We start from the raw sequence: 72,089 nt of genomic DNA, 5'->3' as shown, positions 1-72,089 counted from the left end.
TAAACATTTAATTTACATCATTAGTTCCTTAGGATCAAAGTAGAACTCACCGTTGGGATTTAGCACTTTTTCTAGAAGATATCCTGCTATTGACTCTTGATCTGCTTTCAGATGGTCTTTTTGCATGACCCTTCATTTCAACCATTCAGTCTTGCATTTGAAATAAAAGAAAAAGTATTAATACATATATATATATATTCATTTAAAAATAAATAAAAAAATTAATATATACGTACTCTGAGGACATCTTTAGGAGTTCTTATGTGTGTGGTGATAAATTCACAAACATAGTATCTGCATAAGTTATTACCTGATTGCTGCCGCAAACACCACTGTACGAGAAGAAGATTATTCTCATCATCTCACACGTAAATTAAAGTACGATATAGTAATTAAACACGTGGGGAAGTATATATAGTACAACTTACTGGTATTTCAACTACATTAAGTGGTGCCTTGCAATCCTTGCGGTGTTGCCGAATAAACTCTTTCTAAACCCTGTGCGACCAATAATGTACGATCGTTAATAAATTATGGCAAAGTCTATTTAATAATAGTTGTGCGCGAGAGATCAAAATTACCCCTGGATAATGTCTATCATATCTTGGTATAGTGCCCGCTCTTTTCTCAATGAGTCCAAGATTACTAACCGACTTGAGTTTAACTCAATGACAATGAGTATCTAGTGAAACCTGCATTGGTTTATACACACACGTACATGCATATAAGTTGTATTGATATTACATAAAATGTGTAGACTACATTATTATTAACACTTACTCAAAGTTATACGAGAAAAGTATTGTTGTCTTGTCGTGCTACTTCACGAAGAACTTCATGATATTTGTCTGTGCTTCAGATACCCAGTACTCCTTGACAATAATATCAGTTTTGAATACGATATAAGGATCAATAAAGCCAACACTGGTGTCTTGTATTCTTTAGAGCTCTGACATCTGGAATCTGTATATAAATATAAGTTACATGTGAGGACAATTACATACACGTACGCATGGAAGTGAGTTTATTAAATAAAAGTGAGAATCACTTACAAACAAAAGGAGCTAATGATTGATTTGTCTAGAGCGTTCAAGTGGTATAGTTGATGCAATTCTTCGAAACTAATATGTAAGATGTCATCGCCATGGAAGTAATGATGGTCTCTAAATCTGACAAAGATCCACTGCTCACCCCTGCCACATGCCTGCATGTACCACTTGTTGAGCAAGTACATTTGCGTACCCAATTCATTCAAAGCCGCAGGGTTGTATAGACTTTTGCCAAATTTATAAATCTTCTAGGTATCAACTTCTAGGTTCTAGATTGGAGCTTTGCCTGTCAATTGATCCAAGGTTAAACCAGTTTGTTCAAAAAAAGCATTAAGGTCTTGAACCGACACTTCTCCAGAGTTGTCTGGTCGATAGACTTCTATGTTGGAATCATATTCATTAGCAACAACAAGATTTTGCATTGGTTGCTTCTGTTGTCCAAGCTGTGGGACATCCTTCCCTAATGCTCTTTTCCTTTTCTTATGTGCATCATGTGACTTCATGAGGGAGCAGTCATAGTCTGATAGTGGCGGAGGCTTACAAACTTCAAGCATCTTTTTTTTGTGAGCTTCGACCTTCTGCTTTAGCTGATCTCGTGGTATGTAAAAGTACGACTTCTCCTTAAGCTTCGCTTGTCTCTGCTTTTGGATATCTATAAAAAATTCTTTCACTTTTTTGTCTTCTTCAGCTGCTATTTGCTCATCAGTCTTTTCAGGAAGTATTTCTTGAGAAATAACTCTTTTTTTTTGGGTCTTCTTTGCCGCCGGGACCTTAGACGTCTTTGTAGTGCGTCGCTGTGGAGGGGGTGGGGGCGGTGTTGGAGACTGGCGTGGAGGCGATGAGGCTAGTGTTGGAGTCTAGCGTAGAGGCATTGGAGATCGTTGTGGAGGCAGTGGGGCCAGTGTAGGAGTTAGAGATCATTGTGGAGGTGATGGGGCCAGTGTAGGAGTTGGAGATCGCCATGGGGATGAAGTCATCTCGCCCCCCGCAACGCTATGATGAGATGGGGAATGAATGATTGGGCTAGGCTGGGGGGGAGACCCTGCTACAAAAACAAGTTATGGGTCAATTATTTTTGAAGCCAATATAAAATTAATGGAAAATAATATTTCATTCACTTTCATTCATACCTAGGGTGAGGTAGGAGAAGCGGTGGCGCCCTAGGAATGATGATGAAGCGTTTGCGCCATTGAATAAATGTCTTCTCTGCTTCTCCTAGTGTCTTCTCCCCATCACCGCCTTCAATGTCAAGAGGAACATTGCTGTAACCTTTGAACACTCTATCGATCGAGACGCTAGCATATCCAGGTTGAATAACTGACCCATGGATTCTTAGTGTCTTCGTTTGGTCTATTAGAGATACAACCCCGACAGCCACCATGATTGATGCATTATTACCATCTAGAATGTGTAGCTCACATGTTGTTAGAGGCTCGGTAATGTCATCAACAGGGAAGCGCAACCCAGCGCCACCTTGAATAATTGGTAGCTCTGTGGAAGCACAACTACTTTTTATCTGACCAACGGGGCTAATGGTGACTCCCGACATTGATTGTGATTGCATTTGACTCATTGCTAGCTACACTTGCCTCTTGATCTCCTCCTGCATTCTTGCCTCAAGAGATTTTTCTCGTTCACGTGATTCAAGCAATGATTGTCGTGACTCATTAACAAATTGCTCCAATACACAGATTCGGTCTGCCTCCTCATCCTTCTTTCTCTGGCGGCTTCTATAGGTATCCTTGTCTGCTGGGAATGCTTGTAGCCACGGAACCGCCCCATAGCCTCTTGTTCGACCACCGTGTTCAGGATTCTCTAGGGCATATGTCAATTCATACTTTTCTCTGTTGGGCTTGAAAACACCATTATCAGCTTCTTCCCTAGCACGAGCTAGTCTCTGTGTTGCTCTCTTAATTTTTTAGTCGAAAATTAGCTTGCCAGTGCTGGGTCTAGGCTTCCCCCATGAGAGTAGAACCAATTCTTCGCGCGTTGAAGCCAGTTCTTCTCTATTGTTTCAGGTATGATTCCCTTGGCAGTAATCTCTGCTTCTAGGTTCTGCCACTTGGGAATAGCACTCCTATAACCACCTGATCCCATGCGATGATGGTATTGCTTCTATCGGGCATTCTGCTGATTCCTCATCACACGTTCCTCACTCTCTTGAGATGTCTTGTATTGTACGAAGTCATTCCAATGGGACTCCAACTTGACAAACACCTTAGCATTGAAATTCGGTGTTTCATTCTTCAAGATAAACTTTTTATACAATGTCTTCTTCCAACTCTAGAACAATGTTGCCATCTTCTTTATTTTCCAATCCCTCACTAGCTCCTTCAAAGCATCATCTGCTTGTAATGTGAAAAGCTGAGTGATATATCTCCAAGCTAGGTTCTTGTCACGATTAGATACAAAACTAACATTAGGAGCGGATATCTTCTGCTTTTATTTACGAGCACTAACTGGGATCCTATCCCTTACAATGAACCCACATTGATTGACATATGTTTGAGCATGTGGTCCTAATGGTTTGCCGGTGTCGGTGTTGAATTCTGATATTATGAAACGGTCCTCTAATGACTTTTTTGGCCCTTGGACTTTCCTACTCCTGCCGGTGGTTGATGTAGATCTAGAGACCAGCTACATGAGTAGAAACACAACAATTAACAACAAATATACGTACGCATGCATCTATAAGAGATGATAGATAATCGAATATACCTCGCCAGTATTTTCTTGCGCGACAATTTGTTGATCTTCAACCACCTGGATATTCAGGATATCCTCATAATCAGCAAAGTACTGACTCGTGTCATCTACATCCGCATTGGTGCCGGCGTTGATAATATCCGCCATTATGTCATCATTCAAGTTATCATCTGGAGCAGCCATTTGTATCTTCAAGATAACACATAGATAGAATTACTATAGCACATAACATAAGTACATGTGATAACACATATAGAATTACTAAATCCAATTAAATATAATAACACATAATATTTCATAAGGATAAACAATAATAAGGTATAGGCTTTGGAATCGAATCAAAAACACTTTTGATCCAAAAACATGGAAATAAGTACATGTATATATACACATAGAATGATACAATTTTCTCTCTCTCTCTCAACACATAGAATAAGTGCATATGTATATATCTCTAGATATGCATGTGATAACACATAGAATGTCTCTCTAGATATAATTTTCTCTCTCTCTTAACACATGAAAATAATTAAGTACATGTATATATACACATAGAAATAATTAAGTACATATATATGTATACATATAGAATCTCTAGATAGAATTAATTACTAAATCTAATTAAACCTAACATATATACATAGATAGAATTACTAAATCCAAATTAAATCTAACACATATATAGAGAGATAGAATAATAATTACTAAATGTATAAAAAACTATAATAAAAAACTATAATAAAACACTATCTAAAAACTATCTAAATAAAGTACTAATTAGATTTTAATACATTTAAATCTAATTAACATATATAAAAAACTATCTAAAAAACTAAGAATAAACTACTAATTAAATTTTAATATATTTTAATCTAACATATATATATAAAACTATCTAAAAAAACTATCTAAAAAAGTATCTACAAAATATGGCCGAGAGCTATAGCTAGCAACAGGCTATAGGGGCGGATGGCCATGGCGGGCGTGCTGGCCGGCCACGGGGCCGAGCTGAGCCGCACGAGGACGATGTATGACGGAGACGATCTTGACGGCCGCCGGGCGGGGCTCGACGATGAGGCCGGGCGGGGGTAGACGATGACGGTGGTGCGGTAGAGCTCGACGCGGTCGGGCGCGGCAGAGACGAGATCGATGTTGTAGATCGAAAAGTAGAAGATGAATAGAGGAACCGTTCGATATATATAGGCCGGGACCCTTTAGTCCCGGCTGGTAAGCCGAACCGGGACTAAAGGTCCAACCCTTTAGTCCCGGCTCGGCTTACCGGCCGGGACTAAAGAATCTTTAGTCCTGGTTGGTGTTACCAGCCGGGACTAAAGGTATTTTTGGGCGGGCAAGTCCGCCCACCCTTTAGTCCTGGTTCCTGGCCTGGGCCGGGACTGAAGGCCTGAAAATTTTGGCAGCCCGCCAAAGTAATTGAAAATGCCTGGGATTTTGATTTTGTTCTCCTTGTTTAATACTAATTAATTCTATAACAACTTCAATACTTTACAATATTTATTTTAAAAAATACTATTGATTAAATAATTATTTATTGTAAATAGGAAAATTTTGTAACCTAAAGTTTTTAATTTCATTTATGAATATAGAATATAAATGTTACTAATACTAAGTATTTTGTTAATGCAAAAATATATTTGTAACTTAAAATTAATAAAACTAATATTATTCGATAGGAAATTTATTATCACATTATTGTAACGTCAATGTTTCAATTTTTTCTTGGGTTTTTGACCAAAATGACAAGAAATTTTTGTTGAACCTATAAAAATAAAGAAAATATAGTATTTTTATTCTACAACTTTTTCAAATGAAAAAATGGCCTATATAAGGATTGTAGATCTTCATGAGTTGAACAAACTTAATATTCAAAACTTTTCAATTTGAGACAATCTAGGGTTCTGAAAACTAGTTTGTAGGCGTCGAAATTTAAAAATCACAAATTTGAATCATCTAAACTTTCTCAAATGGAAAGTTGACCAAAACAACAATTTTATATCTTGATGAGATAAACAAACTTGGTATTCAAAACTTTTCAATTTGAGACAATCTAGGGTTCTGAAAACTAGTTTGTAGGCGTCAAAATTTAAAAATAATAAATTTAAACCATCCAAACTATCTCAAATGAAAAGTTGACCAAAACAAAAATTGTAGATCTTGATGATTTTAACAAACTTGGTATTCAAAACTTTTCAATTTGAAGTCATTCAGAGTCCACAATACTAGAGTCAAAGTGTTGTTTTTTCATTTGACCAAATTTAACTTGGTCAAACTTGCTCAAATGAGACACTAAATGACCTCAGATGAAAAATCTATGAATACCAAGTTTGATCATCTTAGCAAGATCTACAATTGTTACATAGCTCATTTTCCCATTTGAGAAAGTTTTATCATACACTAGTCACAAATTCTTGAATCTCATATAGACTTTCTAAAACTATGTCACACACTTGTGAAATTTGAACTATATTTTATTCAAACTTTCTCAAATGAAAAAATGTCCTATATAAGGATTGTAGATCTTGATGAGCTGAACAAACGTGGTATTCAAAACTTTTCAATTTGAGACAATTTAGAGTTCTAAAAACTAGTTTGTAGGCATCAAAATTTAAAAATTACAAATTTGAACCATACAAACTATCTCAAATGGAAAGTTGACCAAAATAACAATTGTAGATCTTGATGATTTTAACAAACTTGGTATTCAAAACTTTTCAATTTGAAGTCATTTAGAGTTCATAATACTAGAGTCAAAGTGTTATTTTTTCATTTGACCAAATTTGACTTGGTCAAACTTGCTTAAATGAGACACTAAACGACCTCAGATGAAAAATCTCTGAATACCAAGTTTGATCATCTCAGAAAGATCTACAATTGTTACATAGCTTATTTTCCAATTTAAGAAAGTTTTATCAAACACTAGTCATAAATTCTTGAATCTCATATAGATTTTCTAAAACAATGTCACACATTTGTGAAATTTAAACTACATTTTGTTCAAACTTTCTCAAAAAAAATAGCCTATATAAGGATTTTAGATCTTGATGAGCTGAACAAACTTGGTATTCAAAACTTTTCAATTTGAAATAATCTAGGGTTCCAAAAAATAGTTTGTAGATGTCAAAATTTAAAAATCACAAATTTGAACCATCCAAACTATCTCAAATGGAAAGTTGACCAAAACAACAATTGTATATCTTGATGATTTTAACAAACTTGGTATTCAAAACTTTTCAATCTGAAGTCATTTAGAGTTCATAATACTAGAGTCAAAGTGTTATTTTTTTATTTGACCAAATTTGACTTAGTCAAACTTGCTCAAATGAGACACTAAACGACCTCAGATGAAAAATCTCTGAATATCAAGTTTGATCATCTCAGCAAGATCTAAAATTTTTATATAGCTCATTTTCCCATTTGAGAAAATTTTATCCAACACTAGTCATAAATTCTTGAATCTCATAGACTTTCTAAAATAATGTCACACACTTGTGAAATTTAAACTACATTTTGTTCAAACTTTCTCAAATGAAAAAATGACCTATATAAGGATTTTATATCTTGATGAGCTGAACAAACTTGGTATTTAAAACTTTTCAATTTGAGACAATCTAGGGTTCCGAAAACTAGTTTGTAGACGTCAAAATTTAAAAATCACAAATTTGAACCACCAAACTATCTCAAATGGAAAGTTGACCAAAACAACAATTGTAGATCTTGATGATTTTAACAAACTTGGTATTCAAAACTTTTCAATTTGAAGTCATTTAGAGTTCATAATACTAGAGTCAAAGTATTGTTTTTTCATTTGACCAAATTTGACTTGGTCAAACTTGCTCAAATGAGATACTAAATGACCTCAGATGAAAAATCTCTGAATACCAAGTTTGATCATCTCAGCAAGATCTACAATTGTTATATAGCTTATTTTCCTATTTAAGAAAGTTTTATCAAACACTAGTCATAAATTCTTGAATCTCATATAGACTTTCTAAAACTATGTCACAACAGTTCATCGTTGTATCATGCGGGCACAACAGTAAATTTTTTCTTAACGTATAACCCTTGGTTATGATCTTGTCGTAACCATGGAGTGTCTTCATCATTTAACATGATGCCTGGATCTTTCTTCACTATGAAGGGTGGAATTCAGACATTTCTTTCATAATCTTCTAACATGTCTAACTTGTCTTTAATTCCCACTATATTTATTTTCCCAGAAAGAACTATGTGGCTCTTTGGCTCATTGATCATTGAGTTGATGTCTTCATTTTTTTCCTCTCTTTGATTTTATAGACATGTCTTTCACATAGAACATCTGACTCACATCGGTAGCAAGGACGAATGGTTCATCTTTGTACCCAATATTGTTGAGGTCCACTGTTGTCATTCCATACTCGTTGTCGACTGCTACCCCTCCTCCGGTTAGCTTCACCCATTGGCATCGGAACAAAGAGACTTTAAATTAGGTGCGTAGTCTAGTTCCCATATATCTTCTATGCGGCCATAATATGTTTGTATATTCCCATTTGGATTTGTGCCATCTATGCGAACACCACTATTTTGATTGGTGCTCCTTTTATCTTGGGCAACTATGTAAAATGTATTCCCATTTATCTCGTACCCTTGGTATGTGAGGATATGCCATGATGGTTGCCTAGCCAACAAATACAGTGCTCATCAATATTGTCATCGCCTTGACATTCTTTTCACAACCAACCACTGAAACTTTCTATGTGCTGACGCCTAATCCAAGCTTCAGTCTTCCCTAGAAACTTGGATTGTAAGAACTCCTTATGTATCTCGATGTATGGATGCACCAATGACGAGTTCTGAAGAACTGTGTAGTGTGCTTTATTGAAATAATCGTCTTCCATGCTAGTATATGTTTTCTTCCCTAAAGTTCCTTTACCACTGAGTCTCCCCTCGTGTCGCAATTCGAGAACGCCAATCAGGGCAAGGTCAGGAATAAAGTCAACACAAAACTCAATGACCTCCTCTATTCCATAGCCCTGGGCGATGCTTCCTTCAGGCTTAGAATGAACTTTCACATATTTCTTCAAGACTCCCATAAACCTCTTGAAGGGGAACATGTTATGTAAGAACACAGGTCCAAGAATACTAATCTCCTTCACCAAATGAACTAGGAGGTGTGTCATGATATTAAAGAAGAATGGAGGGAACACCAACTCAAAGCTAACAAGACATTGAACCACATCATTCTATAGAGTAGCTAGTTCCACTAGATTGATTGCCTTTTGAGAAATTGCATTGAGGAATGCACATAGCTTCACGGTGGCTAGACGTACATGTGGAGGTAGAATTCCTCTTAAAGCAACTAGAAGCAATTACGTCATAAGCATGTGACAGTCATGGGACTTTAAGTTTAGGAATTTCTTCTCTGGCACATTTATTATACCCTTTATATTAGAGGAGAATCCCGATGGAACCTTGATGCTGCTTAGACATTTGAACATGCTGTCCCACTCTTATTTGCTAAGCGTGTAGCTAGCAGGACTTAAGTAATGACGTCCATCATCTATCTTCTCTGGATGAAGACTGTCTCGTTCTTTCATGCCCTGCAAGTCCTAGCGTGCTTCAAGTGAATCCTTTGGCTTCCCGTACACACCCATGAATCCTAACAGGTTCACACAAAGATTTTTTGTCAAGTGCATCACATCGATTGCTTTGCGGATCTCTAGGACTTGCCAATAGGGTAGCTCCCAAAAGATGGACTTCTTCTTTCATATGGGTGCATGTCCCTTAGCATCTTTGGGAACATATTCGTTGTCTTGTCCCTTTCCAAATACTACTTTTATAACCTTGACCATTGCGAGTACATCTTCCCCGGTTCGGTTATGAGGCTTCTTTCGGTAGTCTGGCTTACCTTTAAAATGCTTACCTTTCTTTCTTACTTGGTGATTCAAAGGAAGGAATCGATGATGGCCAAGGTACACAACCTTTCGACATCTTTTCAAATATATATGGTCAAGGTCATCAAAACAATGTGTGCATGCATTATATCCTTTGTTTGTCTGACCTGAAAGATTACTTAAAGCAGGCCAATCATTGATTGTTACGAACAACATTGCTCGTAGGTCAAAGTATTCTTGTTTGTACTCATCCCAGACACGTACACCTGGTTTATTCTATAAAACTAGAAGTTCTTCAACTAATGGCTTCAGATAGACATCAATGTCATTGCCAGGTTGCCTCGGACCTTGGATGAGGATCGGCATCATAATGAACTTCCGCTTCATGCATAACCATGGAGGAAGGTTGTAGATACATAGAGTAACTGGCCAAGTGCTATGACTAGTGCTCTGCTCCCCAAAAGGATTCATACCATCTGTACTTAAGGCGAACCTTAAGTTTCTAACCTCATTTGCAAACTCTGGAAATTCCCTGTCTATCGCTCTCCATTGGGACCCATCAGTTGGGTGTCTCAGCATATTGTCTACCTTACGGTCTTCTTTATGCCACCGCAACAACTTTGCATGGTCTTTATTTCTGAACAAATGTTTTAAGCGTGGTATTATAGGAGCATACCACATAACCTTGGCAGGGATTTTCTTTCTAGGACGTTGTTCACCCTCGACGTCACCAGGATCATCGCGCCTGATCTTATACCGCGCTGCTTTACATACTGGGCATTCATCCAAATTCTCGTATTTATTGCCATGGTAGAGGATGCAGTCATTAGGACATGCATGTATCTTCTGGATTTTTAATCCCAAAGAGCAGACAACCTTTTTTGCTTCGTACGTAGTGGTGGGCAATTCATTTGGCTTCGGAAGCATCTTCTTTATGAGGTTCAATAAATTCCCAAATGCCTTGTCGGATACACCATTCTTTGTCTTCCACTGTAGCAATTCCAGTGTTGTACCCAACTTTTTTTGCCCCTCTTCGACTGTCGGGTATAGCAACTTCCTATGATCCTCAAGCATGCGCTCGAACTTAACTTTCTCTTTTTCACTTTCGCATTCTTGTTGTGCATCACGAATGGCATCACCAAGAGCATCAATGAGATCATCTTCTGCCACTACCTCTTCTTCATCTCCCCCCATTGTAGTATCATCAAAGGCACCATACTGAGCAATAATGTCATCAATGTCTAAATCTTCTCCTTCACCTTCTTCCATCATGACCCCGCTTTCTCCATGCTTAGTCCAACATATATAGTTTGACATAAAACCTAACTTAAGAAAATGTGAATGAAGACTCATTGAGCTTGAATATTCCTTTAAATTCTTACATATGGCACATGGACAGCACATGAAACCATCCCGCTTATTTGCCTCGGTCACACCTAACAAATAGTGCACGCCCTCAATAAAGTCTTAGGAGCGGCGATCGGTATTGTACATCCAATGGCGTGACATAATATGCATTACACGACAAATTATGAAAACCTTGAATATAATTAAGTATTTTATTACACAACATAGATGACACACACACGGTTGATTAATTAACTAAGCCTGGCTACAACATAAGCAATCCCAACTATCACTAAACAAACTAAAACTATAATGCACTTCAGTAACATAATTATTTTGTGACCGTACGTAACTAAAACAGATAAATCATTCTTCTGTTGAATATTAATAAGCTTCTCCTGTTGGCTCACTGCCTCATCATCAGCCGCCGCTACCTCAAGCGCACCCGAATTCTGCACGTATGTAGCATAATCTTCCTCCCAGTACCAACCATCGCATCCATTGCCCTCCCACTGAAATTAAAGCCAAAAAATATTTAGTCAAAAATATTCAAGAAAAGCAGGTCAATTAGCCATAATAATCAAATGCGTAAGAAACTCACATCGCGATCCGAGCACTTATAGAAAACACGACCCTTGTTGGGTCCCTGTCTCTTGACTCGGTACTCCATCACAATCTTCTGCTTATACTTGCCGCAGATAATAAGAGGGAGTTCTGGCCTCAGTTGTTTCGCAACCGAACGAGAGGCCGAGGATCCGGTACCAGTTGTCATCTACTTTCTATACTTATTTTTGCAAACTAGTGTAAATTTTACATTTTCTAAAATAATATATTTAAACAAAACTAAAATTATTTATTTATCTAATTAAACCATGAAATATGTACTATGTATAATAGTAAAATACCAAACTATCAAGTGATTTTACTATTATAAATCATCATGTGATTTTGAGCTAAAAATGACATAGAAATCACATAGCTCAAAAACATGTTTCAATAAATAATCATCCGTACTAGTTGACCTTGATCATCTCGGCGAGCATTTCTCCACCGGACGGCACCGTACTTGGCCAAGAAAGAGCTCCGATTCTACGAGGAAGGCAACACGGTCTTCCACGACCGTTGTCGCTCTCCCTCGTAGAATCAAAGCTCCTGCTTGACGTCCGTTACCGCTCGACAGAGAACATGCTCGCCGAAATGAACACGGTCCGCAAGTTCAATTAGTACGGATTTTCTATAATTTTCTAACTATTTTCTAAGTTTTTCATTTCATGGAAAATTTAATTCTAAAAAATAAAAGGCATGATTTCTAAGTATTTCATTTCATGGAAAAAATAATTCTAAGTGACCTGCTCGATATCGGCGAGCTCACGGGCGTTTAGGTTGCCGAGGATAGTAATATTTGTAGATGATATTTGTAGGTCTGAAGTTATCAAATATCCATAAAATTATAGCTCAAAAACATGTTTCAATAAATAACCATCCGTACTAGTTGACCTTACTTACGTGATCATCTCAGCAAGCATTTCTCCACCGGACGACACCGTACTTGGCTAAGGAAGAGCTCCAATTCTACGAGAAAGGGAACATGGTCTTCCACGACCGTTGCCGCTCTCCCTCGTAGAATCAAAGCTCCTTCTTGACGTCCGTTACCGCTCAGCAGAGAATATGCTCGCCGAGCTGAACACGGTCCGCAAGTTCAACTAGTACGGATTTTCTACAATTTTCTAACTATTTTCTAAGTTTTTCATTTCATGGAAAAATTAATTCTAAGATCAAGTAAGCCGCCGGGGACGAGGATGGCGCATGCTCCAGCGAGGACGAGCGAGGCGTGATTTTGATGAACTAATTTAATTTTTGTTTATCCAAACATATATGCAAATCATCATGTGATTTTGAGCTAAAAATGACATATAAAATCATAATAAAGTCCAACATATAAAGTTACATATGTATCTACATCGCAAAATGAGATAAGCTACTAATAAAACATAAGAGGATTAAGTTTGTTACCTCCAAAATCGAAGAGCAACACCAATAGAGGGGGAGAGAGCAAGAACAACATCAAGCTGAAGAACAGAGGCAGTGAGTTTGAATGGAATGGCTTGAGCTTGGGGAGGAAGAAATGAGCTGGTCTATAGGCCGGAATAATTAGTCTCGGTTAGGGAGGCCAAACCGGGACTAACCTTTAGTCCCGGTTGGTAATACCAGCCAGGACTAAAGATCCCTGCCCCGCGGACGACCGTTGAGTAGGGATCTTTAGTCCCGGGGGCAAAAAAAAATATCAAGGCTAATGCCAAATTGAGATATCGTTCTAAAGTCTGTTCTCTAGTAGTGCAAGTTTGGGACCACAGATGTATTTTACTCTTGTTTTTTAGCAACTTTCAGCATGATATATATGTGATTATTTCACAGGGTTCGGACCGTTTTAGTAGTGTGATTAATCGCCTTGAAAATATTGAGACACCATTCAGTCGTTTTTACTCCTATGATGTGGAACGGTCTGTTCGTGTGAGTTTTTCAATTATTTGTTATATATATGCATTCTTAGTTATTTAGGTAGAAGTACTCTGTTTAAAGATCGATCTATCTATTGTTTCTCCCAAGTCTAAAGAACCTTTTTTTTTTCAGGTCCTACTTGATTCAGTATTGTATTTCTGGGAACCTCAGTTTCATCCTTTAATCCGTGAAGTAATTTGTTGACAATTCAGAGCACTGAAGTTCTCGTACCTGTTGAGTTGCTTTGTTACATTTTGCGTAATGCTTTATATTTTGCAGGAACATAAAGAGTTTCTTTTATGGATAATTGAGCAATTAACTATGGGTAAAGAATTTGACGATTTTCAGGTCTGTTCATATAGTATTTGTGATAACAATATGAACTTCTATCGCTTTGTAAAATCTGATTTTTTTTTTTTTTTTGGTTTTCAGCCACTGACACCAGACCCGAGAGACTTCCCGACACATTTGAAACCATATGCAATACAATATAGTTTGACGAAGCTTAAAACTTCTGAGGTATGCCATTGAGGCATTGAATTCCCAGATTTTTTTTCTAGTTGTGCTGTGCATAATATTTATTTCTACTTGTGCAAAATGTTTTGTTTTATCTGACAGTACATTTCATATGTTGACTTGGATATTGCTTGTGAGGATTGAATAAAGCTCGCAGTTAAAACCGAGAAAAGCCAATAACATTCTTGTGTGACATATGTGAAGAATTGTGGATTCCTTTTCAAAAAGAAAACATATCTCAATGGATCCAGGAACAGAACTAATTTTAAAAATTAACCCTATTAGCATTGCACTATATTATGATGACATTATGTTTACGAAGTTCAGATGTCCTTCCTACAATTTCTTTGGACAAAAGAAATGTACCAGTTTTAGTTGTTCACTTGTTCTACTCTTGTTTGATCCTGTTAGATTTCAACTATGTTCTGTTGATGCATGTACCATTTTTAATAAAATTTGTGGCCTGAACATTCAACTTGGTGTGATTGCTTATGATAAATTCTGTTTTTTTAATGGACTAAATATGACAAACTGATTACTGATTACCACTATTAGAAATAATTGATCTTGCTAAATGCGCAAAATTGTTTAAATCTATCTCTCCTTATGATCTATAGTTTTCTCTAGGTGTTTTCAGTTCATGTTAGAACTTCCATTATGCCATTCAAAACATGGCCAAATATTTAAAAGAAATCATGCTCATCTAATCAGGTTCTTACCAAGGACCGTTATATATCATGCTACAAATGAGAAATCATATATCATGGCACTCTGCTTGTGGTGTGCCGTTATGTGGGAGATGCCCCTATACAAAGGGCTTTTGGAGTGTTTAAATCAAATGTATTTCAGCATGTTATTCCTTTTGTTAAAGTTTATTTCATACGGTTGCTGTGGTCAGTGATCTTTCTAGGTGACTGATTTTTATCATTGTTTCCAGTGTAGCATATTTTTCTTTGGGTAATCTTTAGTATGTTTAGTGCCATGGTTATCAAGTCGTCGCCTAGGCGTCACCTAGTCGTCACCAATGCGTTCAGGCGCTAAAAAAACATCCTGGGTGTCCCCGTCGCCACGACCAAAATCCAGCAAAACAAGAGAGGGGAGGGAGAAGAACTAGAGGAAGACCAGCAGGATTCAGGGAAGGCCAGTCTCCTATCTATGCCCCATCCCCATCGGCTCCCATGGCCATGGCAGCTTTCCTCACCGGCCAACCGCAGCATCAGGGATGTGAGAGGGGCAGCAGCAAGACAACAGTTCTTGATCTGCATAGAAGTGGAGGGGGATCTGGAAGGTGGCGACAACAGCATGGGAAAAGGGGAGGGGAAGAGGCAGGGAGTACCCGAGGAGAGGTGCCGGAGAGAGGGAGAGATAGAGGTGGTGCCTGATGGAAGGGGTCTCGGTAGGGGGAGTGGCAGCTCTAGGTCATGCTTAGGGAAGGTTACATGGGCTGATTGGTGGTCTCTTGGGCTGGGCTTTCTTAGTTTCTTCCCATTTCTTCTTTTCTTTTTTGTTTTCCTTTTCCTATCGTCTCCACACTGCAGCTCTGAAGTTCTTCACTTGCCACGTCCCACCTTACCGCCTTAATAAGCATGTTTAGTGCCCGTTATGTCTATATGGTGCTGGGACTAGTTCCAAGTAGCTACTTCTAGTAGCTTGAAACTTAAAGGTAGACCTAATGTTTGAACTATGCTATGGCTTTGTGGGATGTTATGGCCATGCACGAGGCTCATGTGGCTGGTTAAATTAGGAATGAGTCAAATCGACTAATCAAGGAAGGAGATTATCTAGCTAGGGAAGTCATAGAGATTTGTTAGGATTTTTTTTATCGAACACGTAGGAGTGGGAGAATTGTGCATCATTATATTAAGAAGAAGAAGTGAGTCTAGATGACTCGTACAACCCCTATAGGGGCAAAGAAGTTACAAAAAGGATTCACCAACAAACCGTAACCACAATGAGCAAAACAATTTTGACAATATGCTTCGGAGCACTTTGGCTCCCGCCATACACCATAACGTTGCCTCATCTCTAATATCCTGCAAGATGGCAGCAAGATAAGGAGAAAAACCTTAAAAAATACAGCCATTAATTCCTATGTTTCCAAATTCACCATGCCACCAAAACAACCAAGGAGTTGAAGCCCTTGCAAGATAAAATGGGAACCATTTGTAAATCAGGATACCACCAATCTTACCTTTAGTTCTCCAAGCCTGGAGCTAAGTGCTGCAGTCCAACTATGGATAGCACTGAAAGCCACACACTCCATTCAAACACACGAGAAGTGAGTAAATGTTGCACCATCTCTTGGTCGCACAGTGGGCAGCGGTCCGGGTGATCTAGTCCACGACGGGACAAATGATCTGACATCCAACAACGGTTTAAGAAGGCCAACCAAACAAAGAATTTACATCAAGGTGGAGCCCAGGTCTTCCATATTAATCTCCATGGCCCAAATTTCACTGACCCCACAGAAATATATGATGCCATGATGGTAGGATGATTTTGTTGTGAACTCACTGGATAAAGATGGCATCCATATATGCTGGTCATCTATTCCAGGAGTGAGCTCAGAACTGATTAGAAGGTCCTAAAGTTGCAGGTATTCAGATAATGCCTCCGCTGACAGCCCACCTCTAATGTCACAAACCCAGGTGTGATCTCCTAGCACCTCCTTCACTGTTCTCAGGTAAGGATTTTTCCATGTAGCCACTTGTCACTCCAAAAAAGAGCTCTGTTGCCATCCCTAACAACAGATGTAATCGAGATAGAGAACAGAGCAAATGCATTTGGATGCACTTGGATATCTAGACCAGCCCACGGTCAGTCAGGTTGGGCCTTTTTAAGCCACAACCATCCCATTCGCAATGCCCATCCAAGGATCTCTAAATCAAGAATTCCCAAACCTCCTAGATCAATTGGCCTCTTGAACCTGATCCCAAGCAACAATACAATGACCTCCATTGGCCTCCTTGGAGCCTTTCCATAGAAAAACTCTTCTAATCTTCTCAATTGCTTTAATTGCCCATTTAGTGAATTCCAATGCTATGAGCTGATAAATTGGAATAGCTGTGAGCACTCCACGGACGAGGTGGACCTCCCAGCTGGACGCATCATGTTTGCCTTCCAGCTAGGTAACTTACCAGCAATCTTGTCAATTATTGCATAAAAATCTGCCTTAGAAAGTTTCTGAGAGAGAGTGGAAACCCAAGATACTTTCAGGGGAATTCTTGCACTTTGCATGGGAAGGTCTCAGTCAGAACTAATATCTTGGTTCTGGGATTGGATTGGACTGGACTCACAGAACGTTTAGAAGTGTTAGTAACCAGACCTGGTAATAAGAGATAGAAATAGAGATCAAATTGGTAACATTAACTATAGTTGCACCGGGAATCAAGTCAGTCCCTACATAAAGGGCCCCAACGCATGTAATTTACTCCAAAGAAACCAAGCAAAAATATACACAGTTTATACCTGGCCGATGATAGTCTCCTGTAATTTGCATCAAGCTTAATGTCACCAAGAGCAACCTTGCATTTATAATGGTATTTGGAGCCATACTCAAGACGATGCCATAATAAACTATCAATGCCAACTGGGCTTTAACTCTCCATAGGAATAGAGGATAATGAAGGATGGAATCCTAGTGCAGCGATGCATGTTATACGCTGCGCTTTGTAGCCCTACTTTATTTTATTCAATTTATTTCGATTTGCCTGGTATGACTGAAACAGAATTGTTGATACAATCTGAAGTTTTGGATTGATAGATTTCGTGGAAGTTTTTTCCCTGCTTGAAAGCAAACTTTGTTTTGTTGGTTATTATCTGGTCTTTTTCTACCCACCACATAGTTATATTGCTGTTAAGATGGCTTGTGGTCATGAAACTTCATGTTTGCATGCTTTAGATGCCCTTACTGTGCATTTTGGGAGCATGTACTTTGTGAAATATTCGTAGTCGGTGTGTGTTTGATGTTGATTCTCCAAACCTAGCTCGAGGTCTGTTGCTTGCTAGTGAGGAGCTTATTTTTTGGGGTTTGGCAGGGGTACGAGGTGTCGATTACCTCCTCACCCTGGGGCCGAATGGGAGTTAATTTTGGGTAGACGTCGCTGCCTTTGTGTAACTCCGCTTGCATCAAGAATATGATGACTATTTGGCTTCAGGGGTATGACAATTTTTTTTTAACTACGTCAGGTACCCATAACTGCATTATTGCAGTAAAATATAATGAGTTACCTACGCTGCATATATTTTTCAGGAAAATTTGTTTGGGGTAGATGTAGACAGTTGTGCAGTGACTCAGAAGTTCTCAAATTTGGACCATGGTCTTAAAGAATTGTCTCTCAAGGTGCCAACAATATTCCTTTGGGTATTTGTTTTTGGTCAATTTATTCCTTAACAAGCATGTCCTTTTTTGTAGCGAAGAGCTGCTATTGTGAAAATCTATAATGAAGTTAAGTTATATTCGGATTGCATAAGAGACCTCATTGCAAATGAGTCGGTATGGAATGAAAATAGTATTTCGATAATATATTTCTGTTATGCATTAAAATATTATAATGCCTTCTGTTTCACTTTTCCTGTCTTGATTCTTGAATGCCTAACAAGTTTTTGATAAACTGTTGGTTTTATTGGAAATAAATAGTGAAGCGCCAAGCATCACCTTATTTAACATTCAGTTAACAAATTGCTTCTTGATGTTGTGTTCATCAGGAATCTATGCTTATGGTAGATTATAGATTTATTTTGATATCCAACTTTGACAGACCTAGTGCCCCCCCCCCCCCCCCCCCCCCCCCCCCCCCCCCATCATTTCTGCAACATCTGAAATCCTGCCTTAAGGCCTTGAGAAAGGGAAAGTATCTACAGCATTTGCTTGCATCATAGCAAGTATGCTGCATCCAATGGCCATGATTTGTTTTTATTCAGCTAGGAGTTTACAGGTTATGTTGTTTGGCCCAAGCTAATCAAAATGAGATGTCAATACTACTATATTTGGTTGGAGTAAACATGCAACATTGTAAACCTTTTGCATGCACACCTGGCTAACAAGGAAAAATCTGTTCAGTTGAAAAAAAGGTGCTTCCAAGAGATCTGGTCTTGTGACAGCTGAAGAACTAAATTTTGTTATATTGGTTGTAACTCTATCGTAGCCAAATGTGCTTGGTTTAGGGACTTCTGAAATCAGCAACTTGACCTGTACCTTTTATTTGTTTCGAGTATGTGAATGCATAGGAAGGTAGGAAGTGTGTGAATTTATATCAGTTTCCTATTTTCTTGATTATCATGAGTCAACAAGACAATGGTACAATGATACGCGATCATTATTTAAAACAAATTTTCATTTAAAGCATGTAATGGTTCATAAACATGTACTGGCGTGTGTTTATAACTCATCAATGTATAATTGTTCCCATTATTGTATTTTGCCTTTAGAAATTTAACAAAAGATTGTAAGTAAAACTGGAGATATAAGCTTCACTTGTCTTTTATTGCATTTTTCCCTCAAACACACATGACAGCTATGTATCTTTGTATTAAGAAGACCAGAATCCTTACAGCACACACCCACACACCCTTGTTTGTTTGTTTGTGATTACATTCACGCCCTTACAAGAGTCTGTCTTTTATTCCATGGTTAAGCTGATTCTTTCTTTTTACATCTTATGGTTAACCTGATTCTGAAGTTCAATACCAACACATTTCAGCGAAGAAGTCATCTCACAAACTTGATGAGGGAGTTTGAAGTCTGAAGATTTTTTTTTCTGTTAACAATGATCGTGTCAATTTGGTACATGTTAACATAATGAGAATATGCCTTCTATGTTCATCGCTTCCATGCATATCAGTTATAATATTATTATTTGTGTAGGAGAAGACAACAGAACTTGTAGATACATTCAAGGATGAAGTTTTTAATGGGCGTTATCTTCCGAGACATTATGTTATCCGAGGAATCATTGTATGTTTTTCTAAACGACCTTTAATATCTTGCGTTTTGAGTCATTATTAATGCCATGTTCAAATTTCTTTAACTGTCAGGATTATAGAACAATATTACTACAAAAGGATATGGGGCGAGCCTTTAAGCAGGTGGTATACTAGAACTTGTTGAAAGTATTCTTTTCCCTCAATTGTTTTCCTAGAACTTGCTGGGGCACTTTATTTTTTTGGAAAGTGTTTGACTCATAGGTTTATATGTGTTATATATAGAGATGAACATTCGTGTTATTATTGTTGTTGTACTTGAATCTAATGGATGTTTTTTCTAGGTTGTTGGCGATAAACATGATAGATTGAGAAAATATCTTCCTAAGGTTTATAAAATCTCTCCCTCCCCCCCCTCCCCCCCCCCCCCTAATCTTGCATATTTTTCCAGTTTTGGTGGGACACGTGACACTACGAGCATAAGTTCTATTACATTGTTCGAGAACCCTTACAAAAGGTTAGTATCCTTAGTCCTCTTGGGCTTAAAGTTCTAATGGATCATTAATGATTGTTGCACAAATAAAGGGATGTAACTTGTTGGCTTTATTAGCTCTACCATCTGGTTATTGTATGCTAGTAGTATTTTCTATGCATGTTTTTAATATTGTCTTGATTTATACAAGTTGGACACGGGATAATCTGCCCATGTGTTGCTACAGTCGAACAAATGTAAATCCCATTAATACCATGTCATCTTCATTGTATTCAACGAGCGCTAAGCATGTTGGAAATAATCTTGTGTCTAGGTGCATGCTCGTGTCTAGGTTCATAGCCTTAACTTTAGCTTAATTTCAGCATGGAGTAATAGCTAGGTTGATATTCTACATTAGTTAGGAGGCTATCACAGCCTGATTTGTAGCTCACAGCTGGCTATATAAGTAGAAAATCAGAAAAGAAGTCATTCCAACCACCAAACCCTTTGTGTTCATGTGTGTGTTCTTGTGTTCCTGAGGCTATTTGCCTTTCAAAGCTTTGGACTTTATGTTGTAGAGTGTAGGAAAAAATGTTGATCCCATGCTCCGCTGATATGCTCAAATATTCGATAATACTAATTCAAGCTCTTACACACTGACACTAAGGTATCGATTGGTCTAACATGTTATTATTCTTCGTTCGGTGCAATTGATGATCTAAAAAATCAATCAAATTACAAATATATTGTCCAGTTGAATTGACATTTTGACATTAACCTTTAGAAGCAATTCTGAATGGATGGTGTTAATGCAGACCATCACCATTAACAAACCACACAAACCCTCCTTTTCTTCACATCGCCTCACCTGTTGTGTTTCTCTGTGGCTTCATCTTAGTCGCACCATATCAGCACCATGCTTGTCCTATCTCGCCGCACTGCCCCACCCCACATCCCCTTCCTCCCCTGGTACCATGCAGCTCCTGCCTCCCTACTCTTAATCCGACAGCCCTTCGATCCCTCCTCCAAATCCAATGGGATCAGACAGTGAGGGCCGAGGGATGTAAACGGAGAGGGTGGCCTGGTGGAGGGGGTTGATGGGAGGCTTGGGTCATGGCCACAACATCTGGTAATCTGGTTCCTCCTTTGTGGACGTGCGCCAGCTACATCGTGGCCTGCGTCTGGCTCTTGCTTGGGGGCGAGGCATGGGGCCACATGTCGGTTGCCACGGATCGAGCGTGGGAGAGTGGAAGCCGAGGAGGCGGTAGAACATGGGTGGGAGAGCGAAATGCAGCAGGAGCAAGCAGGGAAGAGAGGTTATTAGCTGTCTGAGAACATCTGTGCCTCAGTGAAACATTTTGCAACAACAAATCTGAGAAACCTTACTTCTAGTGCTATTCTAATTCATATGTACTGCAATTTTTAAGATTTTTTTGGCAAAACTCTTGACAAACTTACATGGTCTAGAGGTGAGTATAACAAAATTAATCATTGTTGGAATTGACCTGTCCAATAAAATATTAATTCTAGATTTAATACAAAATTTTTAGCTTTGGGCTTTATCGCATATTATTATTTTGTTACCCAAGTTGTGTCTATTATTTATCAATTGATTTATACATTATTATGACAAGTGCCCATTTCAGATCTTCGTGGAGCCACGGGTGCTATCTTACCATACTTCTTGATCAGTTGGCACTCTATTTACCTGTACCTGATGTTCAGTCTCCTTCCTTCTCAAGGCTTGCCAATCTGGAACTTTAGGTTATACTCTACCAATTTTTTTAGACAAGAGTTATACTCTACCAATGGATACTCGATGCCCTGGCATTACAAGTTCTATAGCTGATGGATGCCCAAAATTGTAGCATACCTTCTGTTTGAGATGAACAATTTGTAGCATATAAGCTGCTTATTGTTATAGATAGTATATTTTGTGCAGCCTCTGGGTATTTGTTCTAAATAGGAACATGGCATCAATGTTTTCGATGTGTACTGTGCACTATGTGCACTTAACTGTTGGCCATTGTCTCTCTGTCTATATCTATGACAATGCAAATTGTAGGTAGGCATGCTTTGTGAAAGCGAAAGCTTTGTGTTGGGGTTGACAGATACAAGAAAACTGTAGGTAACCTTGCTCAGAGAATGCGTAGCATGCAAATTCTAGTCAAGGAACAGCTATATGCCTTTCGGGTTCATGGCAACTGGGTCTCATGTCTGATATTATGGAACCTTGTGGTAAAGCATTATATTTATATTTGATGTCCTAGTTGTCCCTACGTGGACAAAATTTAGCCTTTTTCCGCAATGGACGGCAATTGAAATAAGAAATTCTGTCGTCCATGCTTTTTTTTGGCTGAGATTTATGCCTCGAACATCTTGCCTAATCACTAGCTATTATAAACACTGGCGACAACATATTAAGTTTATGTTTGGTTCAGCTTGTAGAAAGTGCTTGCTTCTATTGCCAAAAAACATAGCATTAGCCAAAATTGTTGAATCTAAAAACATAGCATTAGCCCTTTTTGTGTCCCCTAGTTTAATTTTTCTTAAGGGGGTAGCCAAGTTGAAGAATTTGCAAGATAAAGTATCATACGATCTAGTTTGCGTAGGGAAGCATGGTGGGCCCATAACCCACAGGTCCTAGGATGGAAACCTTTAGAGGAACAAACACATTTAGAGGAGATCAATAAGATAGACAATCACGCCTATGCAAACTATCCAACTAAGAAGGGTTCGAATGCTCAAGGTGCCATATGAAGTTCAGTTATGATCTCTAACTCTCACTTGGAAGAATCGGTTAATCTGATGAGAAAGGTGGTACTCAAAGATGTGAGAGAAACTCAGAGTTTTTAATAATGAGGTTTGGTTAGAGGTTCAAGGGAGGTTTATCTAAAACCATCAAGATATTGACAGTATTACTGGAGAAGGTTGAGTCCAGGTCAAGAGACCTCAGCTAAGTGTTTGAAGGAGCACAAGAAGAGGTTGAAGTAAAACATCTGTATTAGCTTTGTTAGATCAGGACAAGAGCTTTATATCTACAACGATGCACCTTGTCAAGGTGTGGGATGTGTCCTTATACAAGAACAAAAGTAGTGGCTTGTTCATTAAGTCAACTAAGGAAGCGTGAGTTGGATTACCCAACATATTATGTGGAGTTATCCATTGTAAAGCATGGAAGTACTATCTACTTGGGCATAATAAGTGACATCTAGGAGGATCACAAGAATCTATAGGACATCTTCACTAAGATGTCTTGAGCTTGTGATATTCCTGTTGGAATGAAATTGATTATGACTTGGAAAAGTGCTATCACTTCAAGGAGCAAAGTCATGGTCGATGTCCTTAGCAATGGAGAATTATGCTAAGAAGGTTTGAGTGACACCAAGGACTATGAATTGAATTCAAGGTTCGAGCAACTTAACCAGAATCATTAATGTTTTGAAGATTGGTAGTAGAATCTCCTTCTGACCTAGAGATTCGTCAGGCTCCGTTGGAAGGTGAATATTTTAAGAAAGAGAATTGATATTATGGACTAAAAAAGTGGTCTAGTGATTGGAGTAACCTGAGTATTGTTTAGAGTATCTATCAAAATCTTGGAATCAATTTGGCAAGATACTTGGAGTAATGTTAACAGGTATGCAAAGTAAAGTGGCATCCTTATCAAGAAGATAGAACTATACGAGGAAGTAAAGAAGAATCCAAAGATAAAGTATCCCTATCTCCTAGTGGACATCTTCTAAATCTCGAGGACGAGATTCATCTTAAGGGGATAGAATTGTAACACCCTAAAATTTACTTATCTTGAAATAGAGCTAAAATGATTTAATTTTGTATTTTTATGCTCATGAAAATATGAGGAAATAATAAATTTTCATTAGATTAAAATTTATCTTAAGGCAGAAACGTGTTTGTTGCATTCATACCGGTCGCACCTTGTGTTTCTTTGTGCAAAATGTGTTTTTTTAAAATACGTTTAGGAGACGAATATCTATCTCTAGGAATTTTCCAGCTTCTTTCTAAAATTTAATTCCTACCTCCTTCACCTTAATCTTTATGTTCCAAGTTTTCAACAGTCTTTTCATGAGCTTCAAATACTTTATTTGGGTTCATCATGTTCTAAAGTATCTCTATAATTTTTTTTCCAAATTTTCGGAGGTCTCGGAGTATTTTTTGTGGCTTAAATGTCAATTCTAGACTATTCTAGAATTATTTTATTTGTGAAATTAATTAATTCCAAAAATAAATAATATATCTCTTTTTCCAACCAACTCTCAAAGCCTATGTGCAATAATCCTAATAAATCTCTAAGGCCCATGTATTTATTTACTAATGGGCATTAATGATTATTTAGGTCCATTAGTAAATGTGGAGGGTGCAGCATTAATTAGTACCATATTGCTAATTGATGTAGATGTAGGAAGTTTTTCTGCCTATAAATATGTACCAATCCTTTGGGCAAAGCATACCAAAACTATCGTAAGAAGAGCCCATAGTTTGAGAATCCCTAAGGTACTAAATTAGATTTTTACCTCTTACGTCTCCAACATCTTGCCTGCACCCTTGCGTCAGCATCGTCGATTTGCCGTCACCCTGATCTCTGCTGCCGTCGGCCATCCAAGCTCCCAAGCAACACCGCTGAATTTGCATGAAGTCCATATCGAGCGCCGCCGGCCTTCTTCCACCGCAGTGCACCCTGCCTTGCCGGTATGCCTTGCGTCCCATGCAACTATTCTCCATATGCCAGTCAGCATGTCCTCCGATCCGTTCGTGCATCTCCATACATATCAGGCCAGTAGACATGCATGCCCAGTCGATCTCTTCCATCCATGGAGTTCGGAAATCCGATCCTCCAGATAGCTGATGCAGAACGCAACCTCAAGCAAGTAGCGCTTTGCACCCATGCCTGTAGTGACCAGTGAAGGGATCAGTAGTCCGATATGCGCATGGACGGTACATATCTACTTCTCTTTTAATCCTTTATTTTCCTTGCTAACTCCCAATATCTATAGTTAATCCCGCTTAAGAAATCATTTAACATTTGTCTTTGTAGCTACGTTTTGCTCCCTTCATTAGTTTCGCACGTAGAAGCAATGTTAATTTATCACATATACACAATTAAATATAATTTAATTATTATGCGTATGATTAATTTTCTAATTTAAAAATAACATAGGAGCTGCAATTTGAGGCAACGATTAAAATGATTTAATTGCTATCACCAATGTGTTTGAACGTTATAAGATGGTTAGCTTCAACTCACGTCATATGTAGTTCAAATAGATGTTCTCACGTATTTAATTTCTTTTTAACAAATTAAGTTTAATTAATCTAAATGCTACCTAAATATTTCCAAAAAAATATGTGTAGTTTTACTTTGGCTTTCTAATCTGAATTAACTCAATTTAGGTATTTTCCTACAATATCTTATACATATTTATATAATTAAAATAAATGAAGCTCATAGTTTTCTTTTTTTCATGTAAAGTGAATCTTTCGGTAGATGCTTCTTATTCGTTATAGCTCCGATTAGTGTGCTTTTCGCGTCTGTGTGATCGTAGCAACGCATAGGTTTGATTTCAAATTCTTTTTCACTGATTGGTGTATTGTTCTAATATAGCTATGTTTGAATGCTATGCATGTCTATTCAGATGTTTGTGTGGTGCTTTATAATCTTGTCTAGTCGGTGAGTTTTATGTGGTGATTAAGAAGCAGTTTTTTGGAGGTTACGAATGAACAGAAGAAGGATATAAGTTTAAGGCAAGTATAGCATGGGATCTTTCTTATTGTCCTATTCACCTTAATATCATTTAATTCATATTGCATGTGTCTATCTTGACTACCACTAAGGATTTTCTAGTACTTTGTTACCTCGCTGTGCATCATCGTGTGTATTGACATATTGTTCGTCATTGTTGACTTAAGCAGACTGAAGCACTAGTTTGATGGACTGACGGGTATGACATGTCAAAATGTCCGTGAACACACAGTAGTACCAGACTTTGGTAGTTATAGACTTCTAAGTTTTGAAACTATGATTTTTTACGATGATTATGCTCATGATGTTTATGCTAATAAAAAGTGTAATGATGGGTCATGACACTCCTCTTCCTTCTGGCCTAACATAGATTGATGACTTTGAGGCCAAAGAAGCCCGGCGAGTTGCTAGCGTGAGTGTTAGCCTATGTTCACCTCTGCTAGCATATCGAATTGGCTACAGGATTTAGTTGGCCATCTACGTGCCTAGCAACGGCTCCTACCCATGGAGGAGAGGTTCTTGCTTTAAGGAACTTGTTAAAGCCAGTGAAAAACATAGGATACCCTAATATATTAGTAGAAGGGTCTTGTTGACGCTGATTCAGGTCACACACAAGTAGAGATTAGCTCACTTGAGACCGCACGTGGCCTAGCATGCGGCAGAGAGAGGTCAAAAACAATGCTGATGAGCAGGATGGCCATGCAGATTTGTCGCTCGTTCTTCACTCGAAAAGCCACGCAGTTAGGGAGGATCACATTGGGGTTGCCCTAGGATTGGTAAGGTCATCTAGAATGCCAATGAATCTCGCTAAGAGAGGCACTGGACAACAGAGGGTTGGAGGAGCAAGACATAATGGAGTAGTAATAGATTAATTTTTGATCGATTGTGTGTAGTTCACTTCAATGGCCATGATCCTCTAATATATATAGGAGCTGGTCTTATACTAGTAGGAAGCCTTCTCCAAACAAAATCAGAAGTTTCTCATGTGATCAAAGCAGTTTGTATACAAAGGATTGGTTTAGACTAAGAGAGCCAAAACTAACTGAGGCCACTTTCTAAAATCGGCTTGGGCGAGTTTGCGTAGGGTTACGGCCACAACCAGCCAAAAATAGCCTAGGTCGGTGAAAGGTCCTAATATGGCAAGAGGGGGTGAATAGCCTATTTAAAATCTCTACAAGAACACTAGAGCAAGAGGTTAGTACACTAAATGGCTTAAGGCAATTTTGTTCTAGCTCTACGAGGGTTGTAAGCTACCTATCCCAACAGTTCTAGTTGCTACAATCTCTAGGCACACAAGAAGCTAAGTCGCTATCACTAAGAGCTCTCAAAGACTCTACACTAAAGAGCTCCACTAGGTGAAACTAAACTAGCAAGCAAGCTCTCAAAACTAGCTACACTAAAGAGCTTACTACACAACTAGTTTGCAAGAATGTAAGGATATGAGTAAGATAATTGTACCATCGTGTCGAGGAATGAACCAATTAATGAATATGAAAACCAATTCAATCACCGAGAGAATGCCAATCACAATAGACATAAGATTTTCTCTTGAGGTTCACGTTCTTGCCGGCACGCTAGTCCCCGTTGTGTTAACCAACACTTGGTGGTTTGGAGGCTAATAGGTATCACACACCTAGACAACACTTAGCGCCGCAAAGAACCTACCCACAAGTGAGGTAACTCAATAACAAGAGCAATCCACTAGAGATACCTTTCGGCTCTCCACCGGGGAAGGTACAAGAACCCTCACAAATCACTAGGAGACGGCCATGAACAATCACCAACTCGTGCCGATGCTCCTTCGCTACTCCAAGCCGTCTAGGTGGGGGCAACCACCGAGAGAAACAAGAAAATCCGCAGCCACAACGATCCCCAAGTGCCACTAGATACAATTACTCAAGCAATTGCAATTGGAATCACTCCCAATCTCACTATGATGATGAATCAATGATGGAGATGAGTGGGAGGTGTTTATTTAGGCTCACAAGGATATCAAGTATGTCAAAATTGCCAAGAGATGGAGCCCCAAGCTGGCCAAGAGCTATTTATAGACCCTCCTCAAATGAATAGAGCCGTTGCTTTGTGCATGCACGACCGGATGCACCTGACCGGACGCACCCCAGCGTCCGATCGGTAGATGGCCGCCACGTGTCACGCCTTTGAATTTTCACCGCTCGATTCCAACGGCTATCTCCCGAGCACGCGAACACTTAAGTTAGGACCAGACTCACCTGAGCAGCGACCAGACTCGGTGCCACTCAGGGTCTGGTCATTTCCAGTATGCTCCCCGAGCGTGAAAAACATGCCCAGACGTGTCAGGTCCAAGGCGACCAAACGTGCCCTGAGGGTCCGGTCCACTCAGCACAGCACCGCGCGCGCCACCGAGTACTGACCGGACACGGGAACAATGTTTCCCATGTGTCCGGTTGCGCCAGCTCTCCAGTGTCCGATCGAGCGCCTCCTTCTCTACGCTACTGACCGGACGCGCCCGGGGTGAGTCCGGTCACCCCGGCGCCAGAGTCTGGTCACTACTGTCTCCTCCTTTTTCTTTTTTTAACTCCTCAACTTCTTCACCCTTGCTTCCAAGTTGCTAACCACAGTGTGTACAACTCATGTGCTCGTGTGTTAGTATTTTTTTAAAACATTTTTCACACTAGGTCCCTAAATGCATATGCAAGAATCATGTCACCTAGTGGCACTCGATAACTGCTTAGCCAAAGATTTTCCCTCTTTATAGGACGGCTATCGATCCTAAATACACATGCACCCTCTATGTTGTCTTAAGTGCTATTACAAAAATCTATTTGATACATTTGACTTGACCTCCTTGGTTTTTGTTTTTCAATTTCTTCTTTTCAAAATTGGAGCTTGATCACCATCATCTCATGTCCACCTTCATCACCATGGACTTCACCTTTTTCCATCACTTGGATTGGACTACCTTATCTAATTCACACACTTAAATCAAAGGTTAGCCATAGGTTTCATCAATTATCCAAAATCAAATTAGGACTTTCAGTCGGTTTTCCAAGTAAACACATATTAAGGCCAAAAAGCTAGCTTGGGCCAATTCCTAAACTGGCCTGACCAGTTTTGTCTGGTTTTGCCCAATTTGTCACAAATTTTATTCTTCTGGTTTGTATTTGATTCCCAAAGTTAAATGTGACACCTCTAACCTCTTTTTGTTGTCAACTCCTAGTCTTCATCATCTTGTTTTTTTTTCTTTACTTCTTTTTTTTCACCCATGGATGCACAAATAATAGATCAAGGCTCCCGGCACCCATTGATCTATTGGTTATCGTTAGTTTGCATTCTTTTCATTTTAACCTAGTGGACGATGAAAAAGATTAGTCTTGGGTATCATGCAAGTTTTCAATCTTTCAGTTGAATGAAGGAACCGACAAAGTGAGCAGGAGACCGTTATGTTCTCGATATCATAGACCGGCGGGCATCAGCTAGCACCGCAATGGTGAGCAACTGAGCATCACATAAGTTCGTGATTGTCTCATTGTCTGTTGCATTGCTGACGGATGAGCGGACAGATCCCTTTGGAAGAAAATGGTGTAATTGCAGTTCAATGAAAACTATTTTTTATTGTTCTTTAATATTTTTCCTTTGTGCGAAAAAAAAAGAAATTTTGTTACTCTAATGAACAAGCATTCTTGTTAGTTTGTTGCTGTAATTTGGAATTTCTAAGATGTGTTTATGGCCATTCCTGGTGATGCACGAAATGGGTAATTTGATATATATATATATATATATATATATATATATATATATATATATATATATATAGAACTACTATATATGTATATATATATATGTATATATATTTTTTGAATTTCTAAAATGTGTTCATGGCCATTTTTGTTAGTTTGTTGCTTTAATCTTCCCTTCTTTTTCTTTGTATAAATTGAACAATTTTGTACTTGCTCCAGTAAAAAAATTCAAATGGCAAAATGCGTGCGTGTGATATAGGTAACGGCAATAGTTGAGTGTAAATTTTGTTAGGTTGAAAATGGGAATGCGATTTGCGTCATCGAAGTGGCACTGATGGCAGTATTAAATATTGGTTCGCATGATGAGCCAAAGGGTAAGATAGATATTTCATCTGCCGTTAGCTACCATTACACCTAAAATAAACAACATTAACACTATGGTCTAAAGAAATATGACTCACGCCCTGTTCGTTTGGACTGGTTTGACTTATAAGCCATGGCTGAAAGTACTGTTGGCTGGTTTAATGTGAGAGAAAAATATTTTTCGTTGGCTAATAAGCCATGGCTTATAAGCCAGATTCGAGCAAGCAAACATGCTGTGAGTGGTTGAATAAGAGATAACTTTTTAGTGGCCTGTAAATAATTGATTATTTTTTCAATAGGGAGGGAAGGAGTTCCATCAATTTTCTTCCTTCTTCACTGAGACGGTAAGGTAGACCATGGAACTGACTCGTTGAGATGCGTGACAACTATGGGGTGCTTGTTTTTGCTTATTTTGCGCCTGTGGCAAGAGTTGGAAGAATCTTGGCATCTTGCTAAATGTCTTTTCTCACGATCGCCCTTGAAGAGAAAATTTGAAAAATAAATTACATCGCCGATTTCTCTCGTAGAGTCATGGTTCAACTATCGCACCATGTGTCCGCCGATAGCAGTTCTAAGCAGGGCCTATGCCGCCTAGGTACAAGAACAAAAATTACCCATTTTTCATCAAGAAATTGGGGACAACATTTTGATTTTTGAATCGGTAGTGCTAGCACCTAGACGTCCGGACGGACGTCCGCGCGCTGCACTCTGTTTCGCTCTCCACGCGGAGCCCGCGGAGCCCAAGCAACAAAAGAGAAAGGGCGTGTGGCGCCTCCGATTCGAAAGGACCTGGCCGCGGCGTCGTATGGATGCCCTGCCGGCGTCAAGAGAAACGATGCAACAGAAGGTGGGGGAGGAGAGATGCAACACCTGAACTACTTTCAAAACATCCAAATACAATAGTTGCAACATACGTCTGAATGCAGTTAAAACACATGAAACATGCTTCTGAAACACTTAAAAAAACACCTAAAAACAATTGAAAACCATTGCAACCATACGTAACGTCAAAATAAAACACATGCAACGTATGTGTGAAACATATGCAACATCCAGATAAAACACACTTGCAACATGCATCCGGAAAACACAAATGAAACATAGCTCTGAAACATTTAAAACACTCGAAACATACGCTTGGAACATGCCTCTGAAACAACTACAACATATGCAGTATGTACAACATCCTCCAATCTACTTCTGCAACATCCATAGAAAAATAAATACAACATACATCTGAAACACATGAAATACTTGAACATACATATGCAACATAGGGGAGGAGAAGACTAGGCCGGTCGATTCTGGCCACCGGGGTGGGGGAGAGCTTGGTCGCCATGGTGAGAGAGGGCGCCGTCGGGGGTGGTAAGGGCGCTGCGCCAGGGTGGGGCAAAGCCGCCCACTCCCCTGCAACACCATAGCTCGTGCTCCATGGATCTCACTGGAGTGGAGGAGAGGGTCACCGGATCCACGAGCATTGGACGCTTCAAGTGGATGAGGACGCCGGATGGGGGAGGGGCACTGTGGGGGTGGGGTAGGAGGACGCCGAGTTTAGGGGGGCGCCGTTGCCGGCCACGGAGGCAGCTATGGTCGCGCGTCGGTATAGGGGCAGGGCGCGATCGTGAAAGGAAGGAAGAAGCGAGGGATTGGATGCGAGAACGAACAGAGTGTGTTCGGAACCTCTTAATTGGAGCATTACCGTTTTTTAATACGGCTTTGCCACGGGAGCATACGGCTATACAATCGGACATAGAGAAAAAAAGATGCAGCGTGGCTGCACGAATCTCAGCGCTCGCTCTCCCCTCGCCACGAAGGCACCGACCACACCAAACCAAACCACTGCCGCGACATCACTCACTCGGACCTCTGCAGCGCCAGCCCCAGTCTCGCGTTCCCACCGCCCCGGTGTCAGATCTCGCCGCCGCGACCGCGATGGGCTCCGCCCACTCCTCCCACTCGTCCGTCTCCACCGCCGGCGGCGACAACGACGAGGACGGCGAGGAGCCCTCTGCGGCGGCCGTCTCCTCCGCGGGCGCACCGGCGCCCCCGCCCGCTCTGGCGCAGGCGCCGGTCCGCGTGCCCCCGGCGGCGTCCGCGTCCAAGGTGCTGGAGCAGGAGCCCGAGGTGCTGCCGTGCCTCGCCGCCGACTCGCCGCTCTCGCCGCAGCCCTCGGCGGCTGGCACCCCGCGCCTCCTCGCGGGGCACGGCATCAAGGTCTGGGACCCCTGCCACGTCCTCCTGCCCCCGCCGCCGCCGTCCCCGTCCCCGCACCCGGGCAGGCAGGCCGACGCCGCGGCCGTCGAGGTCGTGCTGGTCAGCCACGGCGAGTGCGCCGCTGCCATGCGACCCGACCGCGTCGGCGGCCGATGGCCGGCCGCCGCGCTCACGGCGCGCGGGGAGCGCCAGGCACGCGCGCTCGCCGTGTTCCTGCGCTCCCGCGGCGCCAGGCTCGCCGCCGCCTACGCGTCCCCGCTTGACCGCGCGCGCGCCACCGCCGCCCTCGTCTGTCGGGTGAGCAGTTCTTCGCAACTCCTGCCGCTGCATTACGTTGCTGCCACTTTACTTTTGTCTTGCAATGTGCCTGAACTAGACCTCGCAGTTTTTATGTCGTAAACTCAATTATGTCAAAAAATTAAAACAATGCTTGTTATTTCGGCATCTGCATTGTACTTTACATCATGAACTCTCGTGTCAGCTGGAATTCTCCGTGTTGTGCTAAAACTATGATCTTTTGAAGAAAGGGTGATATCTTGCGTTGTGAACATTAGTTCAAATAAGTAGCCTTTGTTGTGTCTTATGTTTGTTTGATGCACATCTCTCAGATCGTGCCACTAAAATATGGTGCTAAAATAGGTGATAAAAGGTGCTCTTTGCTCTTTGTTGTATGCTAGGCAGCGTAAGCATGGTGTATTCTGAATGTGTTCGATTCTCAGTAGTTTAAGCTGCAGCCATTCCCCTGTTAGTTCAGGAATGCATAGGCCTTTGAGGAATACTGGATGTAGTCTTCATGGTATGGAAGGTTGTCCTTTAGGGTTGCACACATTGTCTTAGGCACTGATAATTGTACAAAAACTTTTTTATGTTCTGTGGTCGCAAATCGCAACTAGTTTTGGTGTGGTGTGGAGCTTAGGTCGCTGGTCGAAGTTTCTTGTCTTCCTGGCTAATCACTCATGTGAACTCATGCCCTAATGGGCTTGTTTTGTGTTTTGAGTTTTCTTAGACTCCTTTTCTTCTTCTAAATATAATGATACGCAGCTCTCCTGCATGTTTGAGAAAAAAAATCGCAACTAGTTGATATAGGTACTTCTGTGATTATTGGGTAAGAAAGCAGTTTCTTTATCTTCCATGTCAGTTTTTTTCCCATTTTATTTTGATTATTTCCCACATTGGACAAGTGGCTGTCAATCATTTATCTTTTGAAATAATATTTGTTATGTTGTTAGCTTTAATGGGGATATAACACTTATTTGTAATATTGAAAGCCTGCCACTTAGTCAATGCTGAATCTGTGTTTTTTCATGTAGTTTTTTTCCATGAGAAGATCAAATCTCTTGCTGAGTCTTCCAAGTCTTACACCAAACTTTGGTGAATCTGAGGCAGTTATTTTCTTTCTTTCTTTCTTTTATTACATTTTTCGTACGATTGAATTATTCTATGGTTCCTTTGGTGTTTTCTTTACCTTTTGAGCTTCTGAATAGTGCACTATACACTTTAGCAAGACAAAATCAAATAATACTACACTGTCAACTTATCTCAACACATAACAGTTTCACATATGTGACCATTGATAGGTACAGAAAACATAGATAGGAAAAAACTGAAGGAACCAGGAGGAGTCTCTTATTTTTGTTTTGCTGGAATTCGTTTGAAGGACTGGTGTTAATATAAGGGTGCATCTTTAGTGAATGTGGCAAAAATTTTGAAAACTGGTCATCCTCTCCTCTTGCTCTGCTGCTCTGCGACTCTGCTCTGCGACCGCGCGATTGGCTGTTACATCCTCTCCTCCACTTTCCTCTGCTGCTCTGCGGCTCTCCCCTTGCTCCCCCTTCTTCCTCTGCTCTTCCTCTGCCTCGTTCCCATGCTCTGCTCCTTCCTGTGCTCTACTTTGCTTTCTCTGCTCTGCTCGTTTCTCCTATTTATGTGTTACAGTTTGATAGTTGGAATGGATAGCTCACAGGTGTGCTCTTTTGATGTGGTTGCCTAATTGCTATGAATAATTAATATATGCTTGACTGTTTGTCCCTCTGACGTCTGAACTTTGCTGCATAAGAGAGGTTAATTTATTGATCTGTGTCATTGTTATATGTGCCTCTGAGGCTCTGATTGTGTACAGCAGTATGTGTATGGCGTCGCCTCGCCGCGCGCCTAATTCGCCTAGGCGTCTGGAAGGGGGTGGAGCGCCGCACCTCGCCTTACCGCCTTAAAAACTATGAAACTGGTTAAGTTTCATCCAAAAGCGTACTTTGAAGTTTTGGGGAAAAAAAACTTGGCATATCGATAGACCATAGTCATTCATAGATGTACTTTGTTGTAAAAGCTGAGATTCCAACTCATTCTAGATTAGTTCGTACAGAAATGAATAATTCGGGTGCCAAATTTTCCATTTTCATATGAATTAATCTATAATGAGTTTGAATCTCAACTTTTGTGATAAAGTACATCATAACATGAACTATGAATGCACCAAGTTTCAGATTTTATCGAAATTTCAAAGTATACTTTTGGATGGATCTTCACTATTTTCAATATTTGTGCCATTTTCACCAGAGATGCGCCCACAGATAGTATACACCACATGACACTAGCATGAATTGACAAGCTGTTGTATCAAATGCATCGTAACCTGAAATGGATGGCGGTTGAGACAGCTTTCGAGCATATCTTGCTGCCTTTCTATAATTTAATGGTAGTTAATTTACAACTGGGAAAAAATATCTCTATGCTTTCTGCTGAACAATATCTCATAGGAATGATAATTGTAATTGAGTGCCTGTAAGTGTTAAATTATTAAGGCTGTTTCCTGTAACATAGGAATAACAGGAATGTCTTTAACAAAAGAATGAAATAACAACGTGGAAGAAAGTTACGATTTATATTACATAAGGAAATAATGGCGTGGAAATGCTCTGCATGCAAAGATTCAATGCTTTTATGTGATTTTATTGTGTCAGCCTTGTAAACTATGTCCTTATTAGGCGATAATTGCTCTTCTCGCAGTAGAACGAAAAATTCATTGAAGATGTTCCTTGGGGATCTGGAAGAAAAGTCATGCATTGTGCATTTATAATATGATTTTTTTTCTTAAGACAAATACTTGTTCCTTAAACTGTGGTCCCTTATTTCAGATGGCTACTGCTGCATGGTTTAGTTCTGCAAGCCATTCAACTGAAAATATCACCAAGATTTCTAGCCTCTGTTGGTACCTATCTGTTGCAGATCACGTTCCATAAGTTGCCTTAGTTCCTGATAATTAGTTGAAACTAAATCAACTGAGACATTGCTACTTGCCTACTTCTGCTATGATATATTTTTTGGAAACTTTTTTTTTCTCGAAACGCAGGAGAGCTGCGCTTCATTATATTAAGAAGAAATAGGGGGTAAAGAACCCTTAGTACGATACACACCCACACACCCTTGTCTTTATCTCATAAGATACATTTGCGCCGGTAAAGAAAGAAAAAGCGACCCTGCACCTACAACAAATCAACTAACAGCTTGGGCGGGGGCAGTCAAGTGGGATAGCCCACGAGCCCCTGCCATTGTCCACCGTCGACGCTCATTTCTACATAGTTATTTCTAACCATAGTCTAGCTTTGTAGACCTGGTGCAAGCGGTAGAGTCTTACCGCCTGTGACCGGAAGGTCCTGGGTTCGAGTCGCGGTCTCCTCGCATTGCACAGGCGAGGGTAAGACTTGCCACTGACACCCTTCCCCAGACCCCGCACAGAGCGGGAGCTCTCTGCACTGGGTATGCCCTTTTTTTTTTAGTCTAGCTTTGTAGACCAAACAATACCTTATACGATTATACCATAAAATGGTTATTCCTCAAATGCTGACATACAGAAGTTGTCTATCGGATTTGGTTATTAGATGGCCAAAAGGGCTGGTCAAACAGGCAGCATGAGGCATGGCGTGGCCTGTTGAGGTGTGCCATGCTTGGGCTTGACCTTTGCTTGCCGTGCCGACGTGAGCACAGCCCGTTTACTGGCCGGCCTGTTAAGTGGCCGCTTCATGAAAACCCTAACTACCGTATCGCCTCTCCTGTTTCCCCACCCTTTCTGCCACTGTGCTCGCATTCTGGCGCCGTTACCCTTCCCTCTGGGCTCTGGCCATCCTCTCCCTTCTCGGCACTGCTCCCTTCCACTCCCGGCCGTCGCTCCCCCCTCCCTCTCCTCCTGGCGTCCCCTCCTGTCAACAGCTGGATTGTGCGGCGTTGTTGCGGAATCAGATGACGGCGCGCAGCAGTCAGTGAGATCCAGCGGCGGTGAGATCCAAGATGGCTGTGATTTGTGTATATGTGGTGTATGGATGATGATTTTTGTGAGTTGCATTTGTGCTGTTGTGTATGTGTGGATGATGGATCTGTGACTTGGATTTGGCTTGAACTTTTTGGTGTTCTTGAGTTCTTGGATTTGTGTATTGGCTTGCCAGGCCAGTGCAGGCACACAGGTTCACTGGGCTGACGTTCTGGCACAGGCATGGTTATGGCTCTGTTTTACCGTTCCTAGACTGGCCGATGAGCCCGTCAGTGAGCACGGCATGGCACAGCTAGCTAACCGTGCCTATCATATTCATGCCTAACTGTGCCTTTCCTAATCGTGCTTGTGCCATGCTGTGCCACCCGTTTAGCCATCTATAGATTTGATGATGTGTTTTTTCATAACATTGGATGCTGGTAATGTTAGTTTCTTTATTTAAGGATCATAACATATTTCTAGACTTGACTCTGACTTGGTTTGCAATGTGCTAAATCTGTTGCTTATTTCATGGTAAAATCAATCCATTACATTTTTTTAATGGTCAATTGTTCGTTACCTGGGATATTTTAATGATATCTTGTATGCATGTTAGGAAGGGTGGGCCTGGTGCAAGCGGATCGAGTCGTGGTCTCCTCGCATTGCACAGGCGAGGGTAAGGCTTGCCACTGACACCCTTCCCCAGACCCCGCACAGAGCGGGAGCTCTCTGCATTGGGTACGCCCTTTTTTATCTTGTATGCATGTTAGCTTCTCCCTTGTCAATGATTGCCTTTTTTTGTCAATGAATACCCGAACGTGGAGTATTAGCCAAGAACTTTTTCTAAGTCTGAACCCCAAAGCTTTGATTTTTGTGGAAGCAATTTCTAGGATCTAGATGTAAAGTGCAAATAAATGTTTTTTAGGATATGTCTCATTCCTGTATCAAAAAATGAAAGCTTTCAATTGGATCTTTTTCTAGTATGGGATTGAAATGGATGTTTTGCTGATTTTAGTGCAATGCCCTAGTGTGCATGTCATGCAAACAACAGTTGCATACTATTTTTGGGAGCACCCATTCCTTTTATAGCTTCACTTACATGGCACATGTGTATCTGTATACAATTTACTTTTCATTTTAACTGCGTTGAAGTTTGTAATATATGACATGTTATCCTGCAGGAACTTGATTTCCCAGAGGAGCAGATCCAACTGTCTGATGCTTTGACTGAAATGAGTCAAGGTCAGTGGGAGGGCTGCCCAAAATCCGAAATTTATACTCCAGAAATGGTCAATCTGATGGAAAGCACCCAACCTGATTTCTCTGCACCGTCCGGGGAGTCACTCAGACAGGTACAGTTTCGGATGATGGAATTCCTCAACCGGACAGTCCTAAGACTACCAGAAAAGGTGGCAATGGGGGACACACTGTCACAACAAAATGAGTTGAAGGGGTTCTCTCGGCAGAGCTCCAGCAATTCTGTCCAAGATGGCCCTCCTTGGGATTTGCTTTACAGGCTCAACCGACATAGCCTCCAATGAAAGAAATCTGGGAAAAGCCGACTCCAGTTCGTCACTTCAGGGGATAATGATGCTGAAGATGATTTCTCCCCTAAAGAAGTAAACCAGAGGCATCTCCTCCATGAAGGAAGTCTTGGGAGCTCAGTGACCTCCATTGCTATTTTCAGCCACGGGGCCCCTATTCGGTGCCTCATTGCAGGCCTACTAGACTGCAATCCTATGATGTCCAAGAGAATATGTATAGATGATTCCTCGGTTACGGTTCTTGAGCATTCGCTGAAAACAGGATGGCAAATAAAAAGGCTGAATGATACTGCACATCTCAGGCTTCTCTAGCTGATCAGTGTATTAATGCACTGTAAAGAAATTATCTGATAGCATTCTGCAAATCAGATGCTTAAGCCACTTGCTGCATGCGTGTACTATGTGGCCATCAGAAGCGTGGTCTCATCACTGTATTTCATTGTATCTATCAAATATCCCTACGCCAGGTAGAAGGGTTGGCCTGTATTGGTGTTGTGTAGTATTTGTTGTTATTTTTGTCTAAATTATTTCTCAAATCAAATGTAGTCCAGCAGAATCTAGCTACTTTTTCTTGGTGGGTAGTTAGTGGGGCACATATTAACGCACCATTCTTTTTGCTGAATATTTAGCAAGTTTGTATGCTTCAGGGGTATGCAGAATGAGCTAATGAAGTAATGCAAATTTGCTGTGTAACTGCCAATGGCACAAATTGTTTGTATTTTGCACTATTATGCTGCACAAAAAGTTCGATTGCAATCCTCTCTGTCTATATTTTCTACCTCTATTGCGAACCCGTCTGACATTATAAGAAGTTTCTTGTAATACATTAGGCTGTTTTGTTGCGTCGTAATTTTGATTTGGGTTGCTTTTGTTCTGATCTGAACACCTAGTGAGCAGCAACTTGTCCTAAATCTACTCCAGAGATCACCTAGTGGTATTAGACAGAAAAGGACATGTTCATTTTGACAAAAAAAAAAATCTGGAATTTTGTTAACAAGTATAGAAACTATTTTAATTCAGAGATGCCATCGCTAATGGTTTTGTTTGAATCATCACTAAATAAGTAGTGTTATGTCTTGTGTAAGTTGGAAGTAGCACCTTCAAATATGTTATCTTGAGCATCGATATAGAAAAATGTAATGGTTTTCACTCTAACATTGTCGTCCGCCACTGCTAATGGTTTAGTCTAAAACCGGTTTGTCTGGTTTAGTTTCTATTTTGGGCTGCCTTAGTTTCTATTTTCAGAGGTGCGGCGCCACACCCCCTCTCGAAAGCACTCCGGAAGAGACGGAGTCATCGATCATTTTCTGCGTTTCGATGATCCTACCCAGTGGCGGAGCCAGGATTTATACTCAGGGGGGTCGGCCATCAGGAATTATACTTAGGGGGGACTGGCTCGGTCTTTTTCATTGCGATAATTTTATTATCTAGTTGTGTTTTGTATAATTATATTATCTAGAAGATATTAATAGGTATATATGACAAGAATTTTATATAATCTCCCTCTTAATATAAATAAAAAATATTAAGTCATACTACTATTTTTTGTTGTTGTGAAACATTGGGGGGGCCATGGCCCCTGCCAGCCCCCCCTTGGCTCCGCCAGTGATCCTACCACATCCACTTCCTCGAGATCAACAATGAAAAGACTAGCTGTTTTACCATTTTTCATCTTCGTGGTAAGTCGCAGTGAGCTGCTAACATCCACTTCCTCGAGATCAACAATGAAAAGACTAGCTGTTTTACCATTTTTCATCTTCGTGGTAAGTCGCAGTGAGCTGCTAGTGGAGTAACAACTTTACTAAAAATTTAATATCAACCGACACCAAAAAAAAAAACGGCTACTGCAACAGGTACCACTGAATTCTTGGTGGTTAAAATAAAAAAAATTGGTGTAGATAAAGATCTCATGGTGTCTGATTCCATTTCTAAGGCCTATTAGGAAAAAAGGCGAAGGTTTAATATCACACTATTATAGAATCATGTTTTAGTGGCAGAGAAAATTCGGCTTCTATAGGCTGAATTTGTAAGTGTCTTATACTCAAGCAGTCAAGCATCTATAAAAATAAGGCATTTGTAGGGGCTGGTATTCAACCACCCCCATAAATCGATTTATATGGGTGATTGACTTATCGGATCGCCTAAAAACGATTTTCTAATAGAAGAAATATTCCCTTCTACTATGAATCGTCACTAAATTATTTAGTTTATGACTTTTTCTAGGAGTTGGTTGTCAGGGACCACATCTTCAGCCTGCCCTAGGCCAGTGCATTTGCTTCCCGTGGCTGGGTTCAGAATGCGAATAACCCATCATCTTGTTTCTCTAAATGGGTCATTAGGTCATTAGGGGAGAATTCTTGCGAAGGTTTCTAGCGTGGGCAAAGGCGATCTCCCCTAATGGATGACAAAAAAGGTTCCCACAAAGGTCATCTCTAGGCAGAGGTACATGGTGCTCAAGGTGTACGCGAGGGTGCGTGTAAGAGGCGTGTTGGGGGAGGGGGCTAGCGGCGGCTGTGGAAGTGGGAGAGGGAGGCGCAGGGAGAGAGGTGGCAGCAGGCGTAGGGAAAGAGGACAGGAGGAGATAGAAGGAGCAATCTCTCATCTATTGCTTAGTTTGATCGATTACATCCCCTAGTATTTATAGTCCCTATAGGACTTGGACTCCAAGCAACCTATGGGAGATCCTTATAGGATTGGATTCTCCCTTCCATACTAACAAACTGCAATTCCATAACTAACCGAACTCTATCCAAACTCTAGTAGACTCAATATGGTAACTCGGACAACGACGGCGACGACGATGGGAGCGACGGCGCCCTCCCTCCCACATCCTCCCTAGGGTCTGCTGGTGGAGGTGCCTGGCGCCCCTCCTTTGGCCCCTCTTGGCCCGTTTGCTCCATTGTGGGGGGCCTCCATTGGGCGTATGACACCCCCTTCTCCACTCGACGCGTCCTCATGCCGAAGTAAGGTCCAGTCGTCGACGCCAGCTGGTGGAAAGGCTTCATCAGGAAGGATGGCCTCGATGCGGCCAAGCATACAGCCGTAGACGGGGTCGGCGACTATGATGTTCTCCTGCATGTGTGTAGGCGAAAACTCAAAGCAATAGAGGAGGTTGCCAATGTAGCCGTAGAAGAAGTAGAGGTGCGCGCCCATGTTCATTCCAGCTTCTGTCGTCTGGCGAGCTGCAACAAGTAGAGGTCGTGGTATGGCTACTCCAAACATGAAGTGCACCATCTCTCTTGGTGGAGCAACGAAGTCATGGATGCGGTTGTCGATGTCGGCGGCGAGGTAGGCAGGGACACGACGCCAGACCATGGCGCTCAAACATATTGATGGCGATGTCGTCAAGTCGAGCATGGTGTCAAACACGGAACGTCCTTCCTGAATACTCAACCCAAACCTAGAAACCCCTAGCCTCGGGTTTGCTCCCGCAGACGGTCCGCCAGGACCCCAGACCATTCAGAAAATATTCATGAATATTTCTTCATGTCAAACCTTAATCATAGAACCCAACCATTGAAAGTGCAATCAAGCCCTAATTATGGGTTTTGGTGATAATGACCACGCAATTAGAGGACTAATGAGAGCCGCTCAAAACTCTATTTGTGTAATAATTGCTACCTAAGTACCCTATATGTATCGGATGTGGACATGTATCGTTTCTGTGCTGTAGTTTGTCATATATCTGTGCTAGATTGTTCTTTTACATATATAAACTGTTGTGTGGTGCTTGATCTGATCTGTGCTGTTGTACTAAGTGCGGCAAGTGCCGCACCCCTGGCCCGGCAGTGCCGCAACGAAGGAACGGTAGTGCCGCACGTAGCTACCTAGAAAAACTCTTTCATGCATAAATTGTCATTTGCATCACGATTATATACTTGACACAGTGTGTAGCATCCCACAGGAGCATGGATGTAGGGGGAGCCCCAACACTTCCACTAAAAATATGAAGTTTGGCCTCTGATGCTATTTTGAGAATTCAACTCTCTATTCACATGTTTAGGGAGAGGCTCTACACCCATGGCTCAAAAATCTCAGTTTTGTTTCATATCTGTTGTAAGCTCTAATTGGGTTGTCATCAATCTCCTAAAAGGGGGAGATTGAAAGTGCAATCAAGCCCTCATTGTGGGTTTTGGTGACAATGATCACACAATTAGAGAACTAATGAGATTTATCGAGATAACAAGCAGGGAACTAAGAATCGAGGATGTTATACGAAATGTGCCCCCAATTACTAATGTTGATGGCTTCAAACTCCAAGGAGATTTAAATTCTTTTATATTTTGAATTTGAGTATAGGAATACCGTACTATAAAGGGGAACATAATAAATTTGCTAAAGTGTGCAATCAAGTGCTCAATATTATACACATACATCCTTATTTACTTAGCCAGGACAACCAGCTCTTCAATGCTTTCATCCTTGCTGTCTTGCCTGGTGCGGTAGTGCCGCACCTGAAGAGAGGTACTGCTACAGTTGAGCCACGACACTACCGCGACTTAATTGACTGTTGGGGGTTGGAGGGTAATTTATACCTTTCCCATCCCTCTCCAATGGCTCTTCTTCCTCTGCCCAACAGACCGACGCCCAACAACTCTTAGCTCTTTCTCTCTCTTCTCCATTGGTGACCTTAAGCTCCCAAGCATTCCTTTGTGATTTCCCTATCAAACCTTGAGAGAAAAGGCTCCAAACTCGATTAGAGAGCAGATCCTTTGATTCCCAATGCCTAAGAGCACTTGGTTTGCATTTTAGCCGATGGATTGTATTTGTTACTCTTGGAGCTTGCTCCAAGCCGGCTAGAGCATCGCCCGTGGAGCTTGTCAACTCATATGGTAGCCCCAGGAGTTTTGTATCCATCTCTTGAAGCTAGTAAACTCACCCCTTATCTCAAGAGTTAACTCTCTTGACTTGAGAATGAGGAAGGGTTGCAAAGCCCTAAGCTTTAGTGGCTAACATCAACAACATGGACTTAGGTAAGCCTTGGTGGCGAGCTGAACCATGGGATAAATACTTGTGTCACCTAGTGCTTGATTTACTTCATTGTATTTCATATTGTTGTTGAGGTGATTTCTTGGGCTTGAGGTCGATCTACTTGTATACACTTGTGCTACTACTTTCTGCTGTCGATCTATGAACAACATACCTACAGGAACCTCAATAAATTCTCTGATCTAAGTTCCATTTACATATTTTGAATTGTGCCTCAAAGTTGTCTGCAGGTGCGGCAGTGCCATTGTTCTGGCCTGGCAGTGCTGCAGCCCGGTAGTGCCGCAGGGTCAGAGCGGTGCCACGGGTTGAATTTGGTGTTTGCTCAAGTTTTGTTTTAACAAGCCTATTCACCCCCTCTAGGCTAACCGATTTTTTTCCCGAGGTTCACGTGCTTGCCAACACGCTAGTCCCGTTGTGTCAACCAACACTTGGTGGTTCAGTGGCTAAGAGGTGTTTCACAAACCTTGTCCACACGATTAGACACCGCAAGAACCTACTGAAGGGTCGAGATGGCGACTAGAGGGGGGGTGAATAGTCTTTTCTAAAACTTAATCGCGTCGGCTAACCGATACAAGTGCGGAATTAAAACTATCGGTCTAGCCAAGACTATACCCCACTATATGTGTTCACTAGCACCTTGCAAAGATAACAATTATGCAACAAAGGTGCCGGGCTAGCTAGAGCTCTCCTAAACAATTCTAGGAGCAAGGTCACACAAACCTATGCCACTAGTACTTTAAGCAACAAGGGAGCTCCTACACATGCTAGTAAGCAAAAGCACAAAGCTAACTAAGCTCACTAGCAATGCTCAATAACAAGGCAACCAATGCCTAATTAGAGAGCGCAAATACTTAGTTACACAAACTAAGCAATGTGACTAACAAGGTTACTGAAACCAAATTAGCCACGCAAGGGAGCTACTTCTATGCTACACAAGCAAGAAGGTAATTAGCAAGCTACACAAGCTAACTAATTACAAGAGCAACTACACAAGCTTAATATGTATAAAAGTAATTGCAAGCTTGTGTAATGGGGATGCAAACCAACGGGAAGAACAAGGTTGACACGATGATTTTTCTCCCGAGGTTCACGTGTTTGCCAACACGCTAGTCCCCGTTGTGTCGACTGCTCACTTGGTGGTTCGGCGGCTAATTAGCATCACCCGCTAAGCCCGCATGTCGGGCGCCGCAAGAACCTACCCCTTGAGTGAGGGTAGCTCAATGACACGCTTTACTAGAGTTGCTCTTCGCGGCTCCCGCGGGGCGAGCACAATGCCCCTCACAAGCACTTCTCCGGAGCGCCGCACAAGCTTCTTGCGGGCTTCGACGGAGACCACCACCAAGCCGTCTAGGAGGTGGCAACCTCCAAGAGTAACAAGCACCACCGGCTTGCAACTCGATCACCTAGTGCCACTCGATGCAACCTCATGATGCAATCGCACTAGAATCGCTCACTCACACAATCGAATGATCACTATCAAGTATGTGTGTGATGGAGGACTCCCAAGCACTCACAAGCATGGACACTAAGTCCCTTGAGGTGCTCCACACCAGCCATGGCCGAGGGCCACTTCTATTTATAGCCCCAAGGGCTAAACTAGCCGTTACCCCTTCATTGGGCAACGGTTAGGCCGACCGGACGCTCCGGTCGTGTTGACCGGATGCTGGACCTCAGCGTCCGGTCGCCCACAGACGACCACGTGTCCCGGTTCCAACGGTCACTTGACCTGACCGGACGCTCTAGCTTCAACTGACCGGACGCTGAACCCCCAGCGTCCGGTCGTTTCCAGTAAGCTCCCGAGCATGACCGGACGCGTCCGGTCGAACGCGATCGGACGCAGCCAGCGTCCGGTCACTCTCCAGCTACTGCTACACTCCACGTCAGCGCGATCGGACGCAGCCTGCCAGCGTCCGGTGCATGCAGATCCAGTGTCCGGTCAGTTGACCGACGCCGGCATCTTAGCGACCAACTCGTTTTCACTTCTAACTTCTTCACCCTTGCACCAATGTGCTAACCACCAAGAATTTGCATCCGACGCAATAGAAAATAGGCATTCCATTTTCCCGAAAGCGCCGAATCCCACCTCACAAGCTCGGCGGGAGGGAGAGAGGGACCCAAACCCATCTCACCCCTACAAACACCACCTCCTTTGTAAATGTGCCAACACCACCAAGTGTACACCACCATGTGTAAGTGTGTTAGCATTTTCACAATCATTTCCCAAAGGATGTTAGCCACTCAACTTGCCACGCCACTCGATCCTAGCGACAATGCAAAGTTAGATCACTCAAGTGGCACTAGATGACCGATATGCAAACAAGTTTGCCCCTCTTGATAGTACGGCCATCTATCCTAAACCCGGTCATAAACTTCTCTACATACCTATGACCGGTGAAATGAAATGCCCTAGGTTATACCTTTGCCTTGCGCATTCCATTCCATCTCCTTCAATGTCGATGCAACACATGCACCAACACGATCAACAATGATATGATCCACTTCATATCATCACATGATCATATTGGTTCATCGATCTTGACTCTACTTGCTCTTCACCGTTGCCATCGTCCATCGGCGCCAAGTCTTGCTCAAGCTTCACCGCCACGCGGTCCATCACTCCAAAGCCTTCGACTTGCCCTTCACGCTTGCAACCGGTCCATCAAGCCAAGTCTTGTCTTGATCTTCTCCACCTTGATCACATGACTCAATGTCATGTCTCATGTGCAATAAGCTCCTTCATCATCACATGTGTGAGCTTTGCAACATCTCCAAGCCATTTTCACCTTCATGGCATATGTTGCTCACACACATGTACCTGTGGACTAATCACCTGTGTATCTCACATAAACACAATTAGTCCACCTAAGTTGTCACTCAATTACCAAAACCAAACAAGGACCTTTCACCTACCCACAAGTGAGGTAACTCAATGACACAAGCAATTTACTAGAGTTACCTTTCGGCACTCCACTGGGGAAGGTACAACTCCCCTCACAATCACCGGAGACGGCCACGAACAATCACCAACTCATGCCGATCCTCCACCGCTGTACCGAGCCGTCTAGGTGGTGGCAACCACCAAGAGTAACAAGCAAAATCCGTAGCGCAACATGAATACCAAGTGCCTCTAGATGCAATCACTCAAGCAATGCACTCGGATTCTCTCCCAATCTCACAAAGATGATGAATCAATGATGGAGATGAGTGGGAGGGCTTTGGCTAAGCTCACAAGGTTGCTATGTCAATGAAAATGTGCAAGAGAGTGAGCTTGAGCTAGCCATGGGGCTTAAATAGAAGCCCCCATGAAATAGAGCCATTATACCCCTTCACTGGGCACAAGTCGTGGTGACCGAACGCTTCGGTCATACTGACCGGACGTAGCACCGGACACACCAGTTGTGAATACCGGACGTGTCCGGTTGCCATACCGGACGCGTCCGGTAGCTACCAGACCACCACGTGTCCCACCGTTGCCTCAAACGGCTCTCTGATATGTTCAACCAGATGAACTATTCGAAATGACCGGACGCAGAGCCGCTGTGTCCGGTCAAGTCCAGTAAGCCTCCAGGGCCGATCGGACGCGACAGTTAAAAACTAACCGGACGCTGAGCCTCAGCGTCCGGTCGAGTACAGTAAGCACCCATGGACGACCGGACACGTCCGGTCACTCCGGACCAGACACTGCCAGCGTCCGATCAACTGCACTACCGAACACCGACCATGCAGATTCATACTGGACACGTCCGGTGTGGCGATTGGACACGTCCGGTCGCACTGTGTAGTTCAGTTCTGAGCCACATACCGGACGTGTCCGATCTCCATACCGGACGTGTCCGGTCACTCTATGACCAGCGCGACTAACTTGTTTTCAACTCTATCTTCTTCACCCTTGCTCAAATGTGCCAATCACCAAGTGTATCACCTTGTGCACATGTGTTAGCATATTTTCACAAACATTTTCAAGGGTGTTAGCATTCCACTAGATCCTAAATGCATATGCAATGAGTTAGAGCATCTAGTGGCACTTTGATAACCGCATTTCGATACGAGTTCCACCCCTCTTAATAGTACGACTATCGATCTAAATGTGATCACACTCGCTAAGTGTCTTGATCACCAAAACAAAATGGCTCCTATTATTTATACCTTTGCCTTGAGCTTTTTGTTTTTCTCTTTCTTCTTTTCCAAGTTCAAGCATTTGATCATCACCATGCCATCACCATCGTCATGATCTTCACCATTGCTTCATCACTTGGAGTAGTGCTACCTATCTTATAATCACTTTGATAAACTAGGTTAGCACTTAGGGTTTCATCAATTAACCAAAACCAAACTAGAGCTTTCACTTGTCTATATTGAGCAACTACCAGGCTTTGAAGATCATAGGTTCCCCAACCATGTCTACAAACTCCAAAAGGTGCTCTATGGGCTTAAGCAAGCACCAAGAGCATGGTATGAATACCTTATGGAATTCTTGCTTAAACAAGGCTTTGAAATAGGTAAAGCCGATCCTACCCTTTTCACTCATAAAGTTGGTAAAGATAAATTTGTGTGCCAAATATATATCGATGACATAATATTTGGTAGTACTAATCACTCTTTTTGTGAGGAGTTTAGTAGAATCATGACTAAGAGATTTGAGATGTCCATGATGGGTGAATTGAAGTTCTTCCTTGGATTCCAAATCAAGCAAGTAAAGGATGAAACTTTCATTAGCCAAAGGAAGTACACCTATGATATGCTCAAGAAGTTTGACATGATGAATGCCAAGCCTATCAAAATTCTTATGCCAACCAATGGACATATTGATCTAAATGAAGAAGGGAAAGCCATGTACATCAAGCTATATCGCTCCATGATCATCTCTCTACTTTATTTGTGCGCATCTAGGCCCGATATTATGCTTAGTGTGTGCATGTGTGCTAGATTTCAAGCTAACCAAAAAGAGTTCCACTTGGTGGCCGTTAAGAGAAACTTGAGATATTTAGTACATACTCCTAACCTTGGCTTGTGGTATCCTATGGGCTCAAAGTTTGATCTACTTGGGTATTCGGATTTCAATTACGCCGGTTGCAAAGTAGATCGAAAAAGCACTTTGGGGACATGTCAATTCCTTGGATGGTCCCTAGTGTCTTGGAGTTATAAGAAGCAAAATTGTGTAGCCCTTTCCACCACCGAGGCCGAGTATGTTGCAGCCGGTGCATGTTGTGCTCAACTACTTTGGATGAGGCAAACCCTTCAAGATTTCTGATGTCGCTTTACCAAAATCCCATTATTGTGTGACAATGAAAGTGCCATAAAGCTTGCAAACAATCCCATAAGCCACTCAAAAACTAAGCACACAGACATCCGACATCATTTCTTGAGAGATCACGAAACCAAAGGAGATATCAAAATTCATCATGTGAGGACCAAAAAACAACTAGCCGATATCTTCACTAAGCCTCTCGATGAGTCAAAGTTTTGTGCTTTGCATAGTGAGCTAAATATACTTGATTCTCGTAACATGGTTTGAATTATAGCACACCTTTGTTTGATCAACTAGTATGAATAGGTAAAAGCATTTGCAAAGGTTTAAATTTTGTGCTTCAAAATGAGTTATCAAAAGCAACAAGTACATTATGATCATTGCTTGTATTGATTATCTATTGCTAATCAAAATAAGCTTGAGATATGTGTCCATATCCTATATGTGTAGAGCTATTTGGTTAGTAGTTAACTCTCACTATTCTAGGGAGTGCAGCTATGCTGCGCCTGCCCTACTGTAGTGCCGCGTTGCGGTAGTGCCACGAGTGGCATGGGGCAATGCCACACTTTGAAATCCAAGTTAAATTCAGCCCACAATGGTAGTTTCTGTGGGGCCCATCTTTTCTCCTTTACCTTTCTAGCCTGCAGTTACTCCTCTCTCCCGTGCGCGTTCGCATCGTCGTGCCATCGCTACAGCTTCTGTGCCATGCCCCGGTGGTGCCGTGCCAGATGCCGGTCTTCTCCTGCGTCATCGGTGGCTGTTGAGGCTCTTGGGCAGAGCCATTTCACCTCTTGTCTCCTCAATCCGCATGAAACCAAGGTGAAACCCTAAATCCTTCCTGATCTATGCTATGTAGGTTTTTTGGTTATAGATTTTGATTTTTGGTAATAGTGTGGATGGGTAGGAAGTAGATTTGATGATTAAATTGAATTAATATGGAGACTCATTAATGGAGTGGATTCTATCCACATGGCAGTGCCATCGGCTGTAGCTGTTACTTTCATAGATTGGAATTCCACTCGATGCATGATTCTATATTGATTGGATTTAGTCACCAAATTTCAATGATTCCACTCACACTACTATCTTTCAAATCTTTAGCCTAACTCCATGTTTGGATAGAACTATGGTTATTGAGATTGTGACATGGGCTAGGAGTTAGTTTGTGAAATGGGTTAAGTAGACAAGAAGAAGCAGAATGCAGTCTTGGTAAAATAGCTTGTGCGGCAGTGCCGCTCCCAAGTGTGGCAGTGCCACAAGTCTGGTGACAGTGTCATATCAGCTGCTTTCCTTGCTTGTATTTTGACTTCTTGATTACTTAATCTATTTCATAGGTTGAGTTCTACCCCCATTAAAGTAGTTTCATATTTCATTCTATCATTTTGCATAGATGGCTTCTGGTGAAGACGATGACCGGAGGGGGAAGAGGAAGATGGATGAACCTTGTGACAAGCAAGCCCCTCACTATGGTCATGGCAGAATAGCAGCTGGCAGCAGCAGTGCAGTAGCAAGGGGAGATGTCAGAGACAGGGGGAGGAGAGAACAATTGATTTAGGAGGAGGATTTGGAGAGGGTTGGCTGTACCATTCCTCCTAGTGCTTGCCTAGCTACTCCTCCTCACCTAGAAGAGTTTGATAGTGGCTATATCAGTGAGTACTCTGAGGAGGTGCTTATGAGGCGCCCTATTGATTCCTGTGTTTATCCCATGATCAATTATGCGGGAAAGCAGAAGATGGTTGAAGAGGCTCATGATGAGAATCCGTATGAGTAGCCTAAAGATCTAGGGGTTGATTACAGGTTCTAGAATGAGTATCATTCCAACTTCTATGCCTCTATGATCTTCAACTCAAAGAAGTCTAAGATTGTCAAGATGCAATATGTTGATTGGGAGGAGTTGCAGGCAAAGAATGAGCCTGAATTCAACAAAGTGATCAAGGGTTATGACCACTTTGGGCCCTCTGACCTCATGAGTTTTAGATACAATTAGAATGAGAAGGTGGCAGCCTAGTTCCATGCCACCTACTACTGTGACCTAGTTGAAGATGAGATACATTGGATGACTGAGGGACGACACTATCGTGTCGACTTTGTGAGCTTTAGCAGGATTATAGGTTTTAGTGAGGAGGAGCGAGGTTTCACTTACATTCATGATGAGCCTAGGGCTGAGATCAGAGACATTGCCTACATGTGGATCGACAAGAGAGGTGCATATGGCACATTTAGTGGCTTGCAAAGCTACTATTACATCCTAAACAACCTGATCAGGCACACTATCAATCCCAAGGATGGAGCAACTTCAGATCTTAATGGGTATGTGAGAAATGCGCTTGCTCAGTTTGCTCCTAGAGGTGACAGGTTTAATGTTCCCCGATTCATGTGGCGTGAATTGAGGATTGCCATAGAGGATGAGAGAAAAGGGCTACCTTATGCCCCTTATCTTATGTTCATGATTGAGAGGGTCACCGACCACCTATTTGACAAGGACGGTCTCCACACCGTCTACAAGATTGAGAAGACCCAATCCTTAGGAGCTTGCAAGGTAGTGAGACGCTCAACTTCAGTTGAGGATGTGATTGAGTCCTCCCGCTCTAGGTCTAGCAAGGGCAAGAAGATGAAGAAGTTTGGAAAATGGATCAAGGCCATTTTTACTACTTGCACCTATGTAGCGAGGATCGCTTATGAGGACCGGTTGGAGAACCGAGAGGACAACAGGGAGGCTAAGAGCGTGCAAGGCTGCCACCCCTTCCTCTAGCTCATTCACTGTCGAGGTTTGATGACTTTCCTAGCCTCTCCAACATCGATACAGAGGATGATGAGGAGCAGGAGCAGCAGGACGATAACAAGGACTTGGACATATGGGGTGACACAATGATTGCAGAGGTTCAGCGTCATGCCACCAGACACTCCACCCGCTCTACCCACTTCATTTCCATTAGTCACCGCCAAGGACGAGCGAGGATCGACTCTAACAACAATGATGATGGAAATGGTGGTGGGGCTACTCGTGGTGGTGATGGCATCGATTGGGAAAACATCCAACAAGATGATGATGATGAGTAAGTTGGTTGATTTCTCTTCTTTTCTTCTCTTTTTGGTGCTTTATGCCAAAGAGGAAGACAATTAGAGGGATCAACTTCTTTTCGACGCCATGGTGGTCATTGCAGCTGGAGCTTCATGTCATAATTTGATGAGTTAGTTGGTTAGGTGTGAGTTTGAGAGCCACTCAAAACTCTATTTGTGTAATAATTGCTACCTAAGTACCCTATATGTATCGGATGTGAAAATGTATCATTTCTATGCTATAGTTTGTCATATATCTATGCTAGGTTGCTCTTTTACATATATATATAAACTGCTGTGTGGTGCTTGATCTGATCTGTGCTGTTGTACTAAGTGCGGTAGTGCCGCACCCCTGGCCCGACAGTGCCGCAGTGAAGGAATGGTAGTGCTGAACATAGCTGCCACAACAAAGTCTTTCATGCATAAACTGTCATTTGCATCATGATTATACACTTCACATAGTGTGCAGCATCCCATAGGAGCATGGATGTAGGGGAGCCCCAACACTTCCACTAAAAATGTGAAGTTTGGCCTCTGATGCCATTTTGAAAATTCAATTCTCTATTCACATGTTTAGGGAGAGGCTTTACATCCATGGCTTAAAAATCTCAGTTACGTTTCATATCTGTTGTAAGCTCTAATTGGGTTGTCATCAATCTCCAAAAAGGGGGAGATTGAAAGTGCAATCAAGCCCTAATTGTGGGTTTTGGTGATAATGACCACACAATTAGAGAACTAATGAGATTTATCGAGATGACAAGCAGGGAACTAAGAATCGAGGATGTTATACGAAATGGAAGAGCCCCCAATTACTAATGTTGATGGCTTCAAACTCAAAGGAGATTTAAATTCTTTTATATTTTGAATTTAAGTATAGGAATGTCGTACTATAAAGGGGAACATAATAAATTTGCTAAAGTGTGCAATCAAGTGCTCAATATTATACATATACATCCTCATTTACTCAGCCAAGACAGCCAGCTCTTCAATGCTTTCATCCTTGCTGTCTTGCCTGGTGCGACAATGCCGCACCTAAAGAGAGGCACTGCCACAGTACGACACTTTTGTAGTTGAGCCACAGCACTGCTATGACTTAACTAACCATTGGGGGTTACCTTTCCCATCCCTCTCCAATGGCTCTTATTCCTCCTCTGCCTAGTAGATCGACGCCTAATAGCTCTTAGCTATTTCTCTCTCTTCTCCATTGGTGACCTTGAGCTCCCAAGCATTCTTTTGTGATTTCCCCATCAAACCTTGATAGAAAAGGCTCCAAAACTCGATTAGAGAGCAGATCCTTTGATTCCCAAAGCCTAAGAGCACTTGGTTCATGTTTTAGCCAGTGGATTGTATTTGTTACTATTGGAGCTTGCTCCTAGCCCACTAGAGCATCGCCCATGGAGCTGGCCAACTTGTGTTGGAGCCCTGGGAGGTTTGTAACCATCCCTTGAAGCTAGTAAATTCACCCCTCATATCAAGAGTTAACTCTATTGACTTGAGAACGAGGAAGGGTTGCAAAGCCCTAAGCCTTAGTGGCTAAGCTCAACAACGTGGACTTAGACAAGCTTTGGTGGTGAGTTAAACCATGGGACAAATACTTGTGTCACCTTATGCTTGATTTACTTTATTGCATTTCATATTGTTGTTGAGGTGATTTCTAAGGTTTGAGGTCGATCTACTTGTATACACTTGTGCTACTACTTTCTACTATCGATCTATGAACAACATACCTACAGGAACCTCAGTAAATTCTCTGATCTAAGTTTCCATTCATAGATTTTAAATTGTTCCTTGAAGTTGTCTGTAGGTGCGGTAGTGCCGTTGTTCTAGCTTGGTAGTGTTATAGCCCGGTAGTGCCGCAGGGTCAGAGCGGCAGTGCCATGGGTTGAATTTGACATTTGCTCAAGTTTTGTTTTAACATGCCTATTCACCCCCCGCTCTAGGCTAACCAGAGATCCTACAACCACACATGTCTAGATAGATATTAGTACACCACTGATCCACCCTTTGATCTCTTGAAAAGGCTCTCCATCTTGAATCACAAGTTTATGATCTTTATCACATGAAGTCCATCAACTTCTTCAAACGAGCTAAACTCCAACTCATCAGATGTTCTCTTGCATGCTAATCTAAGATGTGAGGTACGCGTGTGAGTAGTCATGATCATCCTCGATCATCAGGACTTCATGATAGTCTGGCACCACTACTATTGAACCCATATTGGATAGTCATTTGTATATTCATTATTATGAGTTGTGCATGCCATTCTATGATGAATAGCTAATTAATCTTGACTCACTAAACTAGACCAACTCACTTAAGTAATTATAGTCGTTACTTAATCATAGGGTTCGTGATGTTTAACATGCTTAGTTGGCTATTACCGATAGAAGTCGAGTGTGAGTGGGAACTCATTCTCACACGTGTGGGTGTTTCACCAGGTTTAACTAACAAGTGAAACTTGCAATGGGTTTAACTTGACTAATCCTTAATTTGATTAAGGACCAACCTTCAATTTGAACTTAATGATGATCTTAATATAAGTCTCAACTCAAGCGAGGAATAAGGTCACTATGAGTGTTGGATCTCATGTGACGTAGCTCGCGGAGTAGCCAAGGACCATTTCTTGGGATATTAAGCTTGAGTAACCACTTGTACAGACCACACATCGCGTAATGTACTTAGTGGCGACTGGCCTATCGCACAGATTCGGCTCGAGATGTGGTGTGGGCTAGATTGAAGGAGTACCTCGGTCCTTCTCTAGACCGTTCATGGATCTGAAAGTCACATTGAGCAAAGTTGGAACCTCGAGGCAACCGTCACCAGGGCACAAGTATAGAGGTTTGCCCTTGGTCTCTGTGTGGGTATAGTTGTACACCTCTGTAGAGATATTTTCAAAGCATGGTGTGTCCAGATGAAATTGTTTGGTTGTTCTTTCTTCTAGACTCAGTGTAGTGAGATTAAATGAACTTGTGTATGAGATGAAACTTGGATCACTTAAGGTTGTACATGTTTACTACTTATAACTTGATGAGTTAGATTCATGAGCATGTCATTCCTTTAATCTATGCCATGCCTTCCACAAATTAAAATGCCAATTAAACTCCCTTGCATCCACCAAACAATTATGTTGGAATAAGTCCTCTGAGTCTGAGTACAATCATACTCACGGTGATGCTGTTAAGCTTTTACATGTGCTTTAGACTTGGTGACCACGTAAACCATGCTCAAGCGAGGTCAAAGCCTAGCAGACTCCGGGATGGGCGTCCCCTACAAGCTACGGTTACTCTGATGACTGGTTGCTCGAGAGTAAGAGAGAAACTAGAATGATGGGTTAATAATGATATCTTTATCTGAATGTAATTGCACTTTATTTCTTGTACGCGAAACCATATTGTAACTTGTTAATAAATTAATCATAGTTGTATGATGTTGAGCCATGTGAATCTTGATGATTGGTTGGAAAGTCCTAATGGCTATAGGAGGGTGAATAGCCTATAAAAATTTCTACAAACAACACTTAAAACCAAGTGGTTAGATAAATATGAGGCAAAGCAAGTTTTGTGCTAGCCAACTAAAAATACAAGCCACCTATCCACAATTCTAGTTTCTATAGTCTCTATGTCACACACAAGGCTAGGTCACTACTACTAAGTTAGTGAGCTCTCAAAGACTAACTAAAGAGCCTCACTAACCAAACTAGACAAGACACAAGCTCACTCTCAAAACTAATTATACTAAAGAGCTTAGCTACTATAGGAAAGTAAATACACAAGAGTGATAGGAGTTATACCGCCGTGGCAAGAGATAATCAATCAATCACAATGAATACCAATGAAATCCTCGGAGACAAGATGACACAATGATTTTTCACTGAGGTTCACTTGCTTGCTGACAAGCTAGTCCCTATTATGGCGATTCACTCACTGGGAGTTTTATGCGCTTATAGGCATCACATGCCTAACCCGCAATCGGGTGCCACACAACCAACATAAGATGAGGACCACAAGCCATGAGCAATCCACTAGAGTATCTTTTCGCTCTCCACCAGGGGAAGGTCAAGAACCCCTCACAATCACCACGATCAGAGCTAGAGACAAACACCACCCTCCGCTCGATGATCATTACTGCACCAAGCCATCTAGGTGGTGGCAACCACCAAGAGAAACAAACAAAACCCACAGTGAAACACAATCACCAAGTGCCTCTAGATGCAATCACTCAAGCAATACACTTTGATTCACTCCCAATCTCACAAAGATGATGAATCAACAGTGGAGATGAGTGGGAGGGCTTTGGCTTTGATCACTAGGTTGCTATGTCAATAAAAATAGCCAAGAGAGTGAGGTAGAGCTAGCCATGGGACTTAAACAGGAGCCACCATGAAATTGAGCCGTTGGATCACATAAGTGACCATCGGACTTGCTGGGCATGGGCCGTCGGACCATCCGACGCTCGATCCAACACCGTGCCGCGTCCACTCACGCGTTGCCACGTGTCTAATTCAAATGAAAATGACTGTTGCCGCCAACGGTCGCCTGCCATGCGTTGATCATCACCGTCGGACCTGTGCCTCGGACGCACCATCGGACTCCACACATGGAGGGTTTGACACGGTCAACAGAGGTCTAGAGAGGGCTAAAACCGTTGGACATCGGTCTGACGCCCACTGTCAGACTCCACCGAGAGTCCGACGCTACCACATGTCGCGCCCTCGCTCACTTCCTCGCGCGGCACTGAATGAATAGTGCGCTTGTTCGGTCCGATGCCCCCGCGAGCCTCGGTTCGACTCCTCTGCGTGCGCGCCACTCAGTTAGGGTTAGCTATCGGACTCTCCCTGACCAGGGTCTGACGCCCCTCGAGCCAGGCTCTGACACCCTTGAATCACTTCTTTTCAAGCGCGAACACTTCACCCTTGCTCAAATGTGCTAACCACCAAGTGTATCACCATCTGCACGTATGTTAGTATATTTTCACAAACATTGTCAAGGGTGTTAGTAGTCACTAGAATCTAAATGCATATGCAATGAATTAGAACATCTAGTGGCACTTTGATAACCGCATTTTGATATGAGTTTCACCTCTCTTAATAGTATGACTATCTATTCTAAATGTGATCACACTCACTAAGTATCTTAATCACCAAAAACAAAGAGCTCTTATGGATATCATATTTGCCTTGAGCTTTTTGTTTTTCTCTTTCATCTTTTCCAAGCCCGAGCACTTGATCATCATCATGGCCATCACCACCATGATGATCTTCATCATTTGCTCTACCACTTGGAATGTGCTACCCTATCTCATGATCACTTAGAGCAAAGGGTTGGCACTTATGGTTTCATCAATGCACCAAAACCAAACTAGAGCTTTCAATCTTCCCCTTTTTGGTAATTGATGACAACACTTTTACAAAGATATGAATTGAAATTCATTTGAATCCATGTTGCTTGCTCAAGCATTTTTACCATGTGTAAAGAATTTAGACAAGTTTCATGAACCCTCATTGGTAACATTTACTCCCCCTACGTATGTGCTAAGAGTTTGAATTAAAGCTTGCACATATACATGAATTAGAGTTGTGGGAGAGTAATGTCTACCAAATGATGCTAAGGTATAAGAGATTGACCTTTAAAGCGTGATACCAATCGGAGTGCACCAAATATGCCATCCTTAGCTCCATGATTAGTTAGATAGCTCTTACAAAACACAAACACTAGATATCTCGTGAGATCAACATTATATATAGGCTCTAGTACCACTTGTGAAAATAATACAAGGCATATTTAACTATTATCTATGCATGTTAGTTTTTTATTTGATTATTCAAACCTACAACTAGCATACATCATACAAGCACGAGATTTTAAATTTAAACTTGACAAATGCAATCAAGCATATGTAAATGCACATTCAAATGCATCAACCCAGTTTATGAGCTTGCTCCCCTACTTGTGTGCTCTAATTTTAATTGAATTTTAATTGATCCTCTTCCTTTGTCAACTTTTCCTTATCTTTGTTTCTCTCCCCTATTTTTGTGAATTACTTCTCCCCTTTATCATCAGTGACCACAAATATTCAATTTTAGATAGGTTAAAATTATCAATGTCAATCAATGAAGTGAGGATCATTTTTCTAAATTTGGTTTAATTTAGAACACTTGCCAAATATATTTAACTCGGTTTGATTAAAGAACAAGTTTTTTCACAGCTTATTTTAAGAGTTATCTTCGTCATGTTGAGTTAAATACTTATAGTTTATTTTTAGATAAAAAAAGTAGGTTCTTATGTCCGGCAATGGCGGTGTCGAACTATGCGGCCACCCCCTCCTTGTGTTGAATCAAATCTGAACCGTCGCTGTGTACTGCTGATCGAAGACGTGTAGTGTGCAGCGTGTTTGCCTTTTGGGCTCCAACGTGTTTGGCTTTTGGACTCTAGCGTATTTACTTTTTGGGCCAAAATAGTAATATAGTACTAATACTAATCTGGATTCCAATACTAGGGTCCCGTTTCACTAGTCAAGCTGTTTTTTTATGTTTTACCTTTACAAACAGCACTTATGATGAAGCTAAGCTGATTTTTGTAAATCTATTTAACAAAACAACTTCACGTAAACAAATAGTAGACAAAAAAAAAATGACCCTAATGCCCTCAGTTTTTTATTTTCTTCTTTATTCTTCGGTCATCTCCTTCCCACGGTTTCTTTTCTTCCCGATGGCCGGTGGCCGCACCCTCGGCACCCCGGCAGCCGCATTCCAATGTCCCCAACGGTCCTCGTCTTGGCAGGCTGCACCTCTGGCGGGCCACGTCCCGGCAGGCTGCGCCCATGGCCTGCCACGCCCCCAGCGGCCACACCGGGCCTCGGCAGGCAGCATCCCGGCGGCTACGCTCCGGGCAGGCACCGCCACGGGCAGGCCGTGGCCCCGATGGCGCCCCGACGGCCCCTCGTACCTACCCCGATGCCCGCCCTCGCGTCCGGTGGTGCCCGCGCCCGGCGAAGCTGAGCTGTGGTTGATTCCTTCACCAGTGAAGCTATGTGTGCAGTGTGCCCTGGCAACCGTGCCTACGTGGGCCCCGATGGCCGCGCCCAGCGAAGTTGCCCACAGTCACGCCCAGCGACCATGTCCGCGTGGGCCCTGGCAGCTATAGCAGCCGTGCTCTGGCGGCCGCACTCCGCGGCTGAAGAGCCCGCGTGCACGGGACCTGATGACGAGTAAACGTGAGAAAAGGACTCGATGGGGCCCACCTGTGTTAGATGAAGCTGAGATGAGCTACTTTTTTTTAACTTAATCTCAACTCATCCCTTTGTGAGAGGAGAAGAAAAACAGCTCCACCTATAAAGTTATTTTAAAAAAGAGTGTTTAGTAAAAAATAGCTCACAACAGTTAATAAGCTATACCAAACAGATCCTAAGAGTACATACATATATTAAAGGGGTCCTAGTGGAGTGGGGGCCTGGAGCGGCTGCCCCGTTTGCCCTCCCCCTCCCTCAGGGTCGGCACTGCACGTAGCAAAAGGTTAGTCTATTGGTTGTCGTAATTATCAAAATCAAACATAGGACTTTCAGCGATCCGGTTTGTGAAGATAATCTACCTACAAACTGAATATGTTGATCAGTTTACTAGTCTTTGAGCACCTAAATCACTTGGATTCACTCCTACAAATACACAATTTCCATCGAAACATAGGCAAACCCAAGATTTGGAAAATGTGTATTCAAAATTTCTAAAGATAAAGATATAGATTGATTCAACTCTATTTTTTAACATATATAATTTGTTATCCCCTTAAATACCATTGATCATAGAAAATATTAGGTATTTAGTGGATACCATTGACTACTCTGTGGGCCGCCACCGTCGAAACATCCAATTATTAGTACACTAAATTGGTGCACTATATGCGTGCATTTAGTCAACATACTGAAACATACGCTAACAGAAGTGGGAATAGGTACAGCGCGTAATCAACGTACTTGAATCGCCGTACATCCGTAAACTCCGTATATATGTCCTGGAGTACATGATTCGTGGTGTAGTAATCTTTTTCTTCCACGTGCTGTCTGCGTGTGTGTGCGATTTTTAACTCGATGACGACGATCTTTTGGACATCAAGCTGTACCATGCATGTGACGCCAGCTCTGACTAAATTCTAGTAATAACTTATCTTTTGGACATCAAGGGTCTAACGAAGATGGCCATCTTTGATTTATGGGCCTCTCAGAAAAGCCACTGGAGTAAATAGGACTGCTTCTACCGGTAAGCCTTGACAATTGTCGTCACACATAAAGTTCATACCATAAAGAAATAAGGTTGAATGAAAACAAATAACACGATCTATAATTTAGTAGTTGATGACCTTTTTTTTTTTGACCGTTTGTAGCCCAATTATTCATTAAAATTCTTAGGTTTAAAAATTCAAGTGTTTGATTCTTTCAAATGACGTTGGATAGATGTTAACACATTATATGCTAAAGATGTAACTCTATAACTATCTAGAGTTTTGTGCTCCCCCGCTACTACAGAATCGATTTTTAGGGGTGGCTCATAACCATTTGTAGGGGCGGTTTGGTCAGCCGCTCCTACCGAACCGTCTCTACAAATCATGCATTTATAGGGGCAGTTCTCAGGCCGCCCCTACAAATCGATTTGTAGGGGCGGCTCGTATTACCAGCCACCCCTACAAATCGATTTGTAGGGGCGGCTATAGCACCAGCCGCCCCTACAAACAGGTATTTGTAGGGGCGGTTCAATCTAGAACCGCCCCTACGGTACGTTTTTCCGCAAAAAAAAATTTTAATTTACAATTCAAAATCGCGTTGCCGAACGTCCCGTGGCCAACGTTCCGAACCGCGTTCGCGTTGCCGAACGACCCCACGACCAACGTTCCGAACCGCGTTCGCATTGCTGAATGCCCCGCGACCACGACTACAAGCACAAGAGTATTCTATAAACTACAATTACAAGTCCAATTCATAAGAATATATACAACCCATCATTAAATATACAAATTCCATACACATTCTTATCAACATCCTAGAGCTAGCCTTTCAGTCTCACGAAGGTGTTAGTACTGAGGATTTGTCCCAAACTCAGACTCTCGGTCATGGTAGGCGCCTCTGACGTGTATAATCTGGTCCAATATGAAGTTGCAAAGGTCGCCGACAAGCTCTAAGAGTTGGTCATCCTTGTATGGGTCTCTTTTCATTCCTTTCTCTTCTCTCCACTACAAGAGAACAAGTTTCGGTTTAGTATTTCATACCATGTATGAAGTTTTTATACTACGGGTGAAGAGGTTCAAACTTACCCTTAAGGGGTGTCTCCTGTAGGCACTGGTGTTACTCATCATATAACATATATAGTATCCATAATGTACACTCCCAGGCCTCTGCTTGGGGCACTGTGTGTTTTGCATATGAAAATGTTAAGTAATGCTTTTGATAGCCATGTAATGGAGTACTGAAGAAGTAAGTTACACTTACCGCACACAGTGTTTTTATAGCCAGCTTTTCCTTTCTTGTTGGATCATGCCTTTCATGATGATTAGTGACATAGAACCTAAATGTCCTATTCGAATTATTTTAGCAAATACAACTTGTTAGTATCCAAAAGTGAACGTTACAAGTATGTATACAAACATATAAGCTAATGAGGATTGTCGATATGTATACGTCTTGAGAATCGATATGAAGTCTTTGTATGTCACCGTGTCCCTATCTAATGAATCAAAGACCCATGCCATGCTCCTCCCGACATCGACGGCTATACAAATCCAGTAGTTGCTGCATGGATTTAATCATAGAACTAGATAAGCTCTTTTGCATCGAATAAAATATATTGAACAAAGCTTTAAGTATAGAGTTGAACTTACTCGAAGTTGTATGGTAGCCATATAGTAGAGTGTTGTTGGAGATTTTTGAAAGCCATGGCAATGTATGCCGCAACCTTAAGGGACTCTTCCCTTAGTTTCGCCGTACGGATGCGCTCTTTCTCCTGAAGAGTCTTTGCAGCAGCTAGCTCTTTGACATACAGTGTCCACCGTTTAGGGTAATTAAAATTTATTTAGGCTATAGCTTGAGGGTCTACATACCTGGCTTTCACACTTGGCATTTGTTTGATAATGTGCACTTGCATTCTACAAATCATGGCGTGGGTTAGTTACAACAAAATTCAAAGATTACATTCATATCATATCAGGAGGACAAGGACTTACAGGCACCATGTGCGAATTAGATTCATCTCCATTTCTCCCAGGTGAAAGCATGTGTGCATGTCATTGAAGTCAAAGACAATTTTCCCGGCTGGGCTTCCAAATGTGCCGGTGGGGAAGCATGCTTGTATGATATCTATGCTCGTTGGGAGAACACGCAAGTACCAATCATGGAACCTTCTCATTCCAAGTGGTAGGCGCTGGATGTCCCAGTTTGGTAGGAAGGGCTTGCCTCTTTCATATGTTTTCGGGCAATCATTTGACCATGTGATGGCATTAACATTTGGATACTGCTTTGCAATTTGGTGGAGTTTGCTAGTGACGGCCTCCTCAGAACCCTATGATGGGACTTTTTTAACTTGGTTCTCAGGCTTGAACTGGTCATAGGAATACCACTTGGACACCGATGAGACATCTTTGATCAGAATATAAACTAGCCTTATGTTGATTGGAATCTTCTTTCGAAGTTCCCATTCAGGCATGTCCTCATCTTCTTATGCATCACCTTCTTCAGGAGGCACTCGTTGTTCATGTATTGGTTGTGCTTGTTGAGAAGACTATGGCATCTCATCATGCACTTGCTCGGTACGAGCTAGAGAAGGTTGTGGCATCTCATCAGGCACATGCTCGCTAGGAGGCGGGGAAGAATGTGGCATCTCAGGAATGTGGGGGTCACGAGACGGTGAAAATATCTCCCCGACCTCAACAACTCGCTCCAAATTTGGGAGAGGGGGAGGCGACGAAGAAGCAGTCAATATAATGTCCCATTTGTGCCAGAGGATGAACTGCCCCATAATGTCTTCGAGTAACACTAGCCCCTCGGGAGTTGTGTAGTCTATCCTCCACTTTATGAACTCGGGCTTCACTGTATGCACCTCGACCCTAGTGTAGTCCGGCGATATCTTATTATTGTGGTGTAAGCCACCGGGAGGATGTGCCACACCCGTTGCCACCTCCATCACAGTGTTCTGCCGGCCGCTGAGAAGCACCAAGGTACAACTAGTTGGTTCCTATATGCGATCGACTGGGGTTGTGGCTGCAGTGGAACCTTGACCGCTAGGAACTTTCGGAGGGCTGCCAACTAATGCCAGTTCTCCTAGCGGCGTCACTAATATTCGTGGCTCCATAGATAGTCCTTGCTCCTCCAGCGCCTTCACAACTAGAGCCTTCACTTGGAGCTCAAGACTAGTCTCCCGGTCTCAGCCATGTTTCTTGTACATGTGCCTATCCTCTTTGAATCCTTGCTTCTAGGTCGTCCTTTTCCCTAGCCCCGTGGTGCGGCCTGTGTGCTCCTTGTTTTCCAAGCCAAGGCTAAGCTTGTCCCTCTATCTAGAAGGATTGAATGAGCCCTTCTCCTTGTCTTCAGCATATTTCAGTATCCTTGATACCGCCTCTTGGTTCTCTGGCTTATCAAACTTAAGATTACTACCGGATGATTCTGTAGTCCTCACATATATCCAGTTCCTTGAACGTACCTTCAAATTTGTCACATCGATATTCCTAGCAGCTGTGGCCTCTTCGTCCATCTTCCTAAATTGTTCTTCCTTGGCATAGTAGCCACCGGGGCCTAGATAATGGTGGTGTTTGTTCTTCTTTGCCAGCTCGGTGTTACGGGCACTGAGCTCCAATGCCTCAGGTGAAGTCTTCTGAGCCACAAGCTCCTCCCATTGACTAGGAGTTATTTTTGCTGAACTCGTTGAAGGGAGTTAACCCCTTTTGGATATACTTCGTGTTGAGCTCCGACCTCCAACGTCGGAATGACTCTCCCATCATCCTGATAGCATTTTTTTACCAATTCATGCTTACCCTCCGGAAATCTAAAATTGAGCTTCAGCTGCCTATCCCATAGTGCATTCTTTGTGTTCTCTGGTACCTCTTTCTAGTTAGGGATTGCTGGGTTCAATTTATCTCTTACTAGGGCCCCAATCGCATTATGAAATCGTCCTCTTAATTCCTTCGGCTCAAGGATCTCCCCTGCTGGCCCGACCTCCGTTATCACATAGCATGCCTTATCTAGATATAGGTTTCCTTTTCTATCTCCTCATTTCCTCTTAGGCTTGGTAGTCGTGGTTGTGTCTTGATGTTGTGGAGTAGAGGCATCATGATCCATCTCTGTGGTTGTTGCCTCTGCTCTCCTTTCCTCTACTCCATCTTATCCAGCGAGATGTCACGGACGTCGACGTTGTCTTTTCCAAGTTTCAGGAGGGACTTGTATATATGACAGGTCAAAGTGTTAGCAGAGGTAACACAGCCAAAGCTTTAGCAAAATTTACAAGCTAAGGCTTTTTCCCTACCTCCTCGTTCGGGTCAAAATCCTTGTCCAAATCTTCCTCAGTTGGCCTCCTTCTGGCTTCATGGGGGAAAGGATCCTCGGGACTTTCATATCCCTCTTCTGAGTCATCATCATCATCCTCCTCTTCTTCTTTGCCTTCAACAGCCTCTCCTGCTCTTCCTTCTGCTCCCCCTTCCTCCTCGTCACACTGCTCCTGAGTAAGCATCACTTCTAGATCCTTTTCTAACTCGTTATCGAACTACTCCTGAGTTAGCTAGTCCTCTAATGCTTGCTCCTCATAGGTTGGGTGCTCATCATGCTCGGGGCATTGGGCTACACTGTTTGGTGTCCGCGACATTATTTCGCGCTTTGTTCTAATAGATGCAAGAAAGTGTGCTTTAGGTACGCAAGAAGGTATAAGAAATAAAAAAGGGCTATAAACCAAAGTACTCCTATAAAACAACAATATATCCAAAAAAAGAGTAGTGGCAGTGGTAGAGGCCTCAGAAACATGTCAATCATCATCTGATCTTGAACTTGGAGCATCAAGGCATCATAACAGATAAGAGAGGAGAAGGTAATGTAGGGGCGGCTGCTAATGATGCCAAGTTCCTCACAAGTTCTTGATCATCAGCTCATATTCCATATAATGTATGGGCTTGGACAATTTCATCATCGGTGAAACAAAGGAGAGGAGAGGAGAGGGGAGATTTGGCAAAAAAACCAACAGCTGCTTAGCAAACATAGTGCAACAGCTGATGGCAAAAGACAAGACAACAAGTCCTGGGCGAGTCCTAGGAGATTTGGCAAAAAAAGCAACAACAGCCAACAGTTATTAGCTAGAAGTAGCAAGTAGTAGTAGTAAGTCGAAAGTAGTTGAGTAGAGTAAGTGTAGCAGTAGAGTGGTAGTAGTAGAGTAAGAGCAGCAACCACTTAGGAGTAGCAATTAGTAAGAGGAGTAGTAGGAGTAGTAAGAGGAGTAGTAGTAGGAGTAGTAAGAGGAGGAGTAGTAGGAGTAGTAAGAGTAGTAGTAGGAGGAGGAGGAGGAGTAGTGGTGGTGGTGGTGGTGGTGGTAGTAGTAGTAGTAGCAGTATTAGCAGTAGCCACTACACACCAGCAGTATATAAGCAAAAAAACAGAGAAGGAGTGGTAGTAGTAGAGTAACAGCAGCAACCACTTAGGAGTAGCAAGTAGTAGTAGTAAGTAGAAAGTAGAAAGTAGTAGAGTAGAGTAAGGGTAGCAGTAGAGTGGTAGTAGTAGAGTAAGAGCAGCAGCCACTTAGGAGTAGCGAGTAGTAAGAGGAGTAGTAGGAGTAGTAAGAGTAGTAGTAAGAGGAGTAGTAGGAGTAGTAAGAGGAGTAGTAGTAGTAGGAGGAGTAGTAAGAGGAGTAGTAAGAGGAGGAGGAGGAGTAGTAGTAGGAGGAGGAGTAGTAGTAGTGGTACGAGTAGTAGTAGTAGTAGTAGTAGTAGTAGTAGTAGTAGTAGTAGTAGTAGTAGTAGTAGTAGGGAAGAAGGGATGATGGAAAATGGTTAGTACTTAGTACAGTTTCATGAGTAATGTTTCAAGAGACAGAAGTCATCACTCGCAGCAGCATAGGATGTGTACGGATCTAGGAAACACAAATAATAGCCTGGAAAAATAATCATGTAATCAAACATGTAACCGGTTTGTGCGCCAAACAAAGTAGCTATTCTTTTAGCATATAAACAAGGCATAGCTTATGAATGAGCATCGAGCACGTGTTATGACAAATTAATTGTGCAAAACAACAAAGAAGCAAGGAAGACGCTTTGAAAAAACCAATAAAACATTTAGTGGGAACAATCAATAAGTAAACCTAGTCCAAATATATGTGAACAGGTATCTGGAGTTTGCATCTAGTAGTTTATTTAGTCTCAGGACTGAAAACATTCAACACGCGCCAATTGTAAAACATCACATGCTTCCAGTTAATCTTGTCCAATAAAGTCAGGAAGTGCACAGCTAAAAACAGCCAGCGTACGTGCAATCTTTAGTTTATATAGTTGAGATATCCAACTTATCACAAAAATCTGACCACAGTAAAGCTTCACGACCACTGATAGAGAAAGACAGGTGCCAGCTCAAGTTCACTAGTAGAAGTACCAAGTTTCCTCCCAATTTCCATATATTATTTGATAACTAGCAATCCAAGTAAAAAAATATGATTTCTAATCATTGGCTAATAATTTGATTAAACTGAGATTCTTTGTTTTAGCATCCCCATTTCTCAGCTATCAGCACCAATAAATGCAGATAATGCAATACATGGACATGGTACATTATGTTCCAATACTATTGCCATCACCTATGTTGCTTGTACCACTTTGCAAGGCAGGCAGTTGGGTTTCCAACCTAACGAAATGCAAGATAACCAATCCTAGTGCGAAGTTAACCTAACTACTCAACATACTAATTTGGAGATAATACAGTTACACAAACAGAACCAATTCCATCCTAGCTTGCATTCAAGTTGACCAAACACCAACATGTACAAATGACAAATGAAACCAACCATTAAGTTCACTAATCATTCAAGGGCAAGAAACCCAGTCATAATTTTACAGAGAAAATAAACGACTTCAAATTAGAATGGAAAAAATAATTGTTTTTAAGAGACTAAAATTATCTGAATAATTCAAATTTCCTTTAGTTGATAACTGATATCTTATTCTTATGGCATGTAGATGAAGAAGGCAGATAAACAACATAAACATATTTGTTTATTTATATTTGCTCTCAAATCAGTGGGTTGCTGCATGAGTTAGCCTTCCAACGCTTTTTGTTGATCTCAGATCCTATACGAACGTGACAGTCCTCCTTAGCAAATTATAGGGTTTTTAGATCAAATATTAAATGCCTAAAAAGACAGCAATATAATCGAGTACCAGGTTACTGAAGTTTTTAGAACAATATACAAATATTAAAAGTAACATAGGTTATATGCTCATAGGTTTAACTAACTGATCAGTAAGTAATCAGTTCAACAGTAGAGATAAAAATACTAGGCAGGTAATAAGACAATGCTAAAAATAATCAACACTACCCTTCACTGTCACGTTGTCTCACTACACCGCATTGTATCATCGAGCAATTTAATCCGCCCATGCAATTGCAATCACACCCAAGTAACACAGTACTAGCAGATTGCACAAATGTAAATATCTGAACTGAAAACCGAGAGGGGCAACGGGTAACTCACAACATGTAGATTGCACCAACCCAAGAAGCAGAGGTACACCGCGTAGCAGGGAGCCCAGGAACCAGGCCACGGTTGACAGCACCAGAACAAAGCAGTACGGCACCACACAGGCGCACGTATAGCAACGACACGTCGCCGGTCAGAACCAGCAGCACAACACCACAACACCACCACTACAAGTACCAAGTCGCCACACTAGGCACCAGCCAGAAGATCCGGCACCACCGCACGACTAGAGGTATGAGCCCCAAGAGAACACTCGATCCCGGTTGGAATCGGTCAGAGCTTCATCGGAGTTGTGGTGAATTTTAGAGAGGTGTCAAGTGGAAGAAGCCGTTGAAGGGGGCGCGCGGGTGCGCTGTCGGCCGCCGGTGGAGGTGCGCAGAGGCTGCCCGTCGGTCGAGGTGCGAGGAGGTCGCCCGCCGGTGGAAACCCTAGGGAGGCGCGTGGGTGCGGGGAGGAGCAGGCGCGCACGGAAACCCTAGGGTGGGGAGGAGCAGGCGGGAGAGGGCGCGGGTGCGGGGAGGAGCAGGCGCGCGGGTGCGGGGAGGGGGTGCGGGTTCAGGAGGCGGCGTCGGTGGAAACCTTGATGGCGTCGGAGGAGAAGAGAGCGCCCAACAACAGACAACACCTGTGTGCCCTTTCTTTTATAGTCGGGATGATTTGTAGGGGTGGTTCCTGATCCAGCCACCCCTACAAATGCATTTGTAGGGGCGGTTCCTGATCCAGCCGCCCCTACAAATATTTTTTATTTTTTTAAATTATTAATTCTGTATTATAAAAATAATTGTGTATGTATAAAACAATTGTGACCAAAATAAAAGTACTATAAAAACAATTATGTATATGAACAAATATAATATTTTGTATTATTCTATATATGAGGCAATATATATATAAACAATTATAGTCAAAACAATATAGAAAAAAATAAAAATTTGAATTTTAAAACTTTGACTATAATTTTATGACATTAAATGAAATAAAATAAAAATATTGTAAACATAAAAGTTGTATAACTCATCAACATGTACAACTTTTATTTTGGTCATCTTGTCATGTGACTTTGTTTGAATGATTCAAATTTTGAAATTCAAACAATTTGAACTTGAAACAATATTTTGAAAGAGTAAATGATTTCAAATGAAAAACTCATGAATACAAAAGTTGTAGAACTCATCAATATGTAAAACTTTTATTTTGATCATATTTTCATTTGACCAAATTTGAATAGTTGAAATTTTGAATTTCACTAAATGGCAACTTCAAACAAGATTTTGAAACCTTAAATGATTTCAACAATAAAAGTCATAAACATAAAAGTTGTTGAACTCCTCAATATCTACAACTTTTATTTTGGTCACTTCTTCATGTGACAAAGTATTAGTAAACATTGTTCACAAATTCACATATGACTCATAGTTTCATGAACTATACGAGAAACATGTTGATTTGTGAACAATGTTTACTATCACTTTGTTAGATGAAGAAATGATCAAAATAAAAGTTATAGATTTTGATGAGTTATACAACTTTGGTATTCATCACTTTTTCAGCTGAAATCATTTAATGGATGAAAATCTTGTTCAAACTTGTCATTTTTTTAAATTTGAAAATTTGAAGTGCTCAAACTTTGACAAATGAAATTTTATAGAAACAGAGTGGATGTTCAAATAGAGTCATCTGGATGTTGCAAAGGATAATCTCACACACATGCATAAAATGTAGTCTCACACACATAAAAATATGTAGTCTTACATACGTACATAAATATATAGTCTCACACGCATGCATAAATGAAGTCTTACAAACACACACTTACACAAACACTCCACGTTCAACAACTAGCTAGCCCGTTATAATGACTTTTCCTTTGACACCTTTTCATTCCCATGGCATTATGTCTTTGGGGAGGTTCTTTTCCACAATACTGATCTTCTTAGGAAAGTCTGTGAATAGCATCATCTCATTGTAGTTATTGTAAGCTTCAACATCGTCCATGCCATCAACTCCAATAATGTGTTGTTTCCTAGAGGAAACCACGTGCTTTGTCTTCTTCTTCAGGGGGAGGTTACTTTGTGGGTCAGACATATAGAAAACTTGTGCGACACGTGAATCGAGCACCCAAGGGTCATCTTGGTAGCCTAGATTCTCGAGGTCCAGGACTCTCAATCCGATCTCGTTCAGTTGGTGTTGTTTGATCCAGCGACATCGAAACAGGGCCACCGTTATATCCCTTCCATAGTCAAGTTCCCATATCTCTTCAATGATGCCAAAGTATTGGATCTTTTGCCCTAATCCATCGAGAGCCTCTATTCGAACACCACTGTTTTGGTTCACATATTTACTATCCTTTGCGTGGGTATAGTACGTATACCCATTGATGTCATAAGCATTCCAAGATGTCACTTGTCTCGATGGCCCCTCCGCCAACCTACTGATGGTAATAGAGTCTATGGTTTCTCTAGGCGGTATATTTTGGTCCTTCAACCATGTAGTTAGTCGTTGCTTGTGTTGTTTCATGACCCAATCATCCGAACGGCCATTTCTCTTCGCCATAATGATAGCCAAGTGTTCATCAATGTACGGTTGCATCAGTTGTGTACTCTGCAAGACACTGTAATGCGCCCGACTCACCTCTTTGTAAACATGGTCGATGAACACTTTTCTACCACTGGTGCCCTTCCTAGCCAGCCTACCCTTGTGACGAGAATTGGGTTTACCAATTCCTTTCTGTACTTTTAGGTACTCTTGACAGCACTCGATGACTTCTTCAGTACTGTAACCCTCTATCATGGAGCCCTCTAGGTATGCTCTATTATGCACGTATCGACTTAGAACTGACATGAACCGCTCGTAGGACCACATTTCATGCAAGTAGCAAGGGCATAGCGCCTGTATTTGATGAACCATGTGAATCATGAGATGTGGCATTATATCAAAAAAAGCAGGAGGTAAACACATCTCCAGTTGGTTTTGTGTCTCCACCACAAATTCATGTAGGTCACTTAGCTCTTGCTTGCCAATCGTCTTCTATGAGATCTTCGAAAAGAAGTAGCATATGCGGGTGATGGTCATTTTCAAGAACTCTGGCTTTATAACCCTGATTGCAATAGGTAGAAACACTATCAGCATCACATGGCAATCATGAGCCTTGCAGTGTGTTATTGACAAGTCCTTCATCGACACTAGCTTCTTCACATTTGCTAAAAACCCAGTCGGGACTTTGATCCCCCTCAGGAAAGTGCATATAACTCTCTTCTCGTCTGGTGTTAGGTTGAAGCATGCCTGGGAAAAGTGTATTTTCCATTAGCCTTAGGTATCGGGTGAAGCTGTGGCATCACATTTAGCTGCACCATGTCTTTTCGTGCTTTCAGACCATCCTTTGACTTGCCTGTGTCCATCAAGGTAGCAATGAGACTCTCAAAGACATTCTTCTACATGTGCATAGCATCAATGGCATGGGGGACCTCTAAGTGTGGCCAATAAGGCAGATACTGAAAGAAGATTGATTGTTTCTTGAAAGGTATGCCTTCGACAGGAGGTGTGCTTCTATCTCTGTTCATCCCATCTGGATTCTTCTTTCGATAGACGACGCGTATGTTTTTCACCATTCTGTACACGTGTTCTCTGTTATGACGTCTCTCCGGAGGGGGTTCAATCTCTGGGGCGTTGTTATAAAATCTAAAGAACAATTTGCTACGGTACTTGTGACTTGTCTTTAAGAAGCGTCGGTTCCTTAGGTAAACTATCTTCTTGTATGCATCCAGGTACACCCATGTAGTACCATCCAAGCAAAGCAAGCATCCTGTCTTCCCTTTGATCTGTCCAGACAAAGCAAACAGCGCTGGGTAATCATTAGTAGTAACAAATATTATTGCTCTACATATGAAGTCCTCCTTTCAGAATGCATCATACATCTGCTCCCCATGCCTCCATTGCCTCTCCATTTCTTGCATCAAAGGCTCAAGGAACACGTCTATATCAATGCCTGGTTGTTTAGGGACAGAAATAAGAATAGTGAGGAGAAGGTACTTTCTCTTCTAACACAACTATGTTGGGATGTTGTACATGGTCAAGATCACTGGCCATGTGCTGTGGTCGCTCATCCTCTCATTGAAGGGATTCATTCCATCGGTGCTCAAGCCAAACCGTACATTTCTTGGGTCATCGCTGAATTCTTTGTGCATCTCATCAAACCTTTGCCACTGACTACAATCAATCGGGTGTGCAATCTTATCATCATCCACCTTGCGCTCATCATCCCACCATGTCATGAGTGCGGCTTCTTTAGGGTTTAGGAAGATACGTCTCAAGCGGTCGGTCACTGGCAGGTACCATATTATCAAGGTAGGAATTCTTCTCTGCTTTGCATCGTTGCCTAATGGAGTGTCCTCTAGGGGCTGAGATTCTTGTAACACCTTTTTTTACCCTTCTTATTCCTTTTTTTCTCCGTGGAGGGTTCGTCCCCACCGTAAAGGTCATTGTTCTTGTACCGGCTAGCCCCACACCAGGGACATTTATCTAGTGACTTGAACATTTCACCACGAAAAAGTATACAGTGGTTGGGGCATGCATGAATTTTCTCAACCCCCATTGTCAATGGACTTAAGACCTTCTTCGCTTGGTATGTGTTGGCGGGAACTGAGTTTGGTTGTGGCAGCACCCATGACAGGAGATGCAATAGATCATTGAAACTATAGTCTAACCAGCTGTACTTAGCCTTCAGGATGAGCAGCTCAAGCACAAAACGTAGCAATGTCTAATGTGTCGGACATCCCTTTTCAACACCATACACTGTCTCCTTCGATGCTTTTGTCACCCTTTCCAAATTTTTTAGACCTTTCGGGCTATTTAGTAA

The 72,089-nt window shown here is 41.8% G+C and overlaps 1 protein-coding gene and 1 long non-coding RNA gene across 2 annotated transcripts; both read left to right on the top strand.

Annotated features, from left to right (window-relative positions):
* The first annotated feature begins 18,123 nt into the window (after nt 1-18,123).
* On the top strand, nt 18,124-18,500 carry LOC136484236 (uncharacterized). The gene is made up of 3 exons (XR_010765844.1): nt 18,124-18,164; nt 18,258-18,347; nt 18,420-18,500. It is a non-coding gene; the product is annotated as an uncharacterized lncRNA (long non-coding RNA).
* A 13,602-nt stretch (nt 18,501-32,102) lies between these two features.
* Nucleotides 32,103-38,683, top strand: LOC136482317 (uncharacterized). The gene is made up of 2 exons (XM_066479530.1): nt 32,103-32,750; nt 37,875-38,683. The coding sequence occupies exons 1-2, from the start codon at nt 32,172-32,174 to the stop codon at nt 38,232-38,234; spliced, it is 939 nt and encodes a 312-aa protein (XP_066335627.1). The 5' UTR covers nt 32,103-32,171; the 3' UTR covers nt 38,235-38,683.
* The last annotated feature ends 33,406 nt before the right edge of the window (nt 38,684-72,089 follow it).

The sequence above is a fragment of the Miscanthus floridulus genome, chromosome 9, assembly GCF_019320115.1.
Source record: "Miscanthus floridulus cultivar M001 chromosome 9, ASM1932011v1, whole genome shotgun sequence".
NCBI classification, from domain to species: domain Eukaryota; kingdom Viridiplantae; phylum Streptophyta; class Magnoliopsida; order Poales; family Poaceae; genus Miscanthus; species Miscanthus floridulus.
Note: the sequence above shows the minus strand (reverse complement) of the source record. Positions and strands in the feature narration are given on the sequence as shown.

Coding starts and splice junctions, on each gene's coding strand:
- LOC136482317 (XM_066479530.1), top strand. CDS start 32,172: ATGGGCTCCGCCCACTCCTCCCACTCGTCCGTCTCCACCGCCGGCGGC. Junction 32,751..37,874: donor CCGCCGCCCTCGTCTGTCGG/GTGAGCAGTTCT, acceptor GTTATCCTGCAG/GAACTTGATTTCCCAGAGGA.